Source organism: Sceloporus occidentalis, unplaced genomic scaffold, assembly GCF_023333645.1.
Source record: "Sceloporus occidentalis isolate IW3139 unplaced genomic scaffold, rSceOcc1.0.p SCAF_1, whole genome shotgun sequence".
Lineage (NCBI taxonomy): Eukaryota > Metazoa > Chordata > Lepidosauria > Squamata > Phrynosomatidae > Sceloporus > Sceloporus occidentalis.
In genome coordinates this window covers 266,415,281-266,487,369 of record NW_028316981.1, presented here as the reverse complement: position 1 = coordinate 266,487,369, position 72,089 = coordinate 266,415,281, and the positions used below count along the sequence as shown (strand labels likewise).

At 38.1% G+C, this 72,089-nt stretch overlaps 1 pseudogene across 1 annotated transcript; it reads right to left on the bottom strand.

Moving 5' to 3' along the window:
• Nucleotides 1–17,794: 17,794 nt before the first annotated feature.
• Nucleotides 17,795–53,662, bottom strand: LOC149323847 (uncharacterized; annotated as a pseudogene). Its single transcript, XR_016272084.1, has 6 exons — nt 53,515–53,662; nt 32,827–32,972; nt 25,323–25,397; nt 22,103–22,109; nt 20,661–20,831; nt 17,795–20,528 (listed from the first exon to the last, which is right to left on the bottom strand). The product of XR_016272084.1 is annotated as an uncharacterized LOC149323847 (transcript).
• Between the last annotated feature and the right edge of the window lie 18,427 nt (nt 53,663–72,089).

The window sequence follows — 72,089 nt, the reverse complement described above, 5'->3', positions numbered from 1 at the left end:
TCCATTTTGCATTTATGTAACAAAAAGGAAGGTGTGGGCAAATGAGACATTACCCTTCCTACAAATCAAATATGTATCTGACTTCATGCAGATCACAGTTCACCAATCAGGCTGATTCATCTAAAATAATTGTTTAAAAAAAAAAGTGCTGATTCCATTGCTGGAAATAGCACAGCTGCAAGTCTAATCCTTCAAAAATGAAACCAGAACCAGAGTTGGATAATGGCCCTAGGATGACATGGCCAAAAATGACTACTTCAGAAACTGTCCCAAAATTAGATCTCAGTAAGCTAGGCACTCCAACAAAATTGTGACAGAATGGTGATGTGTCATGGCTCATACTTGGAAAACAGCTCCTTTTTGCTATCTTTTCTAAAGGGTACTAAGAGTAGCAGTTTGTAACTTGGTTGAGCTGTGGAAAGAGATTTTTTGGCTCAGAAAATAGAGCTCCAATAACTAAAAGGGGTCTTTCTTTTATCCTTGCTACATTAGCCATGCACAGGGCCTTCATTCATTCCGTTCATTCGTTCATGAACCAGCATATTTTCTTACAATGTCAGTCCAGCTGATTCTAGACTTTATCCAAAGCTATTGAAGCTAGTGGATAAAATTTGGGGCAAACTTGGGGATGCAACAGACCTGGGAACCTCAAAAATGTCATGGGGCATGCATGTAGCCCATTAGTTGGTTTAAACAGTCATTTGAAGTGGGTGGAAGTGACCCAAGTATCCTTGCTATCCTACATTGAGAAACTACAAATTATGACATGGATGAAAAACATATGTACATATACTGTAAACAAATAGAACCTTGAAGGTATTCAATCACCCATTTTAATGAAATTATTAATGACAGGTATTTAAATGATTAAAGGATATGACATTTTGACTTCCACTTCCTTAGTGATGTCAGAAGATTGCATACATTTGTATAGGAGGAGTCACTATCCAAAGCAAAGTTATAAGAAGAGAGAAATGGGATAGTTAAAAACAGGATTTCCTTTCATGTTTGCTGGTGGTGTTTTTCAAAGCAGTTACACTTTTTTCAGATCAGATTAGCTTCTTTAGTGTATATGTCTCCCAAAAACTATGCCCATGCTGATAAAAGGTTTTGTTGGCTGCCCCACCACCACTCCATCCACTGGTAGGAATGCTTGCTATAAAACTTGTGAATTGTGGGGTAAATCTGGTTGCTTGTAGCATGCTTTTGCAGCGAAGTAAATATACGTGTCACAGATTATAGAGCTCAGAGGTACACTTAATTTCTGCTCTAAGGTCCAAAACACACTGCAGAAATAATCCAGTTTCAGACTGCATTAACTGCCCTGGCTCAATGCTAGGGAACCTTGGGAACTGTAGTTGTGTGAAACATTCAGCCTTCTCTGTCAGAGAGCTCTGATACCACAATAATCAACAATTCCCAGGATTCCCTAGCACTGAGCCAGGGCAGTTAAAGCGGTCTCAGCCTGCATTATTTCTGCAGTGTGTTTTGGACGTAAGTGTGCTGAAAAGTACAACACCACACAGTAAAGAAATTGGACAATGGATAAAGTTGATACTTGGTGACTTGAACATTTGTTTTTCACATTTCTAGTTTAGCATCTGAATAGGAAATGTATCTCCCATTCACACAACTAGTGCCAGATGAACACCCATGCATCTTTTGGAATACAGTTATACATTAAACTGGAATGACTTCAAGTAATTTATCCATTTTTCACTTATCTTCTATGATGTGTGAAATTCATGAATGTGTGCAGTGATCATTTGCCTTGCTTGTTAATGGAGCAATGGGAATAATTTGGGCAACAAAGACAAGTAATACAGGAGAAACAGACATTTCTTTTGGCTATAAGACTAAACTATGGTTTTACATCATGTGAACAGCCAATCAAGAAGTCTAGATCATTTGTTCTCCCAACTCAAGTCACAGTAACACCATAGATTTAGCCAAAATGGTTGTTGCAGGCAAGTTTGCTACAGAAACTTCACTTTTGTTTAAGATTCCCATCCAGTCTTTCCATTCAGACATCTTTTCACGTGAAAAGAAATATGCTCTACACCTAACATGTAACCCTAACCATTTGAAACAATATTAGTTATTACCCTAAGTTATTATTTCTTCGTTTGGTTGCCATTACTTTAGAAATTAATTTGGTATGTGAAAGAATTACATCAATAGCCTGTTCCAACTCAAAGTTATAAAGCTTGATAACCTGTTGATATATCTGAAGACATGTTAACTGGATGTGTTTTTATCCTTTCCAAAAACTCCCTTATTGATGCAAAGTTGGATTGTGATCTTTAATTATCTTTTTTGTTGGTTATTATTGGTATCCACTAAGGTTTCATTCCAAGATTCAGCATGAATACCAAAATGCGTAGATGCTCTAGTCCCATTAAATATAATAGCATAGCAAAATGGTGCCCCTTATATTGAATGGCAAAATTGTAGAATCATAGAATCAAAGTTGAAAGAGACCTCACTGGCCATCCTGTCCAACCCCCTGCCATGTAGGAACACATAATCAAAGCATCCCACAACACACTCCAAGGGAGTGTATTCCACTGTCAAACAGCTCTTACTGTCAGGAAGTTCTTCCTAATATTGAAGTGGAATATCTTTTCCTGTAGTTTGAATCCATTGCTCCGTGTCCTGCAAAAAACAAGCTTGCTCCATCCTCAATATGACATCCCTTGAAATATTTAAACAGGGCTATCATATCACCTCTTAACCTTCTTTTCTCCCTGCTAAATATACCCACCTCTCTAAGAGACTAAACATACTGGCTTGAAACACCGGCATGGAGGCAGCATGGGGGCATGGCGTTTTGGCGCTGTGTGCCCTGACACCAACATCATACCAGCATCACGCCACGTGCCCAACCACATTGCAGGGAGTGTTACGGCACTCCATTGGCACAACATTTAGACATGCTAGCCACTGCCACTGCAACAAGGGAGCCTTTTTGCCAGTGCTAAAAGGAGCAGCACAGTTGTTTAAGAGTATGGTCAATGAAGTACAAGAAGAGAAGACATTTGAATATTTTCAAACGGTGGATGGTTGAATTCGTAGATAAAGAATCTGTGGATATGGAGGGCTAACTGTACTGTGGGTTTTGCTGTCTTAAATTAGTACAGAAGGCTGGGAATAATTGTTTACAAATTAATACAGAAGGCAGGGAATTATGAGCCTTCTTGTGAACTAGAAGTACTACACAAGTGATGCCTATTTTTTTCTTAAAATACTGATAATAATTTATTAATATAATATAGAGGGTGGAGCAAACAGATGCAAAAGAGCTTCCTGTGTTTGCTCCAGCCGGAAGCGGGTCAGAACCCCATTGTCAGCATGGCTTGCTCCCAAGGCAGGCCATGGACACGGGGAACGACTGGCACCACCAGGAGTCAAACTATCCCAGCTAGGTTTTTCTCCAGTCCTAAGGACCAGAGCATGGCTTTAGTGTGGCTTCCAGCCGCTTTGGAGGTATGTATCATTTAATCAGCACACCTCCAAAGCAGACAGAAGCCACTTCACTTGGACCAGCTGTTCAGGCCCATAATGTTGGAAAACAACTACTATAACAAGGACAATACAAATATAACAGAACAGAACAACTGCAACCTTATTTCATCAAGTCTAACCTATTCAGAGTCAGAACTGGTGAAGGTAAGAAGGCATGAAAGATATGGGTCAGAAAGAATGTGACAGCTATTCCAGTAATTTTTTTTAGCCCCTCTTGCCTATCATAGCCAATGCTTAGATTAACAGCTGGAGTGGTAAGAATTCAGAATGTATATTCTTCCTTAAAACTACTATAATCTTCATCAAAAAATACCTCTACTAAAATAGTTCAGCATCTTTTTTTAAAAAATACATAAGGAATATTAGAAAAAAATGGGATTGGGAAATATAAAAATAATACTATAATTTAGAATAACTTTCAAACATATACCCATTTATACCTATTGGATCTAATCAGATTCACTTCTGGGTAGGCAAGTGTAAGGTTGCATTGACAGGAAATGAATTTGTTTGTATTTCAAAATATCAAGATCTTGAACAGTGTATTTTAAAATGTAATAGAGCATAGATTTTCCTTTAACATTTTAAATGGATTTTGAAGTCATTTAGGTAGCAAGTCTGAATTTAACACTCATTGGGTAATTTAATATGTAAAAACAGTTCACTGTTATGTAGTCCCATTAGGGACTGCTACCATTAAAGCAGTTTGGGATCACTAGATACTATGGCTAATTTATGAGATCTATTCCTTGTTCACTTCAGCTGCCTGTTTACTCAGAATGGTTTTATATACAATTATTGTTTGTTCATTTTGTTAACCTATAAAGAATCTGAATTAATTATACAGTAGAGTATTTTACTGTCCTTGGAAAACTTATAGGCTTTTGTAAACTGCCTGGGGGATCCTGTGAGCAGTAATCCAAAAGAGTAACTTTTCCAAGCTCTGATTTTATCAGGTGTAAGTGTGTAACAGAGTTGTTTAGAAATATGGTCAATGAACTACAAGAAGAGAAGACATTTGCATAAGCCCCATTGTGGTATAACCTGTTTTGAGTGAATAAAGGGTTGATCTTTTCCCTACTGTTCTGCACAGATGATATTGTGGATGGGGTCTTTTCTACTATATAACCTTGGTAATATTATATGTTCACTTAATCTGCAGAGTGTAGAGTCATCCCCTTGAAAAGCAATTCACTTCTTTAAAAAAAAAAGGTAGAAAATAAATATGGTGCTGTAAAATTGTTGAGTAGAGGAATCTATCTGGACATTTCACAAAACATTTCATTATGCTGATAATTCCCAGAAGTGTTCTCGAGAGTGCTTTAAGCCGAGGATTACTGCACTGGATCTGATGGACTTTTTTTGTAGCCCCTTTAAAAGGCAGTGAACCGTTTTTCTATTTTATTTAAATAATGCCCCTTAAAATGGATTTTTAGAGGTATAATAACTCCTTAAGAGTCAGTTATGCTAAACAGTTTCTCTTGATAGAAATGTTGTAAAACTCGTTAACTGCACAATTTCAGATGCCGGCTTGGTGAACACTAACTGACATTTGAATGGCCAGAGTTTGTAAAATAAATTGAAATAGTTGTTGTATCACCACAGCTAGCTGTGCACAAGCTGTAGGCCACGAGGGGCTTGAACCTGACAGAAAATTACTTCAAGATGAATGAAAAGTGCTTGTTTCTCTTTATTAGTTTTTGGAGAACAATGAAAATGTTGAATTGTTTACAGAAGGACTGATTAAAAATGGTCAGCAGGGCCATGTCCCCACTGCTAACTCTTAGCCACCCCAAACCCTCCCTCTCCTCCCCACCACATGCATCTTCTTACACCCATTATGGTCACACATCTGTGTGTGAAATGTGCTCATTTTGACATTCCACTGCCGCTATGAGCTGTTGAGGCCTTTGTTAGGTAAAGGACTGTTGTCAAGCCTAACAAGCTGGTCATACAATTTGCTGGACACCGCGGCAGAGAATAACCCACGATGAATTGCTTCAGCCCCCTAACAATGCTCAGTTCAATATTAGAATACAGGAGTGTTTTTCTGCTTTGTGTCACCCTGATCCTTGCAATATTTTTTGAAATATCCTTTGGCAAAAAAAAAAGAGAGAGAACAAAACACACACACACAAAAATCTTTTCCCCTTCTTAAATGCATGCTTCCTGCCTCAGAAAGAATATAATGATAATCAAGTTTATATGGTTATTATTTCTAACATATGTTTTTTTTTCCCTGACAGTGAAAAGAGAAGTGGATATAAAGAGTTAAAGGGTGAGAGACACTTGGGCAATTCAAAATTCATCTTTTTTGTGTGTGTGTTCCACTCCAGGCACAGTGGGATGCTTCAAAGTGCTATCCAATATTCTGTCAAACTGTTTGGTCCAATTTCAGGGCAATTCAAGTCAAGACCCCTTTAGCACAGCTTTCCCTGTAATTTCTTTTACTAACACATATGGTATTGTTCAAGGAATTATAAAAGTTTGGGAGTAATTAATATTCCCATGGGGTGAGAGAACAGTGCAGTCCCTTTGAAGCTTCAAAAACATTTCTCATGATTCTTTGAGAGAGAGGGAGAAATCATTGTATTTACATGGTACCATTTTTAAAAAAAACCTTTGCTGCCTTTCTTCATTTTCTTGCTCCAAATCCCTTCCCCTTCTCCCTTAAACACACACACACCAAGAGAAATCACCCATTAATATGCAAGAGTATGAATGCTATTTGTGGCATTCTGTCACTATACATTGTGCACCGCCCCAATGTGAGAGCAGGATTTTTTTCTTCTATCTGCAGAACATGCATTCCAGGCCTATTATGTGTATAAACAATAGCATATGTAATTACCTTTCCAGGGTGGCAATTACTCTTCAGATTCAATGGCTAGAGTTAAAGTTTTTTAAAAAAAAATAAAGCTCCATCCCCATTGCTCACAAAGCTGCCAACCTTTATGGATCACATCTCGGTCATCAGTAACAGGACAAACCCTATCAATTCAGTTTTTAATATTAATGTAGTTGAGGCAAAGGAAAGGCATATGTCATCCCCAGTCCCCAGTGCTTTTGGAGACTTTTATTTCAAGTGTGCTCATTTCAAACTTTCCCTACATATCAGTTGTTCTATACAGTCCTCCATGTGTGTGAGAGAGACAGACAGACAGACACACACACACACAGAGAGAGAGAGAGAGAAAGAGAGAGAGAGAGAGAGAGAGAAGGGGGAAAACTTTGCTAGGGAGAATTTCTTCTACAGTTCTGTAGGTACGAAAAATACCATGCCTGTCATGTCAAAGTGGCGGCTGGTGTGAAAATGCTGACTTGCTTGACTTCCTTCACATTATGATGAGTTTTTGTAAGGTAAAGGAAAGGAAATTACATTTCTCCTGCACCTTCGCCCCCTCCCACACAGACACACACACACACAAAAAAACCTTGCTCTTTTTTCCCCATATTATTCCATAACGCCTACTTAGGCTGCACTACTGAGGCTTTTCCATCTAGGTGCCAACTTTCATCAATTAATCAGTGCAACTGATCAACTAACCCTTCAATGTGAATTTAACACATGAACCCACCTCCAATTAATGAATGGAAAATGTATTTCAGCATTTAAGATATTGAGGGGAGGGATTAGCAGAAAGCTGCAATCCTATATTTACCTGATCATAAGCCTCATGAAACTTAATTGGGCTGAGACCTGAGGATATGTGCATGGGATTGTGTTGTAAGATGCTCAGATGGTCTACTGCCCTCCTCCTTTTTAGTAGAAAAGGGATATCTTAATGTTTATTTATTTATTTATTTATTTGCTTGCTTGCTTGCTTGCTTGCTTGCTTGCTTCTGGCTGGTTTCCCAAGCAAATAAACACTTTGAAATTCCAATTGGCCTTTCTTAGACTAACTGAAACAATTTCTTTTGTTCTTTCAATAATCATTTGAACACCAGGGACCTAGATCAAATTGGTAGCCTCAACTAGACTAGACCCATTAAATCAATGGAAATGTAGTAAACTAAAACACTGATGGAAATCCATTGAATCAGTGGGTCTATTCTAGTCTGGAATAACAGTTACATACCTCCAACTATTCTGATTTTGTAAAGTACCAATTAATCTTCTCAGTTTTTCAGCTGTTTTTAAATTATTCCATTTCTCTCTCCTCCTCCCACTTTCCCTCTTTGTCTAATGCATACTTCAGTTCCTGCAAACTGAGTGCAAATGTAGTTTTACTCAATTAATTTAGCAGAAAGGAAGATGTAGAATCTGGTCCTTCCCAGCAGGCACTGGCAAAAGCAAACTGCTGAAGCGTTTCTAGCTTGACTGTTCTTCCTCGTTAATAATTTTGCCAGCTTGACTGCATCCTGATGTTGTATGGCCACACATGTCCCAGTTTTCACCTGTGAAATGTTGGACAGTATGCAATTAGATCTAGGCCAGGAAGTTAACCAATTAAATTATTTTCATGATGATGAAAATAATTTATTAAGTTGACAACCCCAAACATCATTATTTCTCATTTTAAAAAATAAAATCCAGAGCTATACATTTAGTGTAAACATTATAACTTGGCTGTTAATACATAATATATTCATTAGTATATATTCATAATATAGTAATACCTAATATATTTATTACTCACCTCAATTTCTGTGGTTTCATATGTAATACTGATGCAGAAGAACCAAACATAGAGTTGGTCTTCTTTATTCTTCTACATACAGTGAGCCCTTTGTATCTGCTGGGTTTTGGTTCCAGGACCCACTCCACTACTGTGTGGATCCCAAAATCCATGGATGCTGAAGTCCCATTATATACAATGGCATAATGAAATGGTGTCCCTTATATAAAATGACAAAATCAAAGTTTGTTTTTAGGATGTTTATTTGAATATTTTCAAATCATCGATGGTTGAATCCGTGGATGCAGAATCCACAGATAAGGAGGGCTGACTGTACCTATCTCATCCAAAGCAGGAATGGAGGAGAAATTGGTTTAGTTGGCATTTTAATAAAAAAACAAAGTAATCTGTACTTTTGGCAATAATATGCTAACTAAAATGCAATTATCCCTCCATTTTTCCCCCTTGTCTGAACTCTGTTATGTAAAGGCCTGGACAGACTGGCACTTTGTGCCAGCCTGGGTCTGAACTAGGGCTGCAGGAGGGCGGAGAATTCACACGCTCCCAAACCCTACCGCGCACCATGGTCACCATCTTGGTGCACCCTCATTTACATGGTGTGCGCCACGATGAAGTCTGTCATGCGTAGTACCCAAACAGCGCACATGCCATGGCAGTTATGGCACCTGTTCTACAGCACAAAAAGAAGTCATTTTTAGAGGCTTCTTTTTGAGCCATGCACAGGCCGTGGCATGTGGTTGCTGCAGCCTTCTTCTGGGGCAGAAAGGGGAGGCATCTTGCCACCCTTTTCTGCCAATCTCTCCAGTCCCTAAGCCTCCTATCAAAAATGTGTAAAAATATTTAGATCACTATTACATACAAAAGTGCACAAATTAGGATGAAATGGTGGCAAACAATGGCCTAAATTAACATTTTACTTGCAGCAGCATTAGGTTTTTTTGTGTCCCCCTCCCTCTCCCACAACTCTCTCCAGCTTAAAAGAAGATTCCAGAAGGAGCATGTAGAGGGGGGTTGTCCCCCTTCTACCTGTACTCACAGAAACTGATTCCATGTTCATTATGCAGTGACAACACTGCATGCAACCATGCTGTTTACATGGACCAAAAGGCCAGTATTCCCCCCGACTGGCATCATCCAGTTTAGATTATGCAAGCCAACAGCTCTGGGCTGGAATCCAGACTGACAGCCCAGCCCAGTCTTTTAAAAATGGCTGTTTGTGGTGTAGTTTCCCAGAAACACCATCGCAATATCCGATAGAACAGATGGCCATGTGTTCCCTTACCCACCGCCGCCACCACCACCACCATTCTACTTGCAGTCCACAATCGCAGTCTGTGGAATTGGAAGGGGGTGCCTGGCCATGTAGGTGAAGCCAGATGCCTTGTTTCCATCTTTATAGGCTGCAGCACATAGAACGGTAGGGACAAGTGATTCATCGGTAGCAACAGTTATATAGCATAGCTTTAGGCAGGCTTCTGAACGCCTACCCATCACCACCCTGGAACAGTTTGAGTGCAAGGAGCATGAACGGCCCAGATCCAAGATTGGCCCATTGTATCCTTCCCATGCATTCAGTGCCTAGTCAGGGTTGTGAGGTGAAAAACAGAACAGAGCTCTTGCACATTTTTGCACATTAAATAGTTGTGCAGGAAAGGGAATTTCGGCTTGTGCAACTTGGTCAAGGAACAGCTTGTCAAAATTCCCTCTTCTACAAGGTTTTAAAGGTAAATGAGTGCTGTCCCATTTTTCATCAGCAATCCTAAATCCCATATATAGCTCAGGGAAAGCAAAGTTTCTTTCCCAAAAAGTGGCATACTAGTTTGAGGAAAGGACATAATGAACTTGTAAAAATAAGTCTGCTACAGAAAATGAACTAGAACAGATTCACCCAAACCCAATGCAAAGCAGAATATTCTCATCTCTCATGCCACAACTGAAAAAGATGTGCAGTCTCCCAATGCACATGTGGCCGTATCTTGACAAAGCGCCCCAAAACTACAAAAACTTTTCCTCTTCCTCTTTCTTCTAGTTGAGGGTATTCAATCCAATCTGTTCAGACTATGAATTTTGACAAACTCAGTAAGGCTGCAATTATGGGTAAAATAGATTAAAATCATGGCTCAGAATATAACAGTAATCTCTATTGTTTTCTGAACACTGAATAAACTACCAGAAGAAAAGAAAAGGTTAATCACTGAATTAGTTAGCCAGTACTTTATAAGATTGATAGTATCTGACCATGATTTCATGTGTACATGTTTTTCACTTAAAGATACTGTAAGATACGCTGTACTTTATTTAGAATGTTGATGTCTGGAAAGAAACAAGCCTTCTTCATTGAAACTGGATGGTTGTTGTTTTATTTATCTGTTTGCTTGTATGTAAAAGTCACAGTGTGGCTTCAGGAACTGTTCTCTTTTAAACATAGATACTCCTGTTTATCTTCACCCATACCATGTAGCACATTATAGGTCTGAGCAAAATTTGTAAAGATGGCATTAGTTGCATTCACTTTTCTTGTTAGAATTCTATCCCGTTTATGGGGAAATCAAATGGCAAAGACAGAGTATTACTTTATTATTATTATTATTATTATTATTATTAACCTTTATTTATGAAGCGCTGTAAATTTACACAGCGCTGTACATACAATCTTTTTAATTAGACGGTTCCCTGCCCTCGGGCTTACAATCTAAAAAGACCTGACACAAAAGGAGAAGGGAGTGGTGGAGGAAAAGGATAAGAAGTTCCTCTCTACCTCCAAGGCCTGGACCAAGGCAGATGGACTGGAGGGAGGGCTTGGCTGTATTGCTTACTGTATTGCTTATGCTTATATGGCATGCCTACTAAGTCTGTATTAATCTCATGTTGCTCTGGGAACTTTCAAAACATATTTAGATTTTTTAAATGCTAACAAATCTTTGTTGATCAAGTTTTTGATCAAATGGCAGATCATTAGTTTTGATTGTGTTTGTATTTGAAAGAAAGCTAAATATGCACTATCTGTTAGTTTTTCAGTCTCTGGTAATCACATTGTGAAGTATCACCCACAGAAATACGTTGCCTTCATCCAGTGATTTCCAAACTTTGGTCCTCCAGATGTTTTGGATTCAATTTCCAGAAACCTCAGCCAGCTTGGCCATAAGCCAAGAATTCAGGGAGCCTACGTCTAAAACATCTGGAGGACCAAGGTTTGGGGACTACTGCCTTAGACTCAGGTTGGGCAAATGTATTTAAAAAGAGATTTGCATAATCAAAGTTCATTAAAATATGCCTATTTAGCAGTTTTCTTTATGAGTAGTATTTATCCAATGGTGTCTTCTCCCTCCATTATGGTCTACCTCCCCACAGCTTCAGCCTGGAGAACTCTTGGTCTTCAGGAGTACATCCAAGAGGATGGAGGGAGAAGGAGAAGAAAAGAAATCTAGAATGTATGCAGAAGTTTCTGCTTCTGAGATGTTGTGTTTAGGCCTATATTCTCCTTGGCATATCTAAATAGGTGGTTAAATAGAAAAGCATCTTTACCTGGAGACCGAAAGATTCAGGATATGGTAGATCTTGAAGGCAAGGAATGCCATTTTCTCTGAATCATACAAAGGTAAAGTCAAAAGAAGTCAAACTAGGCACCAAGCCCAGTGTTTTGCCATAAAGTGGGACTTCCATAAAGTTTGTGACTCTCTGTCATAAACACTCCCTGTCATAAACAAATAATCTGTCCACAAAGAGCAGGACTGTCAAAAAAGACAGATGCAACATAACCCATTCAGATGATAAAAACAAGCAAGCCAATACATACTCACACAGTCAGAAGCTATGCTGACATCAGCAAAAGCAAACAGTAAAATACTGGACATGAGCACAACCAATCTACCCAGCAAAGAATAGTTCAGGAAATCAAGCTTATTTGCATTTGGCTTACCAAGAGGTTCAATTGATCATGAATACTGCTGGAAGTGGAATGGATTAGCTATCAGCCTCCATCAGCTCTGTCACATGTGTTCTCTGAGCAGTTCTGGTTCCTGTACATCAGAAATATGAATCTTGAATTATGCATAACAGTCAAACAATAATTTAGGGAATTGTTGAAAGAGACTGATCAGAGGACAGAAACAGTTTTTTTCCTCAATGACTTAAAGCCTCCAAGAACATATCAAGGAAGCTCCAAGCTAGAGTACACTCCAGAAGTAAACTACCCCTTCAGAAAGAAGTTTTGACACAGATTAAATGTGCCCCTTTCTGTAATTCACCACTACTGCTTGCTGCCCATGGCATATTCAGTGTTGATCACCTACTAAGGAAATTGCAATGTGATATAGCATTTCTTCAGCAAGGCTGACATCTGTTGCTTGTTCTATACATGGAAGATCAACATGTGATGATGGACATCCTCCTTTGATAACTTAATAATGAAAATGCGTGTGAAAATTGTTTCTTAAAGTTTTAAGGATTGCCTTTTTAGGAAGGCTTTGATACCTCATAAATTGGGCTGGACAACTACACAGAGGGTATAAGGGAAATCTCCCTCCACCCACCCAGCTTGTGTTCGAGAATGAAAGCCGTCTTGAAGACCATTGTTCATTTAATGAAATGCCAATGGCTTTTCTGTTTTAGTTCTGACTAAATTCTGTTTTCGTTCTGACTAAAGTAGACCCATTGAAGCCATTACATTTATCCACCTGTTGACTCACCGTTCACCAGTTGACTAAATGCATCTAGTCTAGTTGGAACTAATCAGTAGAATCAACAGATACAAACATATACCTTACCATTTATAGAAGTTGTGGAAAAACTGTCCAGCAATAGTATACAACAAATCATAGTATATCATTAATTTCCAGTCATTAAGCCAAATGGAAAATTACTAAGCAAGCGCCAAGTAAAAATAATTCATGTTGAACCCTTTCCTTACTTTTCAGAGTGTGTTTGTTATTAGTAGAAAACATAAGTTAGTTGATGGTAGGGTCAGAGTGCTCTGGAAATACACTCATCCTTCCACATTTGCAGCTTTGACTTTTATGGATTTGATTATTCATGGATTTTATTAATATGCTTTCTCTAGGAATATCTAGGTCCTCCAGCACAACTCTATGGTCAACTTTAACCAAAAGTCACACTGAAGTACCTAGAGATTCCTAGAGAGAACACTCCACTAGGTATTTGTAGCTCCTCCCACACAGTTCTATGGTCAGTGTCTGGCAGATGTTGACCACAGAGCTGCACTGCAGGACCCAGAAATTTCCAGAGAGGTGTTCTTTCAGATAAAAACATAGTATTTTTGTTGTTTGCGATTTTCTCACTTTCATGGGGGTCCTGTGCCCCTAACCAGAGCAAAAGGTGGAGGGATGAGTGAACTTAATCTACTTTTCCTTGAGATTCCCTAGAGCTTAATGACTCTGAAGTTTCTTAAATTCTCCCTGGTTAAAGATACTTTTTCCTTCTGCCCATCATACTTTGGCTTTCTGGTCATTCTCTGAACTTTTCTCATTAGAAGCAGGCACCCATTTTCACTCTTAATAACTCCCACTCCCATGACCATACTAACATCTCTAGGCACACCCAATCACACAATAAAAGATGGGGGAGCTGAGGGTGTTGGGGCTGCGAAAAGGAAAACTGACACATTTGAAGTTTTTTTCAGGTGCTTTGGTGTTGTTTTCAGGCGAAAAAATCATCAAGCTGAGTATTCGTTTTGTTTGTTAAGAATGATCAGGGGACTTCAGAGGCTACAATACTCAGTTTCAGAGGCTGTTAACAGGCCATGATGCCATTTCCCCCATACCTGTAATAAATCTCCCTTTGTCTCTGAGAAATGATATTTGTCTTTTACTGCTTTGTTGCTTGGATTTATTTATTTATTTATTTATTTATTTATTTATTTATTTGCTTTTGATTTGTTTTGTGCTTTTTGCTACTACATCTGGAATATGTTCTATTTAATTTAGTTGGAATCATCTTTAATTGCTTTCACTTTTTTGTTTTATTTTGTTAGGAACAGCTTTGTTTCCATTTTTAGGGAAGTGGGTTATTTGTAAGGCAGGAAGGGAACATTTCCTCTGTGATTGCTACAGATATTCCACAGTAGAATGTAACTTTATTAGAGGGGACAGTAGAGAAACATAAATGTATACAGAAGCTTTGTCTGACCTTTTCTTCTTCTATGTGTACAGACTCAATCTAAAAATCCTCTCTTTCAGCATCAGCTATACAGTGAGCCCTTAGTACCCCCTGGGATCTGGTTCCAGGACACCCCATGAATGCCAAAATCCATGGATGTTCACATCCCATTATTTACAATGACTTAGTAAAATGGCGTCCCTTGTATAAAATGTCAAAATCAAGGTTTTGGGGTCTTTTTTGTGTTTGTCTGTGTTTTAAATGTTCAAGCCGTGGATAGTTGGATCCATTGGCTGACTGCATAGGATATAAATGTAATAAATTAAAGTCAGACATGTAATTGAATCCACAAATTAACTCTCTCTCACACACACACACACACCCAAAAAATGAAGATTGCATAATGAATGTTGCATCAGAATTGGGAAATGGAAAATGTGGTTCTGTGTAGATGAAAAGATATACGTCAAAGAGAGAGATGGAAATGAAATGCTATGAAAATATTGACTTTCATCAATTCATTGGTCAGTCAGTTTAGTTAAACTAACACAGTTTAATTGAACAAACAAATGAGTGGGAGTTGGCAGCTTTTTCCATGTGAAACTTCAGCCTCTTTGATCCTGCATGGTCATTAGGACTGTTGCTGGAGCTAGACTTTTCAGATTTACCTGCCAGCTTTTCCCAGAGCTAGTGTTGAAGTTCCCTCTTAGATTCTGTTTCACTGGCTGCTATTAAAGTTGAGCTGCACTTTGCTAAGTGTAGAGGCTTGCACTGAGCGGATCCATGGCTGATTATCATGCAAATCAGTCTCCTCTGCTGGCTCCAAAGAGGCTCCCAGCTTTGCTACCCCCATTGATCCTTTCATTGTCACAGGGATAAGGCTAACCCATCTCTTCTGACACCAAAAGCAACAAAGATAGGTTCCTGTGACAGTGATTGGTAGGAGGAAATGAATCTTTCATGTACGGCAGAAATATGGTTTGATTTAAGAAAAGAAAATAACCATATGTAATTGGGCTTCTGTCACTGTAAATTTTAATGGTAACCGTAATACTGAGGCTCCTAGAATCTTAAATTACAGCTTTCAGTGGCTTGCCACTGAATATCTATTATTCTTCATAGCTACTTTCTCAAAGCACGTGCACCATGACATTGATATCACAATTCACATTTAAACTCAAAATTGACTGCAGGACGGGGAGGTGTGCCCTTGTAGGAATTTTGCTTTGCCCAATTGCTGAACATCAGAGGGAGGAAAAGAGAGAGATGTCATCTCTTGAGCTGCTACCACCTGTTTCTCAAGGATATCATCTGTGGCAGGGGAAAAAACCCTGCAAAATTCCTGTCAAAATTCAAGAATGACTCCATCTGTTTTGCCTCCTGAGTTGGCATTATTATCAAGTAACAGGGATAGGCAATCTGGTGCCTTCCAGGTGTTTTGGAATAAAACACCCATACTCACTGACCTTTTGGTTATTCTGGTTGGGGCTTCTAGGAGTCTGAAATAACTGAAAAGTACCAGGTAGCTTTTTCCTTAGCTACGGAACTGTCTACAAGGGATTAGGCTTAATTCATAGAGGATAAAGCCACCAATGGCTTCCAATCATGACTGCCACATTTTACTGCCAGATTCAGAGCCAGCGTATATCTGCATACCAGCCAATAGTGAATAGAAAAGGCAAAAGGCCTACTGTCCATCTGTACTGCATGTGGGGTTTTCAGAAGTTGGTACCTGGCCTCTGTGGGAAGCCACAGCGGCTTTTCTCTAGCGAAGCAGAAATATTATGTTCTTGTGGCATCAGGATCACCATCCTAATGCACATTCATTTGACACTAACAAGGTTTAATTTAGTGTAGTCCAAGCTTGGGTTCCCATCTTCAGAAAAGGAGTGACAACCAGTGTGGACAAAGCGGTCAGCAGGTGGCCATTACAACCCAAGAAAAACAGGAATATACTACATTCTCCGTATAAAACATCCTGTTTGTTCTCATAAGATTGTTAATGTGTGTATGCAGCAAATGCTTGTTTCTGGACATGTGCTGTATACAACTAGCATGCAAAATGAAGCTGCACATAAAACAATACATAAATTTGCTAGTGCATAAAATTCAGTTGATGCTTCTGAATCAATAAAAATCAAATACTAGAACTTTTCCTGAACTATTCCTGTTTCACAGAGCAGGTATGTCAGATTATGCGTAGAGCCTGCTGCTTATACAGCTTAATGCCCCTGTTTCTTCTCTTCCCTGTACTCAGTGCATATACCGTAAATATGGTTGAGAGAGTCCCCTAATCCTCCAGAATACATGGAGGGAGAAGGCTAAGAAGGCTCTTAGGGAAGGAATCTGATGAACCATTGAATGCAACTCAGTATGGTGATGTTGAGCTGAAGCAGATGGCTGGAAAGAAGCAGCCTCTGGCTGCTTCAGCCCTGATCAGGCTGAGACTGCAGTGATCACATTGTCCATTCCTGAAGCAGGCCACCACCAGAGTCCCAAATTGGCAGCCAGCAGGAGCAGATTAAATCTACTCCTAAAAAGGCCAGCTCTTGCTGACCTGGCATGGCTTTACAGGGGTTTCTGGTCACTTTTCAGGCATGTGTTGTGTAAACGCAACACCACCAAAGTGACCGGAAGCTGCTTTATTTGACCCGTCTATTTCAGGCCTTAGTTATATTATAGGAATGGTTGACATGCTTCATTAAGTGTGGATACTAGATAATAAAATATAAAATAAAAATCACCTGCTACATTCAAGAAGCAGCAGTATGTATGCTATCCCAAAGCACGTGGTTGAATTGAGATATGTTGCTACTATCCTAATTCTGCCAGACACCTATCTCCCACACACAGTAAAATAGAACAAAGCTAGAAACTCACATTTGAAACTCAAGACAGAATTGTGAGCCATGGTGGATGGATCAGTGGCAGTGATCTGACTGAATGAAAATCTGTCCCCTACCACTACACACATACTAACAGAGAGAGAGGGCATGAAAGAGAGAGATTGAGGATGGTTTCACTGAACAGATCACTGATATTCATCCCTTTGACTGTTGCTATGGCCATTATTTGTAGCATTATCCTTTTTAAAAAATCTCCAGGTTGCATCCCATGTTATACCTCAGGAAAAAACAGAAGAAATAGCATTATCCTAGTGCTTGCACAACCACAAACACAATATTACAAGCAAAAAATGCACTAAGGAAAGCAGATCAGCAGTGCAATGGTTTGTGCAACAGGTTGTGGTACAGCTTGTGAAACTTGCAAAACAGCTTGCAGAATGGATTGTGAGCAGTTTGTGAAACAGCGTGCCCAGTGGCTTGTACAAGCATAAAAGTGCTGGACTTCATATTTGCCCAAGGAGGGAAGTGAAAGTTTCCACACATAATAGCACTACTTTGTGCCAGCAGAATGACTCAGTTGGAAGCAGTTCTTTATCTTTTGCAGAAATATATTTCTATTGTTTAGACAGAAGAAAAAGTTTAATGTTAGCAAAGTTTAGAACAACATTCTCTCAGGTCTACAGCAGATAGAATGAACCGATGCTGTAAGATTAGAATCCATGAAATAGCCATTTCTTTCTTTCTTTAATCACGTTTTACAGTATTCACTAAAAGCAAGAAACACTGCATTATATTTAGATATTCATTCCAAAAATACTTGGGTGTTTTCACATTAATCAAAAAGTCTCCAATTTATGTGCTGATTACAGGCTTCAAATAATCTCTGTCCAGATTTGCAATTAAAACTTAAATATTTTTGTACAATAAAATTCCAGAGTTCATAGTAACATCTATGAGACATGTTGGTTATTATTTACATAGTACATTTGAACATTCTACATTTCCAAAACAATTGTTTCACTTTTTCTATGCTTGGGCCTGCTATTTTTACAGCTGGGAGTAGTAAGGATTTAGTAGCTGTGAAACTGGGGTTCTTTTTTTAAAGGGACCAAATATTCTTACATGGTTATTTACATGTAGTAGACATCAATGCAAACCAATGAAAGTGTACAGATTATGAAAAATTCCCACATTCATTTGTCTTCTTAATATAATAGGGAGGGAAGTAAAAATTCACATATTTGTAGAAATAGGAGCTGATAGCAAATAACAGTTAGAATGCAAATTTAGGGAGAATATTGAATAATTCAGTAGCTTGTTATATGATTAGATCTGATTGGGTCCCTACCAAGATATTGCCCATAAAAATGATTTCCCATGGTAGCACTGGTCTCAGGATAGGAATAGGATGGGGTTTACAATGTCCATTAAGTAGGAGAACAAGGCTTACTTTTAGCTAATAATATTATGGTTGCACAGAATGATTGATGGCCTTTAAAAAGGCCCAGATTGGTTTAATCTTTCTTCAGATTTTATCACAGACATCTTCTTAGTCATGTGCAATTGCTAAGGCCAAGTGAGGTAACAAGTGTTTGATGTATGATACTTGCACCACTTTTGTCAGAATTGTGTTTGCTCTTCAGCTGCACTCATCTGTAAGTAGATGGAAATATGAGTCTGAACACTGAAAGAGGTGGGCCGAGGGGTAAGCAGAGATCTTATTTTGCCTTCCCCATCCCCTGTGAATCAATGTTAACAGCTCATTCTCCTTCCAGCCTAACTAGTTTCATTGCCAATTCAGTGAAATAAGGAGCATCTGAAGCTACTCTTTTCCTGAAAAGCCTATATTTTTAATTCTACTCACCCTCCTATTTTTTAAGCTTTGGGAGAGCTTATCAATTTTTATTCTTTCCCATCTGCAATCTGCCAAAAGCACCAAACTCCCTTTATATTTTAAAAGCAAGGAGTAGGAAGAGAAAAAGAACAGGGAGGAAATTATAACAAGAATAGAAGCATTTAAATTATCCAGATGAGCCATGTAGCTGAGCATACTTTGCAACTTCTCATATACCACACATCAAGGCAGATATCTTAATCTGTTGCTGGAAACATTATTATCAGTTTCACATTCATGTTACATTGTGCATGTGTTAACCACAAAATGTTGGGCAGGGGCTGGGATGGAAGAGAGGAGAATGTGTGAGAAAGAGTCCCAAAGAGTTCACAAAATAGCTTTGTGCTATATGAATAGCTTCCATTTGGAGATTCTTCTGTCACCCCTCTTTGTTCTACTGAGAAGACAAAGTGCCAGCAAATAGAATGCCAGATATGTATGACTTGATTACACCCACTGTTGACCTTAAAGGAGGATTTTTTGGAGAGGGGATGCATATCTGTATGGTGTTTCCCCATATAGAGAGAAATATGCAAACTCTGGCATTGTACACATGTAGGTATGAGCAGTGTGTGTCCAAATTAATTGAAATATGGGTCCCCTCCCTCAGGTTAAGTTTATCTCATGTGGAGTGGAATGGTTTTCTGTTTTGACAATTTAAACACTGTCTCAAGATTGTTTAACAAAATCAAGAGCAGTTCTTGGCAATTAATTTCTGCAGTCAATAGTATGCTCAAACTGGGCAACTCCCCTTGGAACTGGGAGCCACAACAGAGAAAGCCTGCGCAAGTGAAAGAGCAAGACAATTCATTAGACAATTCTGCTGCAGCTCAAAGTGGCGAAGGGGAGATGTCAGCCCCTGCTCCTGTGCTTCAATACTAATGAGAGTCATTGCATATTCATAACCCTAAATACAGTCAGCTTCTTATAAAAACTTTTGTCATTGAGGCTTCATGGCAAGAGCAAAGCATTGCATTCTTGGTGTCATGGCACTTCCGCCAAGAGAGCGCCAGAGCAAGATTGATTGTTTTGCAACGCAGCTTGACAGGGAACTAAGAGATACTGCCCCAAGGGTCCTGAAACTAAGCTGAGTTTGATTACAAGGCTCCAAGTAATCAAAGAAACAAAAGAAGGGGGGATAGTGGATTTAAAAAAAAAAGATAAAGGAAGGCTCTAAAGATATAGCTTTCCTTATTGAGTGTTCAGAGTAATTATCTGCTAGCAGTTTAAAACAGTTCATATCAATTTTTATCACAGAAGAAGAAGAACAGTGATCTCCAGCAAACTTGTTCCCAGGTTGTAGGAACACTAGAGCATGTCTTAATAGATACAAATCTCTAAAATCATGTGAAGCTACCCATCAATATCAATAGCAAAGATCAGGAAACTCAACTTGTCAGATATTAAAATCACTTCTGTAAAGTGTTCTGCTGCCCAGAATTCACTAACTGCAGGCTGAGCATCCTTTGTTATCGATTTCTTCGTTATCATGTTCTTTTGCAGTGCATCCTTTATTTTAAAAAAAATAAAAAATATTTGCTTAGCCATTACCCAGTAAAATGCTGAAGACAAATGCATGTGTGTATGCACACACATTCAAACATATGTGCGCGCACACATTCAGCCTTGCTAACCTCTGACCTCTCAATTCCTGTCTTCTGGGGCAGCTCTCAGCCTTCCCTGAAGTCAAAGAAGGAAAGCATCTTTTTCAGCACCCACTTTGAAAAAGGGCCTTGAGCATTTTCTCACTCATAATGATGTCTTCAGCTGGAATGCCAGCACATTTCCACATCTCCTTGACAGGCGAGCAGACTAGAAGATATACATAAAATTAAAATAGAATGGAATGTTAAAAGAAAGGTTTGCAGTTCTGATTACATATAGGCTTGTCGTAATTTTGTAAAAAGCCTGTTTCCAAATGGATCCCATGCTAATACATGCAAAAGCTTCCTATTGCTCAATAAAACATCACAAAATATTAGTGGGGATGAAGGAAGCTGGCTAAACTGTTTAAACATCTTAACCATATTTATACAGACTCAAAAAGAAAGGAATCTTGAAGTTATGATTGATTGAAGCAACTGATTATCCACAGATATGATATATGTTGAGGCTTCAAATTATCAGCCATATCAGTCTGATTGCAGTAAAACATGAAAACATTGACTTTTGTCTAGATAGAGAAATTTATTTTCCCCTCAGTGACAATCCTTTAAGTAGAAACCAGGCAGTTTGCCAGTTCCTCATGTCATACACTGAAGTTTGCAAAGGCAGACCATATTTTCAGCTGTTTGTCTGGGATCAGTGAATAGGGCTCGGGACTTTTACAAACAGTTTCATAATAAACATCTCTCTACAGATGCTGCTTCAGGGTTCTTTAAGCCATGCAAAAAGAAAAGCATTTGCACATTTGGAATAAATGAAATTATAAATTGCTTTGCAATGGCATTCTTCTACAGGAAGCCGAGTCTCATCATTTCTGTGAAAATATTTCTTTCTAAAGAAAATAGTAACCCTCTTTGGAACACATCTTTATAAGTTCAATTAATATGTTTAACAAGACTGAAGTAAATGCTCATCTTAACTGTCAGCAACCTGACAGCTTTCAAAAACAGCTTATGCTGCTAGAATGAGTAATTTGTGATATCTTCTTTAAGATCACCCACAATTAACTTTCTGCCACAGGAACCGCATAAACCCTGGGGTCCTCCTGACCTAGAAATCTGAGTCCTGCAGAAGGTGCTCTATTTTCCCAGCAATTCACTTCAAGACACCTACATTCACTAGAGTGCTGGTAGTGGTAATGATGAAACAAGTGGGATGGACACTAGATCAATGATGACAGAAGATTCAGGGTAAATCCAACCAAATACCAGCTAGAGATCATAGGAAAGCCTATGTTATGGCAATGGTGGCAGTGATGATTTCTTCACTGACACTGTGTCATCCAGCAGACCTGTCTCAAGTTGTTTATGGCCTTTTACATTCTGCCCTACAAAAAGCAGCATATAAACCACTCAGCAGCTAGTCATGAAGAGTCTGCACAGCACTTTGTGGATAAAATTATTCGCATCCAGTCTGACTTGGATGCTGTAGCTGATACAGGTCCATTGGATGTAACCTTCCCCCTACATGTCCAGTGTTATTGGATATATTTCAGTTTGTGCAACCTGAAGATGTGGACAGCATCCTTGGAGAGATATGAATTGACACATGCATACTGGATCCATGATCTTTCTAGCTTTACAAAGTAGCCCAAGAGGGACTGGCACATTTAGTAAGGGGGGTAGTGAATGCCTCATTACAACAAGGAAAATTTACATTTGGTCCAAAAGAGCTGTGGTGAGGCCATTATTAGGGGGGAAATCCTCCCTTGACCCCCCTATACTAGAGAACTATCTGCCAGTTCAATATCCTTCTGGGGGCATAGTATTGGAGCATGTGGTGTCATACCAACTCCAGGGGTTCCTCACTAGCCTTAGTATTATGTATGTGGGAGTTCCACCTGCTCCCTACAACCTGAATCACAGAATGCTAAAGGAAGCTCTGCGCTGCCTGTTATAACAATCAAGCACTAGACAAAGAAATCTTCCTTCGTCTGAGGGTCTCTTTCTTGCTTTCTCTCTGAATTATCTGAAACACAGCTTTTCATCATGCGTCTCACAGTGAAGGTAAAGCCCCTGGTCAAATGTGCCCTAAGATTATTCATTTATTTATTAAAATAGGTATACCCTGTCCTATATCATAGGCCACCATATATCTCAGGGCTTTGGGCTAACATGCAATAAAATCAGTTTAAACAGCTTAAAAGAATTTGAAACAGTAAAAATAATTTGACACTAAAAGCATATTAAACAGTTTGTCAAGTTAAAGCAAGGCAATTCAAAACCAGTTAAAACAGTTTAAAACAATGTAAAACCATGCACAGACACAGGTTTAAATGAAACCAATTAGGCCTCAAAGGCTTGAATAAAAAGCCATGTTGATTTGGCACTACTGTTGACAACAACTCATCCTCTAAATCAGAGTTAGGCAACCTTATTGAGCTGGGGGCCGGGTTGCTGTCACTCAGACAACTGGGGGGCCAAAGCCAAAAAATAAATAAATAATTTTTTAAAAAAACTTAAATATATAAATAAACCAGGACAAATGTAGGACAAAATTTTCAAATGGAAGACATTTTTTTTAAAAAAAAATGGAGGACACGCGAAAAAATTTGCTGATTTTTTAAAAAATGTTAATATAAATGCATGTTTCTGAGGCTTCTATAGACAATTGCCCCCCAAAGGCCCCAGCGGCAATCGGCGGCAGGACCGGGCTGGGGCCGGTCCCAAGGTCTCGCCGGGCCGCATCCGGCCCGCGGGCCGCAGGTTGCCTACCCCTGCTCTAAATGGAGGGTATGCCACAATTGTTCCATAGCAGCAAAGGCTCTCACACAGCCTCCCATGTCCTCTGCAACTGGGAAACAAAATTCTGCCTTTTTGAAGAATGAAATACTAACAAGGCTTTCCGTGGGGTCTAGTTTCAGATTTGGTCACTTTGGAGGGAAGTCTGCTCAACCTCAAGAAGCACTTATTGGAATGGTAAGCATCATGTGGCAGACTCCTGGGGCTCTTTCACATTGCACAATGTTAGAGCTATAATCTGCTTTAACTGCCATGGCAATATCCTATGGAATACTGGGCTTTGTAGTGCAGTGAGGTACTAGGGCTTGTGGTTAAGAATTTTAAATTAGTGTGTGTGTTAAATGAAATCCTGAATAGTGGTCTGAATGCTGGACTAGAAATCTGGGACACCAAAGGTTGACTCCCTGCTCAACCATGGAAACCCAGTGGGTGACTTTAGGCAAATCACACTCTCTTAGCCTCATAGGAGACAATTCTGCCAAGAATACCCCATGATAGGTTCACCTTAGGGTTGCCATAAGCAAGAAATCACTTGAAGGCAAACACCAACAATGTGCCTTGAAGTTGCCTGTCAATTTACGGTGACCCCACAAATTTCCTAGGGTTTTTCTTAGCAAGGATTACTCAGAGATTAATATCCCCTCCATAATTTTCAACCCCAAGATTCCATAGGATGTTGTTATATTAGGTAAAGTGGAATAGAGCACTATAATTGCATTGTGTGAAAGGGTCCCTGCTATTATCAGAGAAGGGCAAGAAATGGAGGAGAAGGAAGATATGGGAAGCAAGTATTTGAGATGGGAATAAAAAGAAGGCAAAGCCATTGGTGGAGAGGAGTAAAAAAAAAGGTGGCAGGGGAGTAGGGGAGAGGATGGGGTGCTGGAGGTCCATCAAAGCCCACACTGACCATGGTTTTCTTATGTCACTCTGTTTTATACGTTAAATAAATGTGGAGGTTCTTTTGCTGTTGTTTTTTTTATAATCAGCCTATTCCAGAACCAGAATGTCTTCAAAAGGATTCTTCTGCTGCTCAAGCCAGTTTATCTGGATAAAAGTTCTTCTGTAAATAAGAAAAAGCAAATGGCAGTCATTCAATATCAACTGTAGTCAAGTTCAACAGAATGATTACTTCTAAAAATAGTAGCCACCATGTGGAATTTTTTATTATTATTATTTTGGCAGAGAGATGCTGTTTTTGTGAGGAAAACACAGGAGTAAAAAATTAACAGTGTAGTCATCTAATACACTGAAATTATTTTGGATTTATGAATGGATATAACAATATTATTTTTATATAATAAATGACATTTCAAAAGCTGGGTCTTGTTGATCCATACAAATAGCCTATGGCAATAAAGAGGGGTAAAAGATCCTTTTCAAGCCTTTAGCACAATCTGTACAAACATAAATGCCAACTAAATTAAGCTTATGCTCCAGTTTGTAACATTATAGTGAAATCTATTATATCATATGTATATAAAAGCTATCAATATTTATGTAAGGATCAATGCACAAAGACATTATGATCAATGATTTATCTGATTTGCAATGGATTCACTATGTGCCCATTTATTCCACTACAAATGTTTCAGCGAATGACAGATAACAACGACAACAACAACAATATTTTATAACACCCTTTCCACCAAAGGACAGGACATCAAACATATACAATCAAAATAGATATAACAAAACACTACAAATATATGTAAAGTTCTGAGTTGGAGGGGCAAAGAAAGGTGAGTATGCAAAAGAAACAAAAAGGAAAGAAAAGGCTACAACTCCCACTGCCCTAGCCATCATGCTGCTGATAATAGGAGCTGAGGTCCATAGTCTGTGTAGGATGCCAGTTGGAGAAGGATGTTTTAAGTAGATTTATCTACATGATGAAAATCACCACATTGCTCCACTATCTCTCCATTTCTTCATAGTTCACTTGGGGAACTGAGAAGCCAGGTGGTCAGTTAGCAGTCTGAAGGTTGAGAATCAGGGTATCAGTCAAGAGAGCAAGGGAAATGAGGGGGAGAGCAAAAGAGTAGTCTGGATTCAGGAATGGGATCGAGTCCCCGAACTGTTTGGATGTCTCTTATGGAGTGAGTGGTTGACATTGTTTCCAGCAGCTGTAGCGTGTTTGCTGCCTGCCTTATCTAGGGAGGCTGATTGTTCGATATAAACAGTTGTGGCTACACTAACTGAGCTGCAATGTACCAAACCTCTCTTCAAACACCTCAATCCTGCTAGTATCTCAGAGAGAAACCCAACAACCAAATGCCAATAACAGGACTACGGAAACAACATGAGTGATTTTATTTATGAGCTATGGGGAAGTTGAGAGAAGCTCAAAATGGTGGTACCATCTGGGATGCTTACTTCCTCCCTCAGAAAATGATTGTTGTTGATATTTTAGATGGCCATATAGCATCTAGCCTGCCAAAGAACCACTTTTCTGTCAGTCAAGAAGCTATGCTGACAGTAGCAGTACTGCTGGTATAATATGCCCAATCAGATCAGACAGACTTTTGTTGAAGAACCAGACCCTTGTGAGCCAAACACATTAATGTGATAAAGGGGAGCTATTGAGCAGCAGTAGTAGTAATAGGGGATGACACTGGGGCAAAACAAATCAGTAATAAGCGCTACGTTAGGAGCGGTGTCTGAGAATGGCATTTGGATGCCGCATGCTCTGACGCTGCCCCCACACTGCTGGGAAGCCACACAGCTGACTACACATGTGGTGGCTTCATGGCATTTTGGCGGCGCCGCATTTACATGTGTCGTGCCACCAAAATTCTGAAAAGCCACTGCTACTGCAGCATGGGCACCATTTTTTTGCCCCCAAAAGGAGCAGCATTTTGCCACTTCTTTTGGGGCCAGAAAAACACCTGATTGGGGCCACAGTGTGCAGTTGCTGCAGTCCTGCTCAGGTGCTCAAAAGGCAGTGTCAAGCCACCCTTTTAGGGCCATCTGTACTGGCCCATTGTTGGAGGATGTCTCAGTGACAATGGTAGTGACACTTTAGATAGGTCTTACTAACCCTCCGCAGAAGGAGGCACTGGTGAAACAATTCTGAATGATAAGAGAATCCACAAGGAAGAAAGGGATAACACCAGAAGATGAAAGTCCCTCCCACTTGGAAGGCACTCAGCCAGCTAGTGTGAAATAGCAAAGGACAAGTACAAATAGCTCTGTGCTGAATGCTGCAACTGGATTCAAGCCAAAAGGATGGTCAACTGCTGGTGTGCTAGATATGACAGGAAAGTCTGAAGCTGCACACTATAGCATTTACAATTTCTATATACAGTTGTGAAAGGTGGAAATTGAAGAAAGCTGAGTGGAAGAAAATACTCTCATTTGAAATGTGGTGCTGGAGATGAATTCTAGATACGCCATGCCATAACAAAAGAAATTAATGGTTGTGAGAGCACATCAAACCTGACAGCTTACTAGAAGCCAAAATAACTAAACTTTGCCTACTGTGAAGTCGAAGGCTTTCATGGCCGGCATCCATAGATTTTTGTGGGTTTTTCAAGCTATGTGGCCATGTTCTAGAAGAGTTTCTTCCTGACATTTCACCAGCATCTGTAGCTGGCATCATCTGTATTTGGAGCATATAATGAAATGATGTGAGACACTGGAAAAGTCAATAATGTTTGGTAAAGTGGAATGAAACACACTAGGTGATCTTGGGCAAGTTACATATACACCAACATCATTCATGTTCAAAGTAGATTGATTTGGGGCAACTAACGATCACCTTCTCTCACATGAACCAGTGCCTCAGTTATCATCCAAAGACCTCCTCTTGCTGTCCAAGGTGCTAAAGCAGAGTTTTCCAACCAGGGTTTCCTGAAGAGATTGTGAATGGGGGGCGGGGTCTCTTTTTAGCTGCAGATATTGTAATTTTTATGCAGAGCTTCCCTGAGACCTGAAAAATATTTCAAGGTTTCCTCGGGGGTGAAAAGATTGGACAAGACTCTGCTAGTGATTATTGTGAGGTGGAACTGGCAATATAATAAAATGTTTTTACAGTGATGCTGACCTAACTTTAGAATCATTGGCCAAGTTTCGTTGTGTATCACCTACTTTGATGTTTTTTTGGGGGGAGGGGGAACAAGACAGAGTTGACAGCATTTTCATGCTTTCTAAACCTGGTCAGATAGCATTCTTAATATTTCAACTATTGTTTTTACTTGTTGGTTTATGGTCTATGATTTAAATATTCTTTTTGTGCACATTTTATTATTGTTTTCAATTTATTTTCGTAAGCTGCAATTCTTTTATTATAAGGCAAGGTATAACTAGGAAAGCAAAATTCCACATTCCAGAAGAAGGTTCCCCAACCCAGCCCATGGGGTAAACACATCTGGTATGACCTGGCCCCTTTTGCTAAGTAATTCTCTTCTAGAAATAGGACTATTTTCATCTCTGTTCATTCCAAACACCTGAGATAAAAGCAGCTCAAGAGAAACAATAACAGCATCTAATTGGGCTATTTCCAATTGATCAGGATTATTTTGTGTGAGCAGAGTAAGATAATGTGCCACAGATTTACAAATCCCTCATAAACTCTGTAAAAATGTCATTCTATTAACCCCAGGTATGCCTCTAACTATTGGAGTAAGGCTAGTTTATGGAGAAACTCAACCAACATCAACTCTTTCTTTCATATAATGGAGTTCTGAGCATTCCTCCCCTTAAAGATTATATACATAAAGTGCACAAGTGTCCAACAACCATAATAGTAGAAGGGAAAAAATCAGTTTTGCTTTTTTACTTCTTCTTCACTTACTTGGCATTAACTTAATGGTATGTGACACTCCTAACAGTACAGAGCAATAAAAATGAAATGGTGGCCAATGTGCATAGACACCATGAAAATCTCAGTGACAACAGCGACAACAAAAATTATACCTCCTCTTTCCTCTCCTATGCCCTTTGTATTTATTTAAGAATATGAGAGTTAGCTCTCAGCACACCACAGTAAAAAAATAAGATGGGTGGCCAATGTTGCCAGGAAGAAATTACAAAGCAAAAGCAAATAAAATCTTATTCTTTTGCATCATGAAAGGAGATGTGAGTCTGATTACAGAGTATTGCTTGCCTTATCAGAAGCAAGAGCAACAAAAAGAAGTATTCACCACCAGTTATTTTTAAACTACTATGCAAACATTAACAATCAGGTTTTTAAAGAGTGTTTTATGCAGTGCAGTCATATTGTGCTTATACTTTTGACCAAAAAAATGAATGTTTTTGGTTAAATCTTTATATCTGAAATGGCTCATAAAAATAAAAATATACAATCATTTTATGGGATAATAGACAAGCAGACATCTGCATGCAACATTTCCCTCATTAGATGCTATCATGTTAGCATATTTTATGACTTGGCCACAAAATACAATGTGCTGATTTGTAACCCCCTTAAAATAGATGTTTTGTGTAAAACTGAAATCTACAGACTATGTTTGCAGTATTTTTCATTGCTTTACAAATGAGCAGTAAGAATCTTGAAGATTAGACAGACAAAGGCTATTGTGTAAGCCAAGATTCAATATATAAAATGCCAGCTTTTTCATATTCCAGTTGCAATTTCAAAGCTCTGTACAGGAACAACCCCAGATATGTTGTAGATCTATGAGCAGATCTGAGAACTATTGCTCCAAACTATTGCTAGGAATTCTGGGAACTGTAGTCTAAAAATAACTGTTCCAGTCTGTGAGTAGCAAATAAAAGTTGTATTCTGCACAAGTTAAATCTAAAATTTGCCACTATGTCACATGCTTCCAGTAGGTCAAGTCCCATTTCTTTCAGTGAGGTTTTTCTAACTTTAGTTAAATAATTGTTGTCATTATATTACTGAACCACTTATAGAAAGGAAATCAGCTTTACTGACCAATCGCTAATCAAAAGGTCAAAGATGGTATGAGTGCTATAATAGGGCATATGATGTTAACATTAGAAAGCTTAATTAGGAATTAGGAAGCTTTCTAAGACAGCTTCTGATCTTGCATTTCCCATGCAAAAATGGAACAATGTGTAGTAGATGAGAGAGACAAAAATGCAAAAATTAATTGTGAATTTAAATTTGACTTTATCCTGAAATCTAACTCATGGCTACCAGATTATCTATATAATTGTGTGACACTCACAACTTGGTACCGGTACCATTACCATAGGCATGCTGGTGGTGATGGTAGGGGTTAATGCTGCTAAACTACAACTCTTGGAACAGCAGTAGTACAGGAAATTGCTTAGTATACACTGTTTCCTCACATGATCCACAACAAGCATGCAGTGGCACAAAGTTACTGTAGAATAATGCAGTATGTGTAGCTGTGGAAAAGCAGTCTGACCCACCAGCAGTATCTCTAACTAAATGTAGTATAAACTTAAATTCAAATTTTACAGAAAGCACAATGGGATGAGCTATGCCAAGACTATAGGGCAATATACAAGCTTTACACCTATGTCAGTTCCTTACAGAAGGAACTGGACATTTTTGTCTAAGGCAGGCATTCTGCATTCAGTTCAAAGTTATGTAATGGAATTGAACATGTGTCATGGTGTATGCCAATGGGCATGTGCTTTTGGTTGTGCATGAGATTATGCATTTGTCTACCCATTAACAAATGCATTCAGTTACATAACCATGTGACAAAACACAAGGGCTTTTAGCTAAATCAATGCACATGTGGTGATGTACAATACACAGCCTCTGCGTAGGAGCTTGGACACATCTCATTGTGCATCTTTTTCACAAGCGATATTTCATCACTACATCTGGTTCTGATTTATAAGATCAGGCTGCTTCAACAACACTGGCCTCTGGACTGAAGGTTGATGGAAGGAACTTGTTTTGTTAAAGATGGTTGGGTAACATGGTTCATTTTGGCTCCCAAATTCTGTCATCAGCTTGATCAAGCATTGTCACACCCACATGTAGCTGGTCTTGGAAAATATTAATTTCTCTACAATTGTTACATATGGGTTGCAGTCCTACACAGGCTTCCAAGGGAAAAAAACTCACTGAATTAATATACCTCCAAATAAACATGTATAGGATCTGGCTACTAGTTAACAACAATTCCTCCAAACCATATTTGATGCCAATGAATTAATTAAAACTCAGGTTGCCATCAGTAAAACTGGAACAGAATCAGTATAGGGAAAATGCAAGGAACTGACTCATATTGTGCAATCCAGCATCTGTATCTGCCATACTGACATACTATAAATCAAAGTGCTAGGACGGTTACTGATCAGCATGAAGGAATTCCCATTAAAACTACATATGTTGCTGGAATGCTGTCAAACCACTTTCAAAATGCAAGGCAACATACCAAATTGTTAAGACCAGAAACATCTTTAAAACCTGTTCCTGGACTAGCCAGTTTGTATGAAAGGCTGCTTCTAAAAGTGCATTTATGTGTTTATGGCTATGAATCAGAGAGCTGAATGAATTCCTCTAGCCACCATTTCTTTTATCTGGGTTTGGTCAAACTATTGCTCTCCTAAGCTCCAGGTGCTAAAATATGAATATATAGTGTGAAATTCCATTTTCCCCCCCTGTGAAACTTTTAAATCCAGCAACAAAGGGATTTAATCATGAAGTTACTTTCTTTTCAAAGACAATTTCACCACAGCTTTCCACAGCACTGCTGTTTGGATAAAAATGATTGGAAATCATAGCTCCAGTCATTTAAATAATCTGTTAAAAAGCTATTAGGTTTCCCTAATGCCTAGTCATTTTTAAATGGCTTTCGATTTGATTCATGAACAATACATGAACAGTACATGATTCATATGACCAATCACTTAGCAAAAATGCAATTTTTATTAAGAGGCTCTTCAAGACACCGATATCATATTGGGTAAAATCCATTGTATGTCATCACATTTCAACACAATTTTTCAAATGGTTATGCCTCGAGGGTCAACTTTTCATGAACCAAAATTGGCAGAAAAGTTGGACTTGTTACCGAAGATTAAGAATCCAAAAGAAGCTGGAAGATACTGCATAGATAATTGTAAAAATTGTTCTCCAATTCAAGTGCTGTTGAAATTCTGGAATGACTTTGAGCTATCAGAGCTTGTCAGATTTTACTGTAATCAGAGCTCATTCCACAGTCATTAGAGATGTGTACACATATAAATCGCAGTGACTGCTTAGTTATGAACATTTAGAATCAGTGATTTTTAAAATGCATCCTGGTGCTTAATATGTGCTTCCTTAATCAGTAAAATGAACAGGAGCTGCTAGAGTGACCATGTTGTCATATCACTTCTATGAACATATATATTTAAATGCTTAAGTGTAGAATTAGTCTGGTCTGACCTTTGTAAGCTAGAAGTGAATGCAGTGAAGAGAAGAGGCTGCCATAGAATAATAGAATCATAGAATCCTTGAGTTGGAAGAGACCGCAAGGGCCATCCAGTCCAACCCCATTCTGCCATGCAGGAGATCTAAATCAAAGCATCCCCAATGACAGATGGCCATCCAGCCTCAGTTTAAAGACCTCTAAGGAAGGAGACTCCACTACACTCCAAGGAAGGAGTTTGTTCCGTTGTTGAACAGTCCTTACTGTCAGGAAGTTCCTCCTAATGTTGAGGTGGAATCTCTTTTTCATGGTTCAAATGCCATTTCTTATATGAGGCTGGTGAGTGATTTTTGAAAACCCACCCCACCATCAATATATAGGAAAAGATTCATGTTGAGATTTCATTCTAACTTTAATAAGCAAATTGAGAAATGCCATCTACCACAAGATAGGGAGGTCATAAACAATAACTGTTCTCCTTTTTGCTGCTTTTAAAAAGACATTTCTCCAATCTTACCTACTCCCCCCTCCTGTTTGAGAGAGCTTTGACAGAACTAAGACTTCAATAAATGCCAACTGCCTTTTTAGGAGGTAGGTATCTTTGCAACTAACAGATTGTTCATCTACAGAAAGAGCTGTAAAGAAGACTTAGCACTCTTTCTATTGTACAGCCCATTGTATGCTTCTTCTAAAGGGCATTTGCTCTCACATTTTATGACACAATATAGTGGTTGGCCAGTTTGGAACCCAGCCATTATCTGATGAACAGGATACTAACTTGCATTGTTGCACTAGTTACAAGAGCAAGAAGCAAAATTAGAAAGAAAACTTCAAATCAGCTGGCATTAGGATCACTAGGTTCCACAATAGTTTCAGAGGGTTCAACCTGAGAAATGTTACAAAGTGTTTAGAGGCAATGTTAAATTGTGTGTTTTTAATTGGTTTAGCTTTTCTTTATACTTTTTATATCTCCGCCTATATCAGTGGACTTTTTATTGTATTGCATCCTGTTGTACTTTTCTGTTTGCAATGGCCTGTAGCTAATAGCAATAAATATTTTGGGTTGGCTAAGGTTTCAATTACTTTTGCCAGCATGGTAATCTGGCTGGTGGTAAACTGGCTGTGTTTCAGCTAGAGTCCACAACTCAGTCTTGAGACTCTAGCCCAAAACACCATGCTGTGCCCACAGATGAAGTGTTCACCCAGGTTCCCTTCCCCTCCATTGATCAATAAAAGCCAGGAACAGACACATGAAAATCAAAACAAATACAGTGAAAAGATATGAATCACAAGTTAAGACACAGCCTCTTGAAATGACACTACTGCATTGTTTCTCAATTCTTCAGGTTGGGCCAATTGATATTTTTTTTAAAACCCAGTAGCTTGGAACAAATTTCATATAATACAGTTACCTCTAAGTAGTTATTTTTGTGGTAAGTGTGTGACAAAGCAACGTTTCAAAAGTAATGTAATGAGTAAGTGCAATATTACTTTATGCAATAATGATTAATCGTTCCTAGTTACTTCCAATAGTTACTTTTTAAGGGCATTTTAGAGGCACTTTGACAGAAATCTCCCAAGGTTTATGCCATTTTCTTTGCAGTCCCAACAGTGTTTTCCCCCCCTGTCAAAAACTAAGAGAAGAAATAGCTACATTATTGGTAATGCAACAAGAAATGTAACATTACCTTTTTAACATGGTAACAGGAACGATGTAACTTTATAACGGGCTGCCTTCGAAACACTATAATGAAGTACAGTAAAAAAGTTAGTTGTTAAAGGTAACTTTCCAAGCTCTGGAAAATTATAGGGGAAATGTCATAGAAACTTCTCTTATCAAAAAGGAGAAACTTAAAAGTTTAAGCTTTTGATTGAAACAAAAGTATTCCAAAGTTTGCAAATCAGTATTTGTCACCATCAAAAACTTGTAAGGGGAAGAGCACTTTGGTCACAGTGTCACCAAACTGTGTTGATGATTTCTAGATTGTCTTGCTTCAGAGTAATTAATGCTGCTATGTATTTAGGAATGAGTGTATTGTTTCTGCTAAGGCAAAACTGTGGTCGAATCATGCAATTCAACACTTTAGATAAAGCTGTAAACATTATTTTTAAAAAGTATTCAGTTTAATTTTAGTTCCAAGGTTCCTCCCCACACAAAAAAAATTTTTTACTGTTATAACTATAATTTTAAAATTAACACTTGCTCTCAACCCATCTATATCACTGTCACACTAACATCCACAACACAGCAAGAGGAGCAAAACAAGACACAGCACAAGGCATGTGATATTCTTCCTCTATTGTTTAGTGAAGCCACACTATTGTAATTATAAAAGTTACATTAAGAGGTTGTAATCACATCATGAAAGGAGTGATGTTATCCCCCATTAAGTTACAATCATAATATAACTTGTTTATGATTTAGCTATTGAAAAAATGAATTAATTACAAGCTTTGGTGTTAGATCTGCTTGAAGAAGAATATTAATTCACTTTAGTTGAGAAGTAAGGGTTTGTGATAATCCACAATGGAAATATAATTAAATACTTCCAAAATGTAACAATAATTAATATAAAAACATTACAATATAATCCTGACAAGTTCAAAAAAAATCCCTCTAAATTAAATGAGATGTGCTCAATAAAAAGGTATAGCTCAATTAACAAAGCTTTTCACAGTGAAGCTCCTTTTTACAAAGTATTTTTATACTCACTGAGCCTCCATTTTCCTCCTTACCCTCTGTCCAACTGGACATTTCAAGCAGCATCACCACTGAGAAGATAGTGAAGGAGGACTGGGGAAATAGACTTTTGATTCTGGGGCAAACAAGCTAGAGAAATGTGGGCTAGACAAGGTAACTGTTACATGGATTTGGAATTGGTTGACCAGCCAAACCCAAAGGCTGCTCAACAATGGCTCTTTTTCAGCCTGGAGAGAAGTGACCAGTGGGGTCCCACAGGGTTCTGTCCTGGGCCCAGTGCTATTCAACATCTTTATCAATGACTTGGAGGACAGAATTGGGATCATACTTATCAAATTTGCAGATGACACCAAATTAGGAGGAATAGCTAATATTCCAGAGGACAGGATCAAAATTCAGAATGACCTGAATAGATTAGAAAGCTGGGCCAAAGCTAACAAAATTAATTTCGACACAGAGAAATGTAAGGTACTACACTTAGGGTGGAAAAATGAAATGCACAGATATAGGATGGGTGACACCTGGCTGAATGAAACTACCTGTGAAAGGGATCTAGGAGTCCAAGTAGACCACAAATTGAACATGAATCAACAGTGTGATGCAGCAGCTAACAAGGCCAATGCGATTTTAGGCTGCAACAATAGAAGTATAGTGTCTAGATCAAGGGAAGTAATAGTGATACTTTATTCTGCTCTGATCAGTCCCCACCTGGAATACTGTGTCCAGTTCTAGGCACCACAATTCAAAAAGGACATTGAGAAACTGGTGCATGTCCAAAGGAGGGTGACTAAAATGGTGAAGGGTCTGGAAACCATGTCCTATGAGGAACGACTTAGGGAGCTAGGGATGTTTAGCCTGGAGAAAAGAAGGTTAAGAGGTGATATGATAGCTCTGTTTAAATATTTGAAGGGATGTCATATTGAGGAGGGAACAAACTTGTTTTCTGCTGCTCCAGAGACTAGGACCTGGAGCAATGGATGCAAACTACAGGAAAAGAGATTCCACCTCAACATTAGGAGGAACTTCCTGACAGTAAGGGCTGTTCGACAGTGGAACAAACTCCTTCCTCGGAGTGTAGTGGAGTCCCCCTCCTTGGAGGTCTTTAAACAGAAGCTGGATGGCCATCTGTCGGGGATGCTTTGATTGAGATTTCCTGCATGGCAGGGGGTTGGACTGGATGGCCCTTGCGGTCTCTTCCAACTCTATGATTCTATAATTCTATGATTCTATGGTTGCTGCAGCACATCTGCAGTAAACAAACTTTGAGCTGGGAAAGAATGGGATTCTACATTAGCCAATTCTACTATGGCAGGCCCTTGGTATCCACTGGTATTTGGTATCACAACACCCACTGGATACCAAAGTTTGTGAATTTTCCAGTCCCATTATATACAGTGGTATAGTTAAAAGGTGTCACTTATCTAAAATGAAAAAAAAACAAGGTTTGCTTTTGGGATTTTTTTTTTAAATATTTTGAAACCATGGATGGTTGAATCCATGGATGCAGAATCCATGGTCAGAGGTAGTCAACTGTATAGTCATCTTTGCCTGCTTACAACAGACAGGATTCAGAGACATAGCCATGTTATTCTGCAATATCAATATGCAAAAGGATCTTCTTACTCTCACAGGTGTTACAAAATCCCATTGCATACTGATACAACAGGCAGAGTAAACAATAGAAGCTTCCAGAATCCCTTACTGAACAGGTGTGAGCAGCAAAATGGAGAAAAAAGGAAAGAGCATATAAGCCTGCCCTCCCTCTATCCCCAACATGTTAGAAATGCATAGCTCTATAAGTCTCACCAATGAAATGGAATTCATAAGAAAAATGGAAACTCTTGAAAGAAAAAGACATAGAGTTGGAAGAAGCCACAAGGGCCTTCCAGTCTGCAATGCAGTAATACACTATCAAAACTCTCCTGACAGATGACCATCTACAAACCTCCAAAGAAGGAGGCTCTATATTTGCTATTTAGATGTGTGGTCACTGTTTCTTTCAAAAAATATTTCATATTAAGCAGCCTGCTTGATTCTTCATTTGGACTTTTACATTATGAATGCTAATGCTACATAAGGCTATATAAGGCTTGGTTATTATCACTCCTTCTTGCTAAATGATACTGGTGTTATTGTTCAGTTAATCAGTCCCACAATATATTAAACAATATGCCAGGATCCATACAACATAATCCTCTTTAGAATCCACAGTTCAGCTAATAAGTACTCCTCTCTCTAATCCTTCATTGATATAGGCCAGTAAAACAGTAAAACTATGTTTCTTTTGATAAAAGTATGGGTTTACATTTTCTTCTCTAGTTTGGATTCTTTTGAACACAATCCAACCAAAGGCATGCACTTTTAAGTCCATTCGTATCAATGGAGATAACTTATGTAGGTGCTCAAGTTTAAATCAGAGGGATTTAAAAACTACAGTAAGTAAGAAGTTGCTGAATCAGGAACATTTTTGCTCATTACTCATAACCTCAGTATTATAGTTTGATACTGGCCTTAATGTAGTTCCTGTGGATATTAAGACACATGATGAGAAAGCAAACTTGCTGGAACTATGAGTTCAGCCTGCATGTGGATGGGAATCACCCTGAGAATCCCCCTTACACTGTCTTGGATTCCTTGACAGAAGAAAAATAGGCCATACATTTAAAATTGCATTCACATCATAGTATTTGTATTATGACTCTTTGTGGGTATTAGTTCACGAACTGAGCAAAAAAAATTTTTTGCTGAGAATTCTTAATTTTGCCTTTTGAAAGAAAGGGGTTCGTATGAATAAACTGCCGTGGAAATAGTTGTACCCTTTCCAGCTACCTGGAACAGTGAAACGTAATGCAAAAATCTCAAGTGTGAAGTAACAGCTAGAAAACAAGTTAATTAAGGCATGTACGTGTCCCTTCCGGACGCCCTAACCCTAGTACGTGCCGAGTACTGATAACACCAAGCTCCATGCTTCCGGATGATCTCTCCCAGTGGTTTCATGTAAATGTTAAATAGCATGGGGGACAGAATGGCGCCTTGAGAGACGCCCGATGTTAGCTCTCTTTTCCGAGAGCTGCTGTCCCCCAGCCTCACCATCTGGAATCTTCCCAAGAGGTAGGAACGGAGCCACTGGAGTGCAGTGCCCTCGATACCCAACTCTCTCAGGCATTCCAGAAGGATACCATGGTCGATGGTATCGAAAGCCACTGAGATGTCCAAGAGCACCAGCAGGGACACGCTACCCCTGTCGATACTCAGACGGAGATCATCGACTAAGGCGACCATGGCAGTCTCAACTCTGTATCCCGCTCTGAAGCCAGTTTGAAATGGGTTCAGATAATCGGTTTCATCCAAGACAGCTTGGAGTTGAAAGGCGACTGCCCTCTCAATCACCTTGCCCAAGAATGGTAATAAAGAGACCGGTCTATAACTACTCATCTGCAAGGGGTCCAGGGAAGGTTTTTTTTCAAAATTGGTTTTACTATGGCCTGTTTTAAGGCTGATGGAAATATCCCTTCCCGGAGAGAAGTATTAATTATAGTGAGTAATGAAGAATTTATTACTTCTCCTCCCTGAACAGCCAGCCATGAAGGGCAAGGGTCGAGAGGACAAGTCGTCCTTTTAACACAGCCAAGGAGCTTGTCCACATCCTCGGTATTCACAAACTCAAAGTGATCCAGAATAACCTTGCTTCCAAAGACACTGGACGCCTCTTCACATGATTCTGTCAAAAAACCAGCATCAAGATCAGCTCTTATCTGAGAGATTTTATCAGCAAAAAAGTCATTAAAAGCATCACAGCAGGCTCTAGTTGGTTCTAGTAAAGGGTTCAGGGCAGCCGGTGATTGAGTTAATTCCCTAACCACCCTGAACAGCTCTGCTGGGCAAGACTCCACTGATGCAATCCGTGCAGCACAGAATGAATTCTTTACTGCATCGATTGCCACTCCATAGGAACGTAACATGTTCTCAGGGAGTGTCTTGTCAGATATGCGCTGTTGTTTCTGCCAGTAGCGCTCTAGTCGTTGCGCAGCCCGCTTCATCTGGCATAATTCTAATGTATAACAAGGTCTTCTATTAGGAGCGGGCTGGTAAGGACGCTCGGGAGCGATACTGTCTATTACCCCGGTAAGGTTGTTATTCCAATTATTAACCAGGGTTTCGACAGAGTGGCCATTGTTCCCAAACATAATTCCCTCTAGGGCTTCTTGGAATCTTTTGGGTTCCATCAGCCTTCGAGGGCGGACCATTGTAATGGGTCCTCCACCCCTGAGGGGATTTTGGATAGTGGCGTTCAGTCCAAGCTTGAGCAGAAAATGGTCCGTCCATGACAGGGGGGAGATATCGTTTATCTCCGCCCACGGATATTCTCAGTCCATACTAAAGACCACATCGAGTGTATTACCAGCACGATGTGTTGGATCCTGGACCAGCTGGGACAGGCCCATGGCAATCATGGAAGCCATGAACTCCCAAGCTGCACCTGTTAGATCTTGTGAACTGGCCCCGAAGGGGATGTTGGGGTCCCCCAGGCCAATGAGCCTGGGAGACTCCAACACCAGCTCTGAGACCAGCTGTGTCAGTTCGGCCAGGGAGTCTGTTAGGCTACAGGGTGGACGGTAGACCAACAGAATCCCCAGACTGTCCTTGGCCTTTAGGGTCAGGTAAATACACTCAATGTGTCTCAGTCTCGGAACCGGGTTCCTGGTCAAGGTGATGTGACTTTTATGGACAACGGCCACTCCTCCCCCTCGCCCACTTCCCCTGACCTGCTCCTTCACTGTATATCCAGCTGGGAGGGTTTTAGCCCAGGTCACACCGCTGTCCTCTCCCAGCCAGGTTTCAGTGATACATGCCAGGTCGGCATTATTGTCATCTAATAAATCGTATATAATATTGGAGGTGTTCTACCCAGTAAAAATCTTTCATAGCCCATTAGTATCAATGGAAGAAATTTCTATATGTGCTTAACATTCACCCACTTAAATCAATAAGGTTTTTTTTTTTAATCTTTAATTTTGGCAGCAACACACCTACTGCATTTTTAACAATGAATGAGAAGAATGGTTTTTAAAAACTTCACAAAGATTGTGTAGGTGAGTGAAGGTGTGACCTGGAAGCCATTCTGTGTCTCCAGCAACTGGTGTTACTTTCTTATCTAAGACATGTGATTGCAGGACCATATAATCTGTAATGTATACATGAACACCCCAGTTTCTAAAGGGCTGGGAATATAGTGTGCTGAATTAACACATTTACATTCAATTGAAATTAACTTTTCCTTAGTTTCTAAAACAGGAAATCTCAACCTCCACAAATTTGGGCTGCAATTCTCATAAACTCTTACCATTGGCCATGGTGGCTGAGATGTCTGGGATGTGCTTCAAAATATCTGGAGAGTCAAACGTCACATTCACCACCCCTGCTCTAAATTGGAATTAGTATCTTCTTGACTGGTGTCGAATCAGCTCCATTGACAATCATATCTGTTTTCTGGTGGAACATAAAGCACATTTGGATGGATTCATTCATTTGAGCAGGTAAATTAAAGATAAATATGAACCTTTATCTCATACACCCCATAATATCATACATTTCTGAAGTGAGATAGATCCATATATTTGAAATAGCATTTGTTGAAAGCTTTCTCTCCATTCTGTCTTTTTTTTCCTACAGCAGATATAATGGAAGCTCCGATTTGTGCTTGAAGAACAATGCCAGCATCATCATTTTAATGTTGTCCATATGGGCTTCTAATAATAGATAAGAGACTACATTTGTATTGTATGTCTTAGAGACATTTAAAATTGTGATAAGGGAAAGCTGAATTCATTGGCCCCACAGTTAAAGGAAAGCAGACCCTAATTAAAAGAATTCTGTTCTGAATTAACTAGTTTGACATGTGCTAATTGACAGTTCCTGTGAAATGGTTCTAATTAAAGTCAATATGTCTTTTTCAATTAAAAGGAAATTAAGAATATACTAATATACATTAACAACTTAATTTGCCTTCAATATCCCATATATCAGCTTCCTTAATGTTATTGGAGAGCCATCTGACATACATCTTCTAGTGCTTGGTTGTGATGTCTTATTACCCTAAAAGAACACCAACTAGGGTATGCATCTCTTTTAGCAAAGCCAAAATGAGTCCAGATCCTGAATGCAAGTATAATTACATATAAACATATTTTCCTCAGGAGTTGAGGGTGACACATCAAGATATTCTTATTAAGTTGCAAGCTCTGATTGCAACAGCCTTCCCAAGCTGGTGCCTCTAGATGTATTAGATTACAACTCCCCCAAACCCTATTGTGGTGTAAGTTGTAGTCCAAAACATCTGGACTGAAACCATCTCACTGAAGAAGTCTAGATTACAAAATCCTTAGTTAACCGAAGACGATAAAACATCTTTATAGCCTCCTAGAAGTAGATGTATACCGATAAAAAAGAAGCCTCCTTCTTCTCACTACTTGGTCCAAGCACAAATAACCTCACAAGATGTGTATGTGTGTATAAGTCAAACTGTCAACTTATGGTGACCCAAAGAATTCCATACAGTTTTCTGTATGAAAGAAATAAGAAATAAGAAATACTAAGAGGAATTTTTTCTTTTGAAATATAGCCTACACCAGCTCATAGAAATTGTCTGCAAAAATATATTTGCTATATTATGCATAGCTTGGCAAAATTAGTTATTGCAACACTTAAATCTTCCAACCAGCAATGGCACTGGTCATGCTATCTGGAGGATTCTGGATGTTGCAGTCCCAAAACATAACTTTGTCATTCTCTGACATTCATCAGCTTCATAGGGAATTATCTTCTAAGAGGAGCACTTTCCATTTTATATGAAAAATATAATTGTCTGATAAGCAAGCAGTGGATATTGCCTCTCTACAATCTATAGGAATATGGAAGTACTTTCTAGGACAATGAGATTAATTTTAAGTTCTATCACTAAAGCTTTAATTCCATCAATTCTGTTGTTTGGACAATATTAATAACCATTAACTTAAGTGGTTTAGAATTGCACTGAAAAACTGACCTCTTAAACTTTGTTCCTTTATGTTTTACCAAAAAGCATGAACTTAATTTTGGAAACACTCTCCTTTTATTAAAAACATACCATCTAACTCAATGTATGTATCCATTGTCTACTTGAATTGGCAATAACTGCCACATTTTCATAGAGAAGACTTTCCAAACCAAAGTTGGAGATCCTGGAGATTGATCATCTGCCAGAAGAAAAAAAAGCATATAGTATAATGCAGGGGTAGGCAACCTGCGGCCCGGCGAGGCCTTGGAACCGGCCCCAGCCCAGTCCTGCCGCCGATTGCCGCCGGGGCCTTTGGCCTCTCGCGCGAGGGGCATGGTGGGGCAATTGTCTATAGAAGCCTCAGAAACATGAATTTATCTTAACATTTTTTTAAAAAATCAGCAAATTTTTTTCACGTGTCCTCCATTGGAAAATTTTGTCCTACATCAGTCCCGATTTATTTATTTAATTTTTTTAAAAATTATTTAATTATTTATTTTTTGGCTTCGGCCCCCCAGTTGTCTGAAGGACAGCAACCCAGCCCCCAGCTCAAAAAGGTTGCCTACCCCTGGTATAATGGATCCAACAAGCATTAAGATGGCCTTTTGATGTCTTGACTCCTGTGGAGAAAGGAAGATCATAAATTAAATAATTAAATGTTTTATGGAATTTTTTACCATTCTCCAAGTGGGTGCAACTACAACACCAGCGAAATCTGTCCAATAGAAATATGCCAATCTATGTCTCTGCCCCACAATATTGGTTCTGTTTCTGTGTTTCTCATATTACCACTGCAAGGAATTAAAAAGAAAACTGGGAGCATACAAAACAAAGAGATGGACATAATGGTGTGGGTCACCATCCTCGTGTGCAACAAAACTACACTCAAATTGAACATGCTCTGGCTAAACACCCTGAAATTCTCTCCACAGAGTGCTCGTGGAAGTCTGTTCTCTCTCCACTACTAAGAAGCTACCTGAAATGACCAATCTTGCCAGCCTGGTGTTGATTTTAAACACGACAAGATCTCCCAGGACTAACCTAAGACATTTTGCTGCCTGTGTCAAAACAGCAATGGCACCTCATCCATTCCCTATCAAGGCAGAGTATCCAACACATGAGACAGAAAAACCCACATGCCCTTCCCTTTGCTAGCAACAAAAAAGTGCAACAATAACAAATGAAACAGCTAACTATTTGTTGCTCACTCATTCTAGCCAACAGTGGGGTCAGCCCTGGGATTTCCTCTCGGACATGCATATGTGAGTGTACATAGCTTAAATCTCCCACTCTTAAGTACCCCTCCTCCTCACCACCACCACTTTCCCAGGTTTAATCTCATCTTTGGCAGGTCACTGGAAATGCTGTGCAGCTTGTAGCCTTTGGATGGTGCCAATCTACACATGACAACTCATCCAGATGGACAAAAGAAGAATCTTCCAGCCATCTTGCAGTTTCCAGATTTCAACTATCTTTGCCTTTATACAAATAATTAACCAGGCATTCTTTCTGTTTATATCCTGACTAGCAAAAGCAGAATTGTTTGTATGAGGAAGAAACTGCTGTGTTGGCAAGGCAAGCCAAGCACATCCTATAAACTCTAGAGTCCAAGGAAAATTTATTTTGGCAGCAGGTCTGTTCAAGTAATCAGCATGTGGGACATGGTACACCATGGCCCAGGCAAGACCCCCTGTTACTAAAGCCTGTTTTTGCTCAAGATCTCTCTTTTTCCCATCCTCATAGTTATATTTGCTTCGCCTTGAGTGCTGTGAAATAACTATACATCCTCTCTTAATATATACATTCTGGAAAGTGTTTTCACTGGTAAAAGAGAACAGATAAACATATTTTCAGTATTTATTTGTTCAGGAGATAAAAAACAAAGTAATATGGAGTGGTTTTAATATCTTATTGGCTTTGCTATCCAGAGCGCTTGGCTGCTGGCAGTATATGTCAAGCCCTGTGCTTCCCGCCCTCCCAGCTCTGTTTTTTTTTTTTTTAAATAGAATATTTCATACCTTGGGTCAGCTGGTTCTGACCTCTGTTTGTTTTCCACATTCCAGTGTGTGTTGTGGTATCAATTTTTAATTATTGCAACAGAGAGGAAACTTCAAGTTGTTGCCTGCTTGCCTGGGAAAAAGCTTTCTTTTCCCCCCGTTATCTTTGGCTGTATCAGTCTAAAGAAAGAAAGGCAAACAAAAAGTAACAGACATTAGCATGTAGTCTTATCAGGTTTTTTTAAAAAAAGAAAAAGAAAGAAAACCCAAGTTCTTCTTTCCACTTTTACAGAACCTTCCAAAGTTTTAAAAACTGTGGGGTTTTTAAACAACAAAAACATGCTGTTACACAACAAGACACTTGTATACTACACCCCAGATACATCCACACTGCACAGTCCTGTAGGTTGTGCAGAATTTGAAGGTTGGTAAATTACTGAGAATCCTTTTCTAGAGTTCTATTTCAGTTCCCTGAACTAGAGCACTACAACTTTCTGACAGAAAGAATTCTAATACCTCTTCAAACTTTAAATCCCAGGATTGTGTAGGATGAAGCTATGACCATTCAAGTGGTATCAAACTGTTTAACTGTATAATGAGAATCCACTTCTGGTGATCAGATGGAATAATAGGAGTTGCAGTCCAACAAAACTAGAAAGACCCAGACTCTAGAAGATTCCAGGATTTTATAAATCACAAAATCAAAAGGTGCTCTATTAAGTAAAAACAGAAATAGAGAAATAAAAATGTTAAACATTTTGAGCATTAAAATTTTGCAAACTCCGTTGGCAGGTAGGGTTTTTTCAATGTAATATGCTGCTTATAATTTTTTCTTGTAAGAAACATGGAGTCTTTTTTAAACAAAAAAACATGTCCCAAGAAACATACCAAATAAATAAGGAAAAGTAGAGGGTAGAAAAAAAAGAGGAAGACCACAAACCAGATGGATAGACTCAATCAGGGAGGTTGTGGGCAAGAGTTTGAAGGATCTGGGCAAAGCAGTGGAGGACAGGGATCCCTGGAGATGTTTCATCCATGGGGTTGCCTTGAGTCAGAACTGACTCAAGGGCAGCTAACAAACAAAAAAACAAAGGATTTTTCCTGGCAAGATTTGTTCAGAGAGGGTTTGCCTTTGCCCTCCTCTGAAGCTGAGAGAGTGTGACTTGGTCAAAGTCACCCAGTGAATTTTGATGACCAAGCAGTGCTTCAGAACCTGGTCTCCAGTGTCTTAGTCCTAGACCCAAAGCACTATACTGCACTGGCTCTCTTACGTATAAGCATCTTAAATGTAAATTTTTGCAAGAGATTTTGCCACTGAAAATACCTTGCACACATTTTTCATACACACACACAAATTTATATTATATATATATATATATATATATATATATATATATATATATATACTGGGCACACTTTTCCAACTGTGCATCCTTTAATACACCTTTTGTTAACTTCATTGAGGAAAGTATCAGTTTGGGTATCTAATTGTATCCTAAATGATGTTCATTTTCAGGAGGCATAAGTTGGGTGAGACATGAATATTGAACGAATAATCTACTCACTTCTTATCATCATCTGCAGAGATAATTAACTAGTCATGTAAGTTAGATTTTAATGAAGGGCATGTTTACAAACCATCACCTCATACTAGTAAAACTCATGAGATGAGCAGATTATCAGTATAAGGAATAGCTTTTCCTTTAAAACAGCGGGGAGAATCAAGTTCTCAGAATTTGAGGTATGTTGCCTAAGTAATATATATTTCAGTTCCGAAATGCAAAGTAATTTTACCAAGAAGCATCTGATAGGCAGAAAATAGATCCCATTTATGCAGGATTCTCACACATAACTTCAAAAATGTTTTTCAGTCTAATGACTGCATAGAAAGAGATATGGGTATATCATACTGCACATATGCTTTTTGGTCTGTGCATGTGAGAAAGAAAATTTGCAATAAATGGAACCAATTTTCAGAGACTAAATCTCTGAAAGAAAGAAAAATACATTGAACTGTGTCTTCCAATTTTTCTGAAATATGCAGCCTGATCTTGATATATGACAGTAATTGAATAAGAGGAGTGTTATAAATTCATTGTACCCCTCCCCCCGTACTGCACACACAAGTAAATATATTCAATATAATACTTCAAATTCATTGGAATGGTGGAAGAATTATTACTAGAAAGATTGCTGAGCAATTCTACACAAATGTTTTAAGGATCAGTGATGTAAAATGACACAGGAGTTGGAGACTAGTTATGCTTTAGTACACAGATGTGCAGCTAGTGTAGCAAGAACAATGAAGCCAGAAATTGTCAAGACTGAAGCTCAAAAGCAACTCTGTTTAAGTTTGTGTGTGAAAGATGATCCTCCCAGCACTTTTGTTCATACAGTTGTGATTAAAACATTGCCAGCCCACAAGAAAGAAGAAGGTATTTCCTCTCTCCAATTAGTCATCAGTCTTTTACTTTGCAGGCATGTAGGCGTCAGTAGGCAGATTCACAATTTCTCTGAAAATCATATTTCCTCAACCTGGTGTCCACTAGATGTACTAGACTATCATCTCTACTATCACCAGCCAAAATGGTTATATTGGTTGAGGTAATGGAGATTATAGTCCAGCAAACATATCTGGAGTGTGTCGAGTTGAAGAAAGCTACTCCAAATGGAGGGAAAACTTTATTTTATTCCATTATACTGCAAACTGATTCAGACGAATCCTGGAGAAAATTATTCTGATCCAGACCAAATTGTAGCAGATTGGTATCAGATCATCTTTTCCCAATTTGGTTCCAGAACAGAAAGGCATATTCCAAAATAATTCTGAAATCCATGCAACCAAGAAAGTGTCAGGCAACAGGAACATATCAAAACAACTCTAAAGTGGAATGATGCAGAGACAGAAAAGAAGAGCTGGACTTTTTTCAATTAAAGCTCTAAGATGCAGTCTGGGAAGAGAACCTCACAGACATTCTTCAGTCACAATGTTTATAGAAAAGGATTTATGAAATCATAAAAGTCATATAGTCAATTATCTTCTGCATCTCTTCATTCGCTAGATGTAGCTACTAATAGCAGATTCTTGAAAGAACTATGGTAAAGATTCAGGTGGTTGCTGATTGTCATTGGAGGTTCACAGTGCCCAGGGCCAAAGCAAGACAGATTGATTTCCCTTCACCTCCTGTGAGACTAGTAAGGGCAAGTACGTAATTTTGGACAAAGTGGGAGCAAGCCTCCTTTTACTGTCCAGAGGGCTCTCTTTGAACCTGAAGATCAGAGACAGGCAGGAACAGCAAGAGCAGCTGCAGCTGCATGAAGCAGCCTCTGAGACACCATAGAAAAGGAGCAGCATTGTTTGGGACCCAGGATTGTTCTCTCATTTCACTGCAGGCAGAAAATGAGCAGGAGTAAATAGACAGGGCATTTACGGTACCAGCCCCCTGTTCTGATAGCTTAAGAGTCAGCATCAAGTGGTCTTGCTGAGAACAAAAGCAAGACCTGTAGGGCAGGAACAAAGAATTCTGGATTCTCTAGAAGCATTTTTTAGTCTGTTCTATATCCTAGTTGTCGCCGCAAAATCATGGATCAAATGGGATGGGGTCACAAGACAGATGTTTCTACTAGTAGTCCAGTTCACCAAATGCCTTGGTGATATGATGGTATTGTATAACAAGATAGTCTTATGGTACTCTTCTGACTAAGAGCTCTTCCAGATTAGTCAAAGAAGTATGAGTTCTCAAAGTACAGCTCTCTGGGTTCTAGCTTTTGTCACCTCCACATTCATTTCTTTCATTATTTTGAGAGCCTATTTGTTTCTTGGATGTACACTAAGGTTCTTCCATAGTTTTTTTTTAACTGGACTACAATTTTTAAAGTAATTTTTATTATTAATTTTAGCATCATAGAGCTGTAGTGCAAAATGGCTACTTCAGTTATGCACTAAAGCACTACAACCCAAAAACTGTTTAAAAGGAAAGTGGAGGGAGAGAATGGAGCAAATTATTCCTATGTGTCTTAGAATTAAAAAGTAACCTGCTTAAATGTGGGAATAAAATAATTCAACTAATGCTGGAGATTGGCAGGGCAATGGAAATGTCATTTGGATTCCTGCATGGCAGGAGATTGGACTAGATGGCCCTTGAAAGGTGGTCCCTTTCAACACTAAGATTTATTATTTAAAATAATATTTTTAAAAACTCCTGAGAATTATGTGAAGTCGAGTGCTTTCATGGCCAGCATCCATAGTTTTTTGTGGGTTTTTCAGGCTATATGGCCATGTTCTAGAAGAGTTTCTTCCTGATGTTTCGCCAGCATCCGTGGCTGGCATCTTCAGAGAAGATGAAGATGCCAGCCGCAGATACTGGTGAAACGTCAGGAAGAAACTCTTCAAGAACATGGCCACATAGCCAAAAAAACCCACAAAAACTCCTGAGAACTACATCAACAAATACATTTGCCCATGTGCAGTAGCCTAAAAAGTTAAAGCATGTAAAAGTGCTAGTAGATAAATAGGTACCACTTCGGTGGGAAGGTAACAGCATCCTGTGCAATCATGCTGGCCACATGATCACATAATTGTATTTGACAATGCTGGCTCTTCGGTTTAGCAATGGAGATGAGCACCACTCCTCCAATCAGATATGACTAGATATTCTTGTCAAAAGGGAAATCTTTACCTTTCTCTTTTGGTGTCAAACAAACCTCCAGTCATCAAGTCACCACAGTAAGAAGAGGCTAGCATATGTCTTGATATAGTGTATTGACCCCCATATGTGGCATGCAGAAGAGGACCCATCCAGCAGACTGTCCTTTAGCAGGCATGTAGGGAGGGAGGCACTCCTTCATGTTTCAAAGTCTCAATCTGGTTAGAACTTTGAATGTCAGTACTAATACCTTGTATTCAGAATGGAAACCTATTGGAAGCCAGTGCATTTCCTTCAAAACCAGTATTATATGTGTTCTATAAATAGTTCTCATCAGCTATCCAGCTGCCGCATTTTACACTAGGTGCCACTTACAAGTCATCTTCAAGAACAGCATCTAACCAGATTGGGATACTAATGCCTCTAAGGAAGTAGACTCATGCCACCAGCTTTTTTCTTTCATTTAGTCTCAAAGGTGATACAACATCCTTTTGTATACTGTTTTTCCAGACTAACATGACTATGTCTTTGAATTTCCCTTATAAACACAAACAAACAAAACAAATTTAATATTTATATTCAGGTTTTCTCCTCTTTATTAGAATTAATACCCAAGATTATTTCATAAATACTGCATCCAAGTTATGAACTTGAATCAAACTGCCCTTGAAATAGTTTCCACAGTAAGCAGGAATTACTCAGCATTTTGGCCAAAGAGGTTGGTTTGTTCACAGCCTCAGTTATTCTTGCATCACCTCATGCAGACAGACAGTCAGTGCTTTTTCAGAACTGAGAAAGACATCAGAATTCCTTTGGAAATTGATGCTCGAGATCTTCTGCATCATCTCTCTCACACACAAGAAAAATGCCATTTTTGGTATATTTTCTTTTACTAAATTAATCTTCCTCATGCAGCAACCATAATTGCCATCTGCAGTCTATCAAACTTTTTTATGAATTCTCTTGCGTTTTCATAATTATGTTTTTAAACCAGATAGTAAAGCAGCTAGGAAATAACAGCTGACAAAAGTCTTCATGTCCCATGGTTCATATATAGTTAAGAACTGAATGGCTGAAAATATGCCCTTCTTCTTCTCCTGGGTTCATGTGTCAGTGCCAAATATTCAGCTTGTATTGCTCTGTCACATTGCTATTTAAGGATATTTTCACACATGAGAGTTAAACTGACTTCTACTTTATCTGATCTGTAATGTAAATGTGAAACTTACATTGACCAGAATGCACATTTGGTTTCAAAGCTGCAGTCCTGAATGCACTTACTTAGCAGTAAATCCCACTATACTCAATGGGAATTAGTTTTGTATAGGACTGCACAGTAAAAAAAAAAACAACAACTATAGTCCACTTTCCTTCTCAAATTGACAATATTTACACATGTGGCAAGTAATTGACACAAAAATAACATGTATGAAGATTGCTTGTTTGTTTATTTGTTTGTATGTTTGCTTTATATCCCACCTTTTTCCTGCTGTAGGATCCAAGGCCACACCAATAGATTAAAACAAGATTCATTTAAAAACAATAGCCTTCCATATTTTTTCAGCACAAGCAAGAATCTGTAATGTGTATTTGTGTGAAAGAGGAATCGTGCACTCAGGGTAGTTCAGCATAGCTCTTTTCAAGGGAAGATTTGAAGGAGAAATGTGACTCCATTCATGTGAATGTAGTTACAAAGCTCCATACTATGGGGAACCCTGTCTAAACTGAGATCCTGAATACGCAAGCCTCTGTAATTGCTTTCACACAAACACAGTTACATTTCCCATTCAGACCTTCCCAATAAAAACAGAACAGCTTAAACTGGAAAAGGTGGTGCCACAACAAATGTCACAGTTCCCCCAGGATACAATTGTCCAAACACTAGAACAGGAGTATATTTTCCAAAGTAAGAACAATGAGATACTTGCTCAAGAAGGAAGTTGATGCAATTTTTGTGGACTGTTTAAATCTTTTGATTTAATTTAATTATTTTTAAACTATTCCTAAATGGTTTTATAAACCATTATAGGCTTTCTTGTACTGAGCAGTATACAAATAGAAAAATTAACAATAACATAAACAACAATGTTCAGTATTCATGAGGTAGAAGCCTGCATACTCACTTTTGACCAACATACATGTTGTAAGTAATATGTTAATTGGGTAATCACAATATATACACCTATTCATATATGTTCTGCATTCCTGTAGTCCTAGAGCCCAGGAGACCCTTTAGATCTCCATCTGTTTGCAATTTGAACCTTAAGAAATTCCAGTCATCATAGCCAAAAGCTGGGGCATCACTAGGGGTTATGGGGGACACGGACTGCACCAAATGACATGTTAATGAGGGGTGACATCACTGCTTCCTAAGGGTCTGCCTTTTAGCAGGAGTGAGCTATGACATTTTCCTGTGTCCCTTTAAAGTGCTGAAGAGATGGTGTCAGTCGGATGAGGCTTAGTGGGAAAAGAAAAGAGAGGCCCCAGTTTTTAAAAAATAATAATTTTAGTTTTTTAATTTTATTTTATTTTTAAAAAACTTTTTTCAATTTTCTTTAAAAAATATCTTATCAGTTTTTCACTTTAATCACATGCAACTATGCACATGTAAATACATTTAGGGTGTGAGTATGATGTTGTAATTTAAAGGTATAATTTTCATTTTGCTAGTTGTTTATGTCACAACTATTGCCACTAAAGTCAGTGATATATAAGAACTACAATTTATAAGTAACATTAGTACAAAAAACATTTCTAAGGTTTCTGTATGGTGTGATATGGGAGGAGGTAAATGGGTTAAACCATCAGTTACAGCACCAGGTGATGCCAACCCTAGTGATGCCACTGGTCAATAGTAAGAGATTTTGGGAAACTATAATCAGAAATACGAGCGATCAGAGACTCACCCCTTCTGGAGTTCCTCTAATAGCTCTTTTAATGTGGCAGTACTGTAGAGGATGAAGAGATGCAAGCACACATGTAGGTACATATTACTATCCTATTACCTCTTATGTGTACTCATATAGTAGCCACATATCTATGTTCATATCCTACTATATTATACACTTGGTGCATCCTGCACTTGAAATTGTGAGTAGTATCCAGACTTAGCTTATGCTAAAATGCTTAGATGCTTAGAGTCCACCCATTAAAACCAGTTAGAAAAAACAGTCATGACTGATTTAAATCCCATTGATTTCAATGGGTCTACACAAAACAGGAAAAGTCCAACCCAATATTAGGCTTGGATAATTTATCAGTGGCTCACAATAGGGAGAATATCTAATACAAATATTTGATTAAGGATATGCTTTGCACATTGCTCTCACCTATGAAATATTGTTTTTTTCCCCAATTATATACAGGTACAGTGGTACCCCGGGATACGAAAGCACCGCCTTACGAAATTCCCGGGTTACGAAAAAAAATTATTTAAAAAAACTGTTCCGCGTTACGAAAGTTTTTTCGGGTTACGAAAAAACTTTTGGTGCTTTTCGGCGCGATTTCACACCAAATCGCGGCTTTTCCCCATTAGCGCCTATGGCAATTCGGCTTGCGAAAGTCTTCCGGGTTACGAAAAGGGCAGCGGAACGAATTAATTTCGTAACCCGGGGGACCACTGTATAACTCAAAACTCATGTGGACTCAAAAAAGAGAGAGTCCACATGAGTGTTCGCATATATTTCTGCAGTTGCTGACTGGATTCACCATTTTTGATTTCCTCATTCCCCAAAGTTCAGGCCTGCAACATGAAAATCATGGTCCTAGATCTTATGTGGAATAAGTAATTGCTTGATAGCTTCTTGCTAACTTTTGAAAGTGCTGTGCAGCTGTTGGTATATGTTTGTGCTGGCATTGCAGAGTGGAGCCCTGGGAATAAGGAATCTGACTTCAGAGAAACAAGAGCTAGCTTCAAAGAAGAGAACAACTCTCCCCAGCTGACAGAACTTTTACTGAAAGAAAAACAACAATCAAGTAAGAAACACATCAGTAATATCTCCTGTTACTCCCCTCCAATCCTTTTCAAAACTTTCTTTTCATTTATCTGATTACACACTTCCGTCTCTACCACGTCCATTGTGATGGTTCTACCTTTTCTGTTAGTTTAGGTGTTTGATGGTAGATTACAGTGTGAGACCACATTACTTCAAAGCACATTATATTAGTTATTAAAACCCCACAAAAACTACTCCTGTAATTGTGATGTATCCTTGGAGGTTTCCACAGGTTTGGAAACCTTGAGACTAAGGAAACAATTTGAGGTGTATTAGTTGTATGGTTTTCTACAGATTAAGAAGGTATTGTATTCTAATAAATAGCTCATCTAGAATTTTCACTTCTATGCTAACACATTTTATCACAGCTAACCTAATTTAGATGATACACTTTCAAATGTTGGGCCACCAGTCGCTTTCATTTTACTTCCTATAAAAAGCTGGTATACAAAGTATGGGGTGGGGGAATGAGTTCATTTTGTATCATTCCAAAATTGAACTTGAGGGAAATAAAGAAGATAAAATGTTATCATAAGATTCCAGTATTACCCTCTTTGAGGTAAATGGGGAATTTTGCCATTGTAATTAAAAACAGAAGGGGCATATTTGTGTTTGGCAATCATGAAAATAAATTAGCAAAGCCATTTCTGTCATGCTATTTTACACCCACTAAGGATACTTCTGGGTTTTGGGTGTTTTTAAGGTCCAAGAAGCATTTTATATACAACATTTCTCTTTCACTTTCTGTTTTTATTTTTCATCTATTTTACATACAACAAAAACAGTAGGGTCATGGAAGAGTTGAAGTTGTTGAATTATTATATAACTACATCAAGAAAACTTGCAACAAACCTGAATTTGGCAAAGGGAATCTGTCTTCTGCCAATAAAATAAAGTTACAATTCTATGTGAATTTACCTGGGATTGAGCACCATTGAGCTCAATGGTACTCATCTCCAAACAAATATGGGTTGTGTATCAATTGTAGGGTATGGCTTGTTGTTGTCATTGTTGTTGTTAAAATAAAGTTTCATTTACATTCAAGATGTCAAAGGCAAGGAAAACCATTCCTAGTTGCACACAAGCTTTCTTGATGTGCATTCCTATGAGGAAAACAAATGTGGTGATGGATATGTTTGTCTATGCAGCAGAAGCAAGCGAAGAAGCACTGAGTTTTGTTTGACCAAAGCAAAAAGTTATTTCGACGGTTTTGTTTATTTGTTTGTAGGTTTTTGTGATGGAGAATAGAAGAAAGACAGTTTTAAAAACCATACAGAGAAGGTGAGGTTCCCATCTCCCAGGTTATAAAAGTGTGAATTACACAAAATTAACTAGATCAGAAGAGTGTGTCCTTTACTCAGTGAATGGCAATCAGATAACTAATGACTACTTTTACCTGTGGTGATATTGTGCATTGGTTCCATGGAAAGAAACGAGAGGATGCAGGTGACTTCCTGTAAGCCATTTTCTTAGGATCCCTGCAGGTAGTCAGTGTTAACAGGAAATTGGCAAAGCACATTCTGAAAATCAAAATGAACATCCATTGTTCAGTAAAGAAAATAAATGGGCTTTTAACATTTATAGTTCACATAACTGAGCCAAGCATCTTAGTTTTCAAACGATATGCTGCTGCCACGCAATGGAACATTGTTATGTATCATTTATTTTTTTAAATATTTCAACATGCAGCCTTATGGCTACGATGTACATATAAATATTTGTCTATCTTCACAACTACCTTGAAAGGCCAAGACTGGGTGGAATGAGAGAGAATACTTGCCTGAGGCCACCCAGTAAGCTTTGTGGTTGATGGAAAATGTCAACCATCCATGTCCAAACTCTATTTTTTGTGCACATAAGCACAAAAAATGTGGGATAGGAATATTTAATATAGGGCATATGATACATGCAAACCTCCAGAAGAATGTCTGCTTTCTTAGGTAACTCAAGAGCTGAAAAAGAGGTGAAAGGACAGAGAGGTCCGACACTGATGACCCCAGGAGCAGAGTAGATAGATCTGATCAGAAGAGGTCAGGGGCTGATAGAAGAGTAGAGCCCTTGATTTTGGGAAGTAAAATGAAGGGATACACTCAGTGCAGAGGAGGAAGGAGAGAATGATGTGACATAAATGAGGGCTGAAAAAGTCTAAGAGATATGACCAAAGGAGAAGCAGTGGCATTTGTGACATTGATCGTTTGGAGCTATGCTCAGCTGGAGTCATGGATAGGTTAAAGGGTGGTAGAAGGACATTGTTATTACAATAATGGTAATAGCAAAGCATTGACAAATATAATACTCCAGTTCTACAGGGTTCACCTACACTGTAGAAATAATGCAGTTTGATAACACTTTAAGTGCTATCCTGGGATTTGTGGTTTTATGAAGTCTTTGGCCTTCACTGCAAAACAGTGCTGGTGCCTCACAAAACCACAGATCCCAGGATTCTGTAGGATGGAGCCATGGCAATTAAAGAGATGTCAAACTGCATTATTTCTACAATGCAGATGTACCTGAAGTCTGTTGTATTGAGCTACATGCAAAGTTGTTGTTGCTGTTGCTGTTGCTGCTGTGCTCTCGAGTTGTTTCCAACTTATGGTGACCCTAAGGAGAAGCTATCACAGGGCTTTCTTGGCAAATTTCTTCAGAGAGGGTTTGCCATTGCCATCCTCTAAGGCTGAGAGTATGACTTGCCCAGGGTCACCCAGTGAGTTTCATGGCTCAGCAGGGTTTCTAACCCTGCTCTCCATCATCATAGTCCAAGGGTCAATCCACTACACCACACTGGCTCTCATGCATACATGCATAGACCATGTGATAAATGAAAAGCAAGCAGTGATCTTTTAGGTCTGTTGTTCTGTTTTAATAGTTTTGCTCTCACAGTGTGTGTCTAGCTCAAAGACTTACAGTATTCTTCAGGCAGCTATCAAAGTTTCAAAATCCTTTTTATTATCTAAATGTCAGTTTTTCTAGATGACTCTCTGCTGGTATAGTTTGGAATATAGCTTGGCTTAATGAATTCTTACGTTTAGATTCTGTCCCCTGAATCAAAACTTATTTTATTGATTGTGTCTCCAAGTATGAATTCACACATTCTAGCAGAAGATATTTTAAATACATATGTTTTAGAAAAGCAGGAGTTCTGCAAGTCAGCAAAAGAAATAAAGCAATTTTTGTATTTTTTTAAAAAAAAAAAAACTTTCTTAGACATGCTCTCATACTAACAAATCCCCTGACAGGAAACCTGTCAATGGATTATTTCCAAGAGCTTGGTCTAAACAGCAATCAGAGGCTCTTCAGAAGAACAGGCCAGAGATGGTTTCTCACCTTTGACTTCTGACACTTCATCCTTCTCATGCACAGTGAATGTCTGAGAGAATGCTGGGCTGTTCGATGTATAAGTAACCTGTTTATTCTTCAGAAAGAAGAATATATCCATTAACAGGTTCTGAAATAGTCCCAGAACTGAGTCAAGTGTTTGCATTTAAGTAATTGAGCCATTTGTCAGATCGCAAAGACATAGCCTACATGTAACTAATTTTGACCTGTTAGGTAGAAGTAGGTGGGAAAGAAATAAATCCGGAAAAAAATTTACTTGAATTTTTACTATTTATAATCAAGGAGTTTAGTAGTGAAGGAGAGAAAGAGAACCATTTTTCCCTCTGGTAAATGCTGGTGGGGCAGGGGGGTATCTGCTGTCTGTGAGCTCTGAGTCCTCATCTTGTGGAAAGTGACAAACTCCTTACTATCATATTTTGGCTATAATTTGGTTTTGTTTTTTTAAATACCTGTAGTAAAATGAAGTTAACTTTGTATGGTTTGCACAAAAAATATGACATTTGAGGTTTTATGCCAGTGAATAACATTTATAAATGTTACTCAGTAGGGTTAGGCTAGATGAAGTATTGTCTCTTACCTTATATACAAAGTAGCCAGGTGTTTTTATTCTATTTTTAAGCAATATGCATCCTTCAATATGGCCAGCTGCCAGCACTTCCTGGGAATGGATAGTGTCTTGTCACTTAGCCAATTTGTTGGAGAAAGCAGCAGGCTTCTGTGTCCTTTAGTGGTGCAAAGTCTTTGTCTAAAATTAAAGGAAAAAAACATCTAAGCTCATCTTATATAGGTATGAGACAACATATGTAAACTACAGATCCTGCACAGCCTGCAGTGCAGAACCCTTGATCTGAAGTTTAAAAAACAGAAAATACAAATACTCTTCAATATACCCTCCAACATTTCCCAGCTGTAGCTAGAAAATATCATAGCATGGTCAAGATGGCAAAAATTATTCATGGGGAAGAACAAACAAGCCTTGTAGTGGATTCAAAGCTTGTCTGGCAAAAAGATCTAAAGCTGGTAATAGAAGATGATTTATGATCTTAGTTATAAAAAGCTTCTCCATTAAAATCAGTTTCAGCTAAAAATATATTACCAGTGTTATAAAAGCATTTATTGATGGTATATTATTCCACTGAAACTCAGTTATATAAATAAGCAAATATCTGCCCAAGTATTGGAGAAATTGTAATGATATAGGTACTTTATTTCACATGTGGTGGTGCTGTCAAATAGTCCAAAGATTTTGATGGAGGTTTTCAATGAAATGAAGAGAGGAAAGTAAGAAATCAAAAAATTATATTTTCACCAGCACTTGGTTTACTCTTTTTGTTTATAAGAGAAAATAAAAATCTTATTAGTAAAAAACTAGTATCATTTTATTTTGTCTAGCAGCCCATACTGGGATTGCTTCAAAGCTTTCATAAAAATTGGTCTATTTCACTACATTTGGTCTATTTCACTACAATTGGTCTATTTCACTACATTTGTTATCTAAGTGTTATTTGTACATTACTGTGTATTTTAATCTAATAAAAATCTTTTTTTAAAAAAATGGAAAGACCTACATATTTTAGCTTTCTATCCTGTCCTCATCTCTCCTCCTGCTGAGCTGAATGCAAACTACTTTTGTCTTTTGATCTCATTTTGCACCAACATAAGTGAGTTGAAGAAGAAAGGGGAAAGTGGGAGAGACAGAAAGTGAAATATTTTAAAAGCAGTTGAAAAAGTGAGACAACATATAATAATCAGGATTGTCCCTGACAAATAGGAACAGCTAAAGTGTATGCATTGGGGAGGAAGGCAAGCAGGAAGAGGTTCAGCAGCATGTAGGAACAATTGGGAGTTGGTGAATGGCAGATGTGGACAGACATCAGTGTCTGCAGACAGTGTGAGCTAGGAAGTTTAAAAAGCAGCAGCAGAACCCCATCATTGTGGCTCGCAATGAGTATCCCATTTCAACCAGTTCTGGTATCCAGCTGCCTAAGGCAGTTGTCTCACTATGGTTAATGGTGGAGCAACCCTGCTTGTGAACTGTAAGCCATTTCATAATGGAGTGCATGAAGCCTTGCCTGAATTGGCAGATTACACACGCGCGCGCATACATTTAGGTGGAATGTTGGGATAAAGTGAAATTAAAAGAGAATTCATATCTAAAGAGCACAAGTGTTCACATTAGCTATGATCAGAAAGAAGCAATAGTTAGATTGTAGTACAAACGTCCTAGCATGGCTAAGCTGAGGAACACATTTAATGTACAGAAAAATCATTTGGGACAAAGAAGGGTAAAACTAGAATATTTTCCAATCAAGAGTAACTATTTCATCTGTGGCTCTGAAGGAAACCACACCTACTTTTCTCATGTGATTTCTGTTATTCGCCCTCATTCATTTTTTTCCTGTAAGTCAGATAGCAGTGTGTCATTATCTTACAGGGCCTCCTGTAGTGGTCTCATAGACTGTATCATTTTGCCATCATTACTCTCCCTTCAGAAAATCCTGGCAGTAGAATATTAGAATAATATCACCATAAACATGGAAAAATGTTGTTGTAATCACCATCACCACCAGACGTACTACAACCGCATTTATCTTTCTAAAATCTGTAAGGTAGATTGCCCCAACAGCAAGGTAGGAAACTGTGGCCAGTGAGTCAAATTGCCTCTCCAGGGCCATTTTGCAATCTCCAAGGATACCACTCACTTCCAAAATAGTTGCATTTCTGAAAACTCACAATATTACATTATTTTTGTCCTAGACCACTTCTGTTTTAGATCTGGGGACCTTTTTTCCAAACAAGAAGTGATTCATTGGCCTAAAACAGCCTAGGGACATTAAAAAAAACATTAAAAATGCCTTTAATAGAGGATGTAGGGGAAATTTTGAGTAAAAAAAAATCAATAAAATAAAAATGGGGAGTCATAGGAACCATGATGGAGGCTGTTATTCTCCATTATATAACAAGGGATTAGTGCAGTCCTTGTAGCTTGGGCAGTTGCCATCCCTGCTGTAAGCATTTTGACCAAGGACAAATTTAAACTAGGGTTCCCCTGTTGCAAGTCTAGCACTTGGTGACCTTGGGCAAGTCACACTCTCTCAGCCTCACAGGAAAGCAAAGATAAACTCCCTCTGAAAGAATCTTGCCAAGAAAACCCTATGATATGTTCATCCTAGGGTTGCCATAAATCAGAAATTAGGTGTATTTACCTCCTCCTCCATCTCACTTCCCATTTGGTTCTATTGCCTTCATATTTTATGTGTTCACTTCCAACAAGCCTCTATTTGGCCATTGTAGGAGACAAAGATAAATTTTCGGTTTCTTCTTATAGCTTTTTTACATTAAGCCCCTAATATTAAGATACTTGCACCCATCTATACCATATGAAGTAAAGTGGGTTTACCACAGCCCGATACATGAAAGACCTTCTGCTTTCAAGCTTTTCCAAGAGGAACAATTTTACCAACCAGTTCATAAACATTTTCCCCTTATGAATTCTACTCCACAGTTCATAGTTTCGTCATTTTTTATCTAAACCAGCATCTTATATTACTCTTTTAGTCAGTCAAAAGACTTGGCTGTCAAGGGGAAGTTTTGTCATATTTCTGTCATGTTGGTTGCAGTTAGAGGCAAAGAACAGAAATAAATTCCTAATTGGGAACAATAATTTGGTACAGGTGATAGTTTGATCAAATTGGACTCTTCAGTTCAATTTCAGGTCAACAGTGAACTCCAACAATCCCTTTTAAAATCACTGATATATTCTAGTGAGCTATTTTCAGTGCTGACCTACATTCTTGACACATCACTGACTTCAGTGGGGTTGCATGAGGTGAACATCAATGAATAACTTGAATGCAGAATTTTATGCCCTCAAATTGTGCCTATTTAATAGCTGTTCCATTGGCACAATATCAGTTTTCTCACTCTGCTCCTAATTCAGAGATGTATGTGTAGGGTGACAGACAGCATGTGTGTATCTGCCTATATATCAGATGATTATCAACTTGGATAGTCCCAAGTGCCTACTAGATTTTTATATGTTCAGGTGAATATTCAATGTACAGTTATGATTCAAACTGAACCCACCTCACTTCATCAATATTTCAGAACAGATTGTCCAAGAAAAGTCTTATTATTTGGGGGCATTTTTTTCCTGGATTAAAATAATTTTATTAAGTTTCTGACACAAAAGAACATAAAACATTCAAAGACAAATCTTCACAACACCCAATGCCCCTCCTTTCTGCCTCCTTTTTAAAACAAAAACTTCCCACATTTCTCACAATGTACTATCATATGACACACCAAAGTACCCCTAAGGCCCAAAACAGATGGGCCCAAAGGAGTGATGCAAGGCCACCTCCACCATTCATGCTAGGAATGCAGCAAACGCACATGTGCAATTCCAATCTGGACTACTGCCGTGGTTCTGAACCAGACTGCCAGAAGAAACGGATTCTATCTGCTCCTTCTTGGCCTGATTCTTTTTTGTTGGTGCAACTTCAGGCCACATTTGGAGCATGTGTCATGTAAACAGCACGCACCCAATATGGTCTGAAGCCATGTCATTCTTCCCATCTGTTTGGGGCCTAATTTTAGTTTGTATGAACTATCAAGCAATTTTCTATTTTTTTTTATAATACAAACTAAATACCAGTATAGACCAAACACCATTATTAAACTTCATTACCTTCATTAATCAACATTACTTTCTACAAAATGAATTGCAAGGTACTTGCTTTGCCATCTATATCCAAAATCCATAAGTAGTTGTCTCTCCTTAATACTCATTCATAACTTCTATTGCATACCCCTAAATTAAATTTGTTAATTTTTCCATTTCCACAGTTTCCAACCATTAGTCTGGACTTTTCTTTATTTTCCATTGTCTTACTAAAACCACTCTAGCTGCTGTTAATATATGTCTAAATAAAATACCATGTCTCTTTCCCCTTTTATCCTCTTCACTTATCATATTTAACAAACATACTTTTGGTTTCAAAATCAGTTTGATTTCTAAAATCTGTTGTGCCCATTTACTTACTTTGATATATGTGTGTCTCTGTTGTGTGCCTTCAAGTCATTTCCAACTTATGGCAACCCTAAGGGAAACCATCATGGGACTTTCTTGGCATGATTTGTTCAGATGTTTGCTATTGCCTTTCCTCAGTGGCATCACTAGGGAGATGCTAGAGGTACGGACCACAACAGGTGGGGGTGACACCACTGCTGCTTAAACATCTGCTTTTGGGCAGAAATGAGCTGTGGCATTCACCTGTGTCCCATTAAAATGCTAAATAGGTGGGGTGAGGCTAAGAGGAAGCTGAAAGGAGAGGCCCGAGTGGGTTTTTTAATTAAATTTTAAATAAAAAATTAAATAACAAATAATAACAATGCAAGATACATTCAACATTCTGCAAAATGGCACAGAGATAAGACAAAGTAATTTCTAAATATGAAAGCACATATAAAAATAGCTGACATGATGCATACTTATAAAATGGTCTTTACCTGCAGAATAGAGTTGCTCAATTGTAAATGCCTATCAGTTTCTGATCTTAGACGAAGGTGGGAATCGTGCAGCCTTCAAGATGATGTTGATCTGCAGACTTTTGGGATTCCTCACCATTGGTTCTTCTGGCTGAGACTGATGCAATCAGAAACATCTGATTGAATTCCCAACTCCTATTTAGATCCTTGCTTCGTTAAAATATGACACTACATAAGAGATGCTGAAATCTGTAAGAGATATCCAGTAGAACTTACTGTTTTAAACAGAAATAAAGAAAAGCCTGACACCAGTAAGATAAAGCAGGTAACTGTTAAAACCAGCTGCCTACTGCAAGAGTTCAGGGAGCTCAAAGTAATGCAAGTGACACTTCAAAAGAGCCAATAAAAGATGAGTGTTACAAGGAAGCTGCCAGGTAAAAGGCATAAAATGATGAAAATGAATACAGATCATCTTGTATGTTAAACCATGATCAAACTTCCATTAGTGACCCCTCATCTTTATGTGTGTGTGTGTGTGTGTGTGTGTGTGTGTGTGTGTGTGTGTATTGAATAATAGAACACAAAGCTTTTCAAAGCATGAGACATGCCTGTCTTGGGTGATTCAGGCCATGAGATTCTCCCTAATCTCCAACATTTTGCATGTTGGCAATGCACAGTTCCAAAGTCTTACTCCATGAACATACCAGAGCAAAGCAGGAGCCTTTACACATCACATTTTTTTGTACCTTCCAAAATAAGAACTGAACAACAATAATTTACATATTTCTTGGCATTTAAACCACTTCACAAACACATAATGCAGTTCTTACTTACAGATGTGTAGACTACAGAGTGTTAGTTACAGACAGAGGCCTCTTGTGCCAAGTGAAATGGCTTTGTGTATGTGTTCATACCATTAAGTTGCCTACCAACATATGGCATCCCCATGAATTTCATAGGATTTTCTTACACAAGGAATATTCAGAGATTGATTGCCATTGCTTTTCTCTGAAATATAGCTTACACCCCTGGCATTCCTTAGTGGTCCCCATCCAAGTATTAAACAGGCCTGACCCTACTTAGCTTCCAAGATCAGAAGAGATCTAGTGTCTTCAGGGTATTTATACCAGCCTAAACCACTTCTGTTAGTTGATGTCTGAGACCAGTTGGCAGAGGGATGTGCCTACCCATCTGGCAGAAGAGCCAAAAAAGAGAGGAGATGAGAGGGAGGAGGAAAGTTCTGACAAATCCAAACCTCCTGTAGAGCAGGTACAAAGTAACCATGTCAGCACAAAATGAAGCCAGAGGCAGAAGCAGGGTCATGCATTCCTAGGCTGGGAGAGGGTTAGATTCACCACCCCTTCAGCTGGCCTAGTGTCAACTCAGCCAGTCCTTGGCCATCTTGGTGAATCAGAACCATACTCATACTCAGTAAAATTTACAATGGGGGGATTATGGCTCTCCAGATGTTGTGGACTTTTATCTCCCATCATCCCTTTTTATTGTCCAGGCTGAGTGGAGATTATGGAAATTGAAGGCCAGAATATCTGGAGGACTATAGAGTCCCTACTCCTGCTTTGCAACAACTTTGTTGTTTTCCACTTTATTTTTTTGGTAAATCCAAATTATTATCTATAATTTATAAAAAGCATTTTATATAACTTTTCAGCCTTACAAAAAAAAAACCCAACTAAACCAAACCAAATATCAAGTAACATAAAATAGACCCTACAATCCAACAGAGCAAAAGCAAAGTCTTCGATCATATATTAAAAGCCAGTGGAATAAGAATGTGTTCATTGCCTGCCTAAGCCACATCAAGGATGGATTAGCCTCATTGCATTGGAGTGAATTCCATAACAAACGTATTAATATTTTTCTCCCCATTTTCAGGGAGTATTCACTGGCTAGTGACTTTATTCTTAGAACAAGGAGTACATGCTTCAGAGGTCTGCCTCTAAAGTAGCAATCCCTGTTACACATATACTTCTGAGTATACTTCTTAAAGAGAACCAGCATGGTGTAGTGGTTTGAGTACTGGACTGTGTCTCTGGAGATCAGGGTTTCATTCCCCACTCAACCATGAAACCCACTGGGTGACCTTGAGCAGGTCACATTCTTTCAGCCTTATAGGAAGGCAATAGCAAACTTCCTGTGAACAAATCTTTCCATGAAAACTCCATGATGGGTTTCCCTTAGGATCATGCTAAGTCAGAAATGATGAAGGCACACAGCAATGACAAAACATGTTAAAAGACAATCCTATGGAAATCCCATCACGTTCAGTGAGGTTTACTTTCAGGTAAGTAAGTATAGAATCACAGTTCCATGGTACTACGCCATCTCAGTACTGTACTAGACATGATGAAATGCTGAATGTTTTCAAATGCAGCAAGAGTGAAAACTATGGAAGTAAGTAAAATAATTCAGTGCTTCCTATCCCCATACCACTTTGATTTTTTTCCCATCTCAGGAAATAAAAGAACATCTGTGCATACATTTCATATTAGATCCAGGATTGTTCTTACAAAGATGCTCTCATGTTTGTTTGTTTCTGTTTTTTAATTAAGTGCTTGGGGGTATGAGCATATCCAAGGCTTAGCTGTATTCAGAGTCTGCTTTTTTCAGAAACTCAGATCAGAAGCTTTAATTGACATCTCTGAATCATATTCAGTGATTTGCCATGTGTGGCAAAGTTCACATGTCTGATAAAATGATAGCTCTAGAAGCCTGGGAATTTTTTATTAATAGCATCATGTTTTGAAAGGTTTCTCACTAGGCAAGGCTAATGGAACTTTAAAAATATGCTTTTGTATATTTTTGGTGTGAATTCTGTCTAATTCATATACGTAAATTCTTGTCTCATTCACAGTTAAAAATAAATTGGTTTTAAAACTGGTGGAAATGGAATCTAAACTGTATCACACTCAACATACTATTTATAATATTAATGCTGCTGACTATTCTCTTCTATACCATTGCAGTGCAGGCAAGAATTTTGGGATCACTTGCAAGCATTGGAGAACATGTTGGATATTTCTTATATTTATGACCCACCATAAATATCTTTGAGTTGATCTTAATGTTGTTGAAAGAGTCAAGAATAAACTTTCTCCCATTAAAATCCTCTGTACTTTAATGTCAGAACAAGATTATTGTATCCATTCTTTTTTAACAGGAAGTCTTACATCGATGTGATCTTGTGAATGTTTGATTGCTAGATTGCATCAACATAAAAATCAAACCATTATATAAGAAATATAGAGATGTTGAGAGGATGTGAAGTGTAAAATAATATCTTGTGAAGTCTTATACTTTACGCTGTACTTTTCAAGATACATCTGTCTGGGTGTAAAATATAGATGCATAGTGAATGTACCTTTTCATTTACCTGCAGCCTGATTCCCAAACTTAGCAAAGTTCCTCCCAAGACTTAGGCATTTACTTTTGTTTTCTATGTCCAATACTCTGAATAACTCCTCAAACTCCACAGAAAAAGGAATCACAGTTCTTACCCGAGTGAGAGAGCTAATGTGGGTAGTGGTTTGAGTGTTGAACTACAGCTCTGGAGATGAAGGTTTGATTCCCTGCTCAGCCAGGAAATTCACTGGGTGACCTTGGGTGAGTCATACTCTCTCAGCCTCAGAGGATGGCAATAGCAAAACTCCTCTGAACTAATCTTGCCAAGAAAGCCCCATATTAGGTTCACCATAAGGCACACAACAACAACAACAACAACAACAACAACAACAACCTACAAGTATCCATGAGGATGTACATTACTGAATGTGCAGCTGGCTGGCCACTTCACCTACATTGCATGGATTTGCCTGATTTTTCATGGCTGCACATTGTTGACAGAGGGAGGGTGAATAGATGTGAATTTCACAGCAAAGTGAAGACAATTAAGTGTTGATGAGAATATACAAAAATCTACAGCAGTTCACATACGTACATATGAACTAGCCCTTTGTCCTATGTCTCAGGCACCAAAAATGCCTTTGATTTGCCCTGGGCATGTCCTACTAGTTTCACTGACATATTGCAAAATGCTTGTAAACAGAACTTGGCTTAAACTCTCACTGCATGCAATTTTATTAAACAAATTTTTCATATGAACAGTGGTGTAGTAGTAAGTTTTAAACACAGTGATTATCACAATAACCTCAGCTATGTTTCCCCACTGACATTCCAAAAATATGGTTAACTCTGCTGGTTTTCTGTATTATCAAAAACCCAGTTCGACAAGTTTGCTTCTTAACCAGGAGCAGGACTTTTCTAAAGTTAATGTGTCTTGATAGACCATTTAGGACTAAGCTATCCCCAAATATTTTTCATTACAACTGGGATAGTTTACAAGAAAATATTATTGCTGGAAATATCCAGTTTTAACTCCATCTACTTTTGAGGCTACAGTTCAGAACTGTGGCAAGTAACATAACCATCACTGCTTCCAGTCAAAAAGCGCCCATGCACCTGATCAGCCCTGGCTACACTGCACCACTGTGTATGATCTGTTTTATTTCTTAAGCAAAGACATAGAAAACCACCTCCACTAATGTACCCTGCAGGTTTTATTGAAATTATATATTCCCTCTCTATACTGGCCCATTTGTTTGCTATGAATTTCATATGGAACATTCAGAACTAGTAGGAGTTATAAATGGACATTACTGCTGTCACACTGGATGGTGACAATCTTTAAAACACACACACTCCCACACACAAACCAATGAAAGCCACCTATAAGAATCAATGTGCATGAATCACACAAAAAGAACAAAAGCCACAAGTGATAGTGATATAGTTATAATAGTAATATACATGAAAGTTCATATCTTACTTTTTTCATATAGCTGAAATTTTGCACATGCTGACCACATCTACTGCTTCTACATGCCTTCTTTCTTAAGGAAAATCAAAGTTGCTAGGAGGAAGAAGATGAGCTTCTTCTTTCTCTTCCGACTGAGCCTCACCCCACTCACATCATCTCTTCAGTGTTAAAGAGACACAGGTGAACACAACAGCCCATTTCGGCCAAAAGGCAGATGTCGGAGGAACAGTGGTGTCGCCCACTTTAGTGTATCACCTGGTGTGGCCCACGCCCTTGCACCATGTAGTGACTCCCCTGCCAGTAGGATTTACATAAATGTTTAATTACCTATTTCCCACTGATTCAATAGGTCTACTCTAGTTGGCACCAACAATTGGATTGATCCGAATGATCTTACTAGACAAGTGTAAGACAATTAATTTGAAGAAAAGAGAAAGAACATGTAGGCATGTCAAGATTCAAGTCTAAGAGCCCATTCACACAGCACAATTATAGCATTATGATTTGACTTGAACTGACTTGGCAACATCCTATGGAATCCTGTGGTTTGTAGTTTGATGAGGTACTAGAGCTCTCTGGCCATGTATTCTGAATTGCTGTCCCTAAACTGCAAGTCCTACAATTCCATAGGCGTCAGCCATGGCTGTTACAATGCATTCTTTGGTCCAAAACACACTGCAGAAATAATCCAGTTTGGGGCTGCTTCAACTGCCCTGGCTCAATGCTAGGCAATCCTGGGAACTGTAGTTTTTTGAGACATTTAGCATTCTCTGTCAGAGAGCTCGGCTGCCACAAACTACAGTTTCCAGGATTCCCTGGCACTCAGCCAGAGCAGTTAAAGTGGTCTCAAACTGGATTATTTCTGCTGTGTGTTTTGGACCATAGTACTATAATTGTGCACTAACGCCCTAAGGAAGAAATACAAAATGATACCCTATTGGCTCCCATATTTTCACTCTGTAACTGGTGGAAGGATAAAGTCTCATAGAGTATGTTGTATGTGAGAGCATAAAGTTGGATCAATATGCTGTGCCTTCACAATTAGTATACTCATAGCCTGGAACATGTAACAGGGTTTTTTTTTTAATTAAAATTATTTTTAAAAATATTATTTTTAATGTTATTTTAAAAAATCACATCTTACCAAATTTACACTTTAACCACATGAAACAATCTACATGTAAATACGTTTAGGCTATGAGTATAATATTGTAATTTAAAGGTATAATTTTAATAATTAATAATTTTGCTATTTGTTTATGTCACAACTATTGCCATTAAATTATTGAGGATTCTGTATGGTATATTGTGGAAGCAGATCGATCAGGCGGGTGATACCATGAGTTACTTTGCTTGGTGACACCAACCCTAGTGATGCCACTGCCTATTGGTACAATGGATCAACTCAGTTAATTTAGCCCATTGTTTTCATTTTATTCATTTGTGTTTTGACTTCAAGAATTTCATAATAATACTTCAATTTGTCACTTTACATTCATTCAGGGGTTTTTTCTGCACCTCCATTGTACATAGATTTCCAAGACAGATGACCGAGGAAAGTAAAACCAAAATCTCACCAGTCCTGCCCATTTTATTTTACAGCTTTAAAAATTGATTATGCTTCCTTCCTTATCCCTTAAATATAATTTAATGCCCATGATTTTAACATTTCCATTTTGCACATTATAATAAATTTATATATTATATAGTATTTTATAACTATTTGTACACAGACACATGATTAAAATGGGTTTTAATCCCACAGAAGATGTTTAGCAACATCTTTAACTGTTGAATATTTCATCTGGATTAGTAGCATCCCAGAAACAGTAAAAGAAATGAGAAGAAGTAACGCTGGACTCACTAGACTCTCAAGTAGACTCGCTGAAATGTTAGTCAACGCCTTTTTCCTCCTGCTGCCACTACCTGTTAATTTCAGTGGGTTTACTATAGGTGGAATTAACATTGGATTTTATCCCAAAATACAACTGAAACCTCTAACAGATTGTACTATATATTATAACATGACATTTATAATACTTTTTGATAAAGGTGAATCTATTTGCATAGAATCGCCCTGATACAGAGTAACCCATATGTATACAATATTATTATTATTATTATTATTATTATTATTATTATTATTATTATTTCATCAGTAAAATATTGTGCACAATTTTAGCTGCTCCCTGGGACCATTCCAAACAGATGCTGAAGGTCACAGTTTCTATGGATTGGTGAAACCTTCCTAGGCATACATTCTCTGACTTACAAGCAGTTATTCTCAAACAAATGTATATCAAAAAGAAGATAAGAAAGAGAAACAAATAAACTGGGATATATTCACAAATCCCAATCCACTAGCAGAGGTATGAAAAGAGACAGTGGTGTCTTGGTAAACAAGATAAATTAATACATATGTCCTCACAACTAGGCAAGCAACAAAACAATTCTTCTCAACCAAGATTCTGACTTCAAGGTAACTGATTCTTGGTAAGCAGATTTATTGCTTTCACACCTCAAAACTGTCTGAGAACCAGCCTGACAGGCCAGTATCACCTTACACAACTGTTTGAAGGTTTGCGGCCAGTGTCACAGATCTTTCTGCTTGCTATGACGCTCTGATCCTACCCCCACAACTATATAATTGCTAATCTGCTAATATACCAGAGGTTTAATTTTAATTCTATCAGTGCATCTGAAAATGTGACTTGAAATCCATTAAAATGCATGTTAAAATGAAATGAATTAAAGGTGCTATTAGAGTCCTCCTCACCACCACTACCCACCTTTTTCCTTTTATGCTGTGAAAAGGGAAGCACAATTTGTGCTGTGTTGTACTAATTCTACTTGCAGTTTGTTTGATTTTTTCAGAAACCTATTGGATTGAAAGACAAAAAGTGTGTGTGTGTGTGTGTGTGTGAACACACCATGTGAAGAACTAAAGTTCCTCTACATACTAATTATACATTCATTCTATGACTACATGCCTTTATACTGTCCAAAAAAGCACTGGTATGCACATGAAAATAATATAGAAGCAGCTTTGGCTTTGGGGTATTTGACTACCTTGGAAAGAACATGGCTGAGAATAGCACTGATAATAAAAGCCTCACACACTAGTACATTTTATAGGAGATCCTACTTGTTACATCCATGACCCTTAAAAACAACTCTTCTCCTCCAATCCTAACAACAACATCAATGAAGATTGCAATACCTGTATTCAAAGTATGCCAGGGGCAGGTTTCCAAAAGCATTTGCTTTGGCTTCATTTCCTAAAATAGTGCCACCCACCACCGATTTGTTTCGCAGTAGCAAGTTGCTCAGATGTTTCAACTTTCTCAAAGACGTCTGAAGAAGTGGATAGAAATCCACAAAAGCCTGTTAAAATAAATCAATTAGTCTCAAAGATGCTGCTAGATTCTTCCCCTCTACTTTTTCTTAATTTTTTTCTGTTTACGTTAAATCAGCCTAACATCACCTTATCTTTTAATACTGACTTGATTACAACCAAATGGTGGGATGGTGATCACCAGTGCTTGGAAATGTCTCTTCATAATATTTTCCATAACAGTGGTGGGATACTAAGAATTGTAGTCAAAAATAAGCTTTCCAAGCTCTGTTGATCACTGATGAAGTTTGATTAGGGACAGTTTCTATCAAATACCCCAGGCTGGCTCTGTCTGGTTTCTGCCTGTTTGAAATCACAGTAGTATTTAATGGAAAATTGTATAATATTTTAAAATTATATTCAAAAATCCTCCTTGTAAATTAGGCTTTATATTTTCTTTTTTTTTCTGGGTATTACAATCCATCTAAATTAGGATAATTAAATAATAAAATAAGTAGACAGACAATAGAAAGAGACTTTATAAACAGGTAATTCTTTTAAAATTTTGCCTTTTTCCCAGAGTTAAAATTGCCATTCAGGAATATTCTTCATATATTCAGGCAAAAAGTAAGAAATTATTTTGGATCCCATTGTTTCTTCAAATAGGTAAAGGACCATCTATTTCCCCATATCTATATTAAGAATTTCCACTGAAATCTATAGGACTGCCATGTATGGACTGATGGTATATTACTCTTCAAATAATTTCTCCAAAGTCAAATACTTAAAAGCTATTTCATCACATCAGCTTCCGCCTTGAAATAGCAGGCAGGAATTACATTGCTGGCCTGTTAAAATGTTAGCAACCACATTTCATTTTTTGAAAAGGCAATTTATTTGTCCTGAAATAAAGAGTTGATTATATCTCTTATTACTGTTACAAGAACTTGATATATCACAAAGAGGAAGAGTTACAACATGTACCAACTATCAGCCAGGAAAAATGAATCTGATTCATAATTCACTCTGAGAATGTCTAGTTAGTCAATCAAGTGATTTGTAATCATAAAGGCTGCCAGGAATTGAATGAATAACGGGCCATACTAAAATCCTTGGATTTCCTAGTATTCTTATTTCATTATGTGACTTTTATTGCTATTTCTGGTAGTTGTCTCTACTTCAGTAGAACAAATTAAACACCATGCAGATATTTGTGTGCATCTATTTGGCCATTTAATGTGCGTACAAAGAGACTGACCAGTGTAGGAGCAGACAAAGCTGGGGTTTTCTCTGTGAAAACTGAACCTTTTTTTACGATGCAAAGCTGAGGGAGAAACAGGCGATCTTACCCACCCACATTTCTTCCTGAAAGCATTTTGGGGGTAATGAATCTTAGCACAGATCATACTGTTACAGTACATTTTCTCAAGTTATTTTATAACTATAGAAATGACATAATTCATATAGCATGCCATCTGTTTAACAGCAGCATCCCTTTCCCAGCCTCTTAATCTTTACAGATCATCAACCTATTCTCTTAGCTAAAAAGCAACAGCCATATTATAGCATCCTAAATAGCATGCTATCTCCAAAAGTAGATTTCTGTAAAAACAGTAATCCAACTAAAGATAGGGAAATAGAAAATGAAACTACATTACCAGAAGTTGATGCACATCTTCTTGAATGCATGCGTTCATTTGGTTTCTTTTCACACAAGAATAAGATGTTGTTTAAGAGAGGATTCTGACATTACACATGATAATCTTAACAATTTAGGATCTACTGCATGTTAATATTTGTTTCTTTTTATTTATTTTTTCTCATATAATATTTTTGTAATAATTTATGTCTGCTAGTGTTTGGACCAAGGAAAACTGATCCAAAATAAATGAACAATGTATGAATATATTGTCAGAATGTTGTAAGAATGATTTCTGCAATGAGTAGCACATACCTGTTAAATCTTTTTCACCCTTTTCTTTTATATATATAAAAATCTTTTTAAATGACATGGTAAATATATTCAATATGATATATTTTTACAGTTGCATTGCTGGTCTGACAGCAAGACCATAAAATCTGTTATTGCTTTCTATCAGCAATCTATATATGTTCATCAAGAATATGATTGCTAAGTTCCTCTTACAATTCAGCATAACCACCTCCAGAGCAAGTATGCAAAATTTGCAATTAATAGACCATCACATCAATTTCAGCACAGGACAAAAATTCTTTGTCCAAAGAAAAATGTTGAGATAAATATTTAGAATGTAAAGATCATTACATTAAATTAAATTAAAATATATTTTTATGTTTCTGTTTTCATAGACGGTTCCATTACTGCATGTGTTTTTGCAAATATAAAATTCATTGTAATAATTGTTTTAAAGTTCGTAACTTTCAATTTCATGGATAAAAGAAAATTTAAAAATACTTTGAGGCAACTTATTTTAAAAAATAGTAACCTGTTGTTTTTTCCAGTGAAGTCAGTATGGTAAGAAAAACAAAAAAGAGGATGGCTATTTTACAAAACAGTCAAAGTGGCAAATACATTGCATTTGCTATTAGACAGTTTTTTAAAAAAAAAGAAGAAGAGGGAGAGGAAGAAGAATAAGGGACAACAAGGATCCCAAATAAGCTTTATAGAACTCTGAATTAATCATTCTGGTATGTCATCATTTAAATTAATGTTTGCTTTTAGCAGTACAAATTGTTACAGAAAAGCCTCATCTTCTTTTCAAAGGTCTGTTGGCTATAAATAAAATCAATATTTTCATATTTACAGTATGTTTTGTTTATAGCTTACATGTTTTACAGTTACACTATATATTAAGCATATGAATATAAGAAAACCTAAAGAACACAAAACATGAATAATCAGCAGCATTATTCTTTCACACACAATAGAACATCTACAAAACTGTATTATTTAATGCTTGTTTCCAAAAATCACTTATATACCATTAAGACCTGTGTT